At 33.9% G+C, this 72,089-nt stretch overlaps 5 protein-coding genes across 8 annotated transcripts in view; 3 read left to right on the forward strand and 2 right to left on the reverse strand.

The window, feature by feature from the left end:
* Positions 1–208: 208 nt before the first annotated feature.
* On the reverse strand, positions 209–28,453 carry LOC128175693 (uncharacterized). 3 transcript variants are annotated; one of them, XM_052841512.1, is made up of 16 exons: positions 28,299–28,453; positions 21,528–22,099; positions 20,451–20,609; positions 18,230–18,431; positions 17,997–18,121; positions 9,876–10,091; positions 6,961–7,816; positions 6,677–6,786; positions 6,145–6,291; positions 5,853–6,017; positions 5,090–5,192; positions 4,742–4,923; positions 4,335–4,489; positions 4,009–4,165; positions 3,610–3,818; positions 209–3,010 (listed from the first exon to the last, which is right to left on the reverse strand). In XM_052841512.1, the coding sequence occupies exons 2-16, from the start codon at positions 21,834–21,836 to the stop codon at positions 2,779–2,781; spliced, it is 3,327 nt and encodes a 1,108-aa protein (XP_052697472.1). In that variant the 5' UTR covers positions 21,837–22,099; positions 28,299–28,453; the 3' UTR covers positions 209–2,778. The 3 variants fall into 3 exon arrangements, with proteins under 3 accessions (XP_052697472.1, XP_052697473.1, XP_052697475.1); XM_052841513.1 differs by lacking the exon at positions 28,299–28,453 and adding an exon at positions 26,999–27,073; XM_052841515.1 differs by lacking the exon at positions 28,299–28,453 and adding an exon at positions 22,468–24,408.
* Positions 28,454–30,168: 1,715 nt separating this feature from the next.
* On the forward strand, positions 30,169–39,083 carry LOC128177882 (uncharacterized). The gene is made up of 12 exons (XM_052844781.1): positions 30,169–30,375; positions 31,025–31,250; positions 31,555–31,662; positions 32,454–32,549; positions 32,679–32,939; positions 34,290–34,466; positions 34,886–35,082; positions 35,474–35,600; positions 35,880–36,176; positions 36,992–37,114; positions 37,479–37,636; positions 37,724–39,083. The coding sequence occupies exons 1-12, from the start codon at positions 30,257–30,259 to the stop codon at positions 37,860–37,862; spliced, it is 2,028 nt and encodes a 675-aa protein (XP_052700741.1). The 5' UTR covers positions 30,169–30,256; the 3' UTR covers positions 37,863–39,083.
* LOC128177883 (F-box only protein 6-like) lies at positions 38,740–40,274 on the reverse strand. Its single transcript, XM_052844782.1, has 2 exons — positions 39,778–40,274; positions 38,740–39,658 (listed from the first exon to the last, which is right to left on the reverse strand). Exons 1-2 carry the CDS (start codon positions 40,024–40,026, stop codon positions 39,509–39,511), a joined length of 399 nt encoding a protein of 132 aa, XP_052700742.1. The 5' UTR covers positions 40,027–40,274; the 3' UTR covers positions 38,740–39,508.
* Positions 40,275–54,235: 13,961 nt separating this feature from the next.
* Positions 54,236–57,025, forward strand: LOC128176647 (phosphatidylinositol-glycan biosynthesis class F protein-like). Its single transcript, XM_052843115.1, has 5 exons — positions 54,236–54,739; positions 55,120–55,211; positions 55,464–55,580; positions 55,933–56,041; positions 56,615–57,025. Exons 1-5 carry the CDS (start codon positions 54,485–54,487, stop codon positions 56,729–56,731), a joined length of 690 nt encoding a protein of 229 aa, XP_052699075.1. The 5' UTR covers positions 54,236–54,484; the 3' UTR covers positions 56,732–57,025.
* A 150-nt stretch (positions 57,026–57,175) lies between these two features.
* LOC128176646 (kinesin-like protein KIF16B) overlaps positions 57,176–72,089 on the forward strand; it is a 16,558-nt gene continuing 1,644 nt past the window's right edge. The window contains exons 1-34 of one of the 2 annotated variants that reach the window (XM_052843113.1): positions 57,176–57,356; positions 57,490–57,559; positions 57,896–58,018; positions 58,454–58,570; positions 58,868–58,953; positions 59,216–59,331; positions 59,439–59,508; positions 59,664–59,736; positions 60,346–60,413; positions 60,838–60,938; positions 61,203–61,319; positions 61,565–61,662; positions 61,801–61,875; positions 62,237–62,350; positions 63,696–63,815; positions 64,652–64,703; positions 64,891–65,028; positions 65,147–65,232; positions 65,438–65,529; positions 65,763–65,816; positions 65,924–66,056; positions 66,619–66,654; positions 66,844–66,936; positions 67,073–67,234; positions 67,425–68,230; positions 68,437–68,506; positions 68,738–68,883; positions 69,778–69,972; positions 70,343–70,397; positions 70,764–70,823; positions 70,970–71,086; positions 71,208–71,297; positions 71,422–71,505; positions 71,654–72,089. The exon at positions 71,654–72,089 is cut by the window's right edge and continues 1,644 nt beyond it. In XM_052843113.1, the coding sequence (XP_052699073.1) occupies positions 57,310–57,356; positions 57,490–57,559; positions 57,896–58,018; positions 58,454–58,570; positions 58,868–58,953; positions 59,216–59,331; positions 59,439–59,508; positions 59,664–59,736; positions 60,346–60,413; positions 60,838–60,938; positions 61,203–61,319; positions 61,565–61,662; positions 61,801–61,875; positions 62,237–62,350; positions 63,696–63,815; positions 64,652–64,703; positions 64,891–65,028; positions 65,147–65,232; positions 65,438–65,529; positions 65,763–65,816; positions 65,924–66,056; positions 66,619–66,654; positions 66,844–66,936; positions 67,073–67,234; positions 67,425–68,230; positions 68,437–68,506; positions 68,738–68,883; positions 69,778–69,972; positions 70,343–70,397; positions 70,764–70,823; positions 70,970–71,086; positions 71,208–71,297; positions 71,422–71,505; positions 71,654–71,809 (4,020 nt within the window). In that variant the 5' untranslated portion in view covers positions 57,176–57,309 and the 3' untranslated portion in view covers positions 71,810–72,089. Of the gene's footprint in view, positions 57,357–57,489; positions 57,560–57,895; positions 58,019–58,453; positions 58,571–58,867; positions 58,954–59,215; positions 59,332–59,438; positions 59,509–59,663; positions 59,737–60,345; positions 60,414–60,837; positions 60,939–61,202; positions 61,320–61,564; positions 61,663–61,800; positions 61,876–62,236; positions 62,351–63,695; positions 63,816–64,651; positions 64,704–64,890; positions 65,029–65,146; positions 65,233–65,437; positions 65,530–65,762; positions 65,817–65,923; positions 66,057–66,618; positions 66,655–66,843; positions 66,937–67,072; positions 67,235–67,424; positions 68,231–68,436; positions 68,507–68,737; positions 68,884–69,777; positions 69,973–70,342; positions 70,398–70,763; positions 70,824–70,969; positions 71,087–71,207; positions 71,298–71,421; positions 71,506–71,653 lie in introns of those variants that run through there. The other variant, XM_052843114.1, reaches the window with a different exon arrangement.

Raw genomic sequence — 72,089 nt, forward strand, 5'->3', positions numbered from 1 at the left:
ATATGTAATTCAAGAAAAATAATTGTTGCGAAAAAAGGGACCCCCCCCCCCCCCCCCCCCACGAAGATACATGCCTATCCGGTTACGTTATTAGTCTAGAGCCTACTTATCAGTTTCCCTTTAAAATAACAGCTTTTCAACCGGAAGTCTCGTCATCGCAAATGTAAAAACTATCAACCATTAGATAAAAAATAGAACAAACATAACATTTGGGTTTATCATTATTTATTTCTATCCATATATATAATAAACATAATGCCACAACCTTTAATTTTTTAGTGTTCATTTATTCGTACACATTTTTAGAAATGGTTTTTTAAAGCATTATTATTTTTTTTCCTGAAAAATACAAACTTTAAATTTACTTTTTAATTAATAAAGATTTTCCTAATATTAGTACTCTGAAAATTCAAACAAATTTGAAATGAAATCGATATGAATGAACCTGGTATCAAACACACTACGTCGTTTTAGAGTACACATCTGAAGTAAACCGTGTAGACTAATTACATGGAAAATGAAAACATAGTATATATACAAAGAAGTAGCTTTAATGCTCTGACATGTGGCTGAAATTGGATCAAACCCAGTGTATATGCGGTAAAAAAAATCATAAGATTCATCTTCCAATAGACGCCTGTCTATTACAAAGAACACATCCATGAATTGTCATTTTCGAATGACTGAGGTATATTCTATAAATGATTTTTGGATTAAAAATGTGAGGAAAATGTCACCTATAGGCAATATAAGGCAATTATCAGACATTCTTGACAAGTTTGTTATTAAAATGTAACAAACTGTAAAACTGCTCAAATAAAAGATTTCACAAACTGATGGAGTACACAATTTTTGAACTTGAGCATTAAAGAAACTTGATGATTTTGATATACATGTATTACATACAAAGAATGACACATTCAATAGCACTTAATGAAAAAGTTTCATTTTATAAGCAAACATAAAACACCAGAAAAGAATCTTGTGTCCAGGCAGTTAAGGAAACTGATGGCACGTTTTGGCAGGTGATAGTTGATACTGTTTGCACAATCTTATTTCCTAAATCAAAGGTCATGATCAAAAATAATTTGCAATCTCTCTTAAAAATTGTAATAAATCTATATAATCTCAGTGTGTATAAAATATCCCATAATAGGGTTAGCAAATTAGACTCTAAAAACAAATTAATAAAATTGCACATTTTGAAATCAAAAACAAAACCACAAAAACTTAACAAGAGTCAAAAAAAAAATATCACAACACTGTTGTGGATGAAAAATGGAAAATCAGAAACATACAGAAAACATGATGAGGATGTATATATACATACAAAGCACTTGAATAAGTGAATGAATACAAGTGTGCATAAATATAAACCTTTGGTAATTGCTTCAGATTGAATGAAAAACCATTAAAGAAGAAACCTTAAGAAACTAAGCACCATTTGGACACGCAACGAGAACTGATCAATCTGAAACAATTACACCTGCACCGAGATATGTCCGTCAATGTATATGTACAATTGAACCCCTTGACTTTTTGCCTTCCTGGATGGTGTCAGTTCTACTGGGGTCCATTTCTATAAGAATTTGTTCTTTAATCAAGCACAATACTCCTTTCTAGTCTGAATGCCCCGGTGTCACTATAGCAATGTCTTATTCTCATTTGTATTAACATTGTATTTGCTTGTAATTTCTTATTCTGAATTGGTAAAAATTTCGGTAGCTTCCAAAAACACAAATTATTTTCTCTTCTTCATATTCTGATACTTTTTCTAAACATGTTTCTGACTTGGTATCATTTCTGAATTTGATTTTTCTCCACTGGCTTATATCTCAATTCTCTGTGAGAGAAAGATAACAAACCCTTCTAATGGAACATTACATGACATAGCATTAAAGAATAGCATCACGTTTTCGCCATATCAGCATACATTTCAAACTCCTAATATAATCACTTCTGGGAAATGATTATTCATATGTAATAAAAGTAGTTTGATTCAAGTATGCTACTCATCTTCATAAATTGTACACCCTGATTTGTGCATCAACTTACAATGTCAATGCAAGACCAGCTGTGATCGAACTTGTCCCTCTGAGATCAGGGGCACAGAGCAACTAAAATTTGGTCTCACAAAATATATATATATATATATGACCTTGTCATACAAAAATACCAGAACAAAATAAATAAGCTATGTACAAATAGCACAGAGACATCTACAACCTGATGAGACAAAATATAAATAGCATACAGGGCACGCCCCCAGCCTTGGGGCTCTGTTGTGGAATAGCTGCCAGTGTTAAACTGATTGTGTTTAATATCAATTTGAAAGTCACTTCGCACTAGAGTCTAAGAACCTATGTTATTAGAAATTCAGATCTTTATAATACAAATTATTGATTTTTAGGAAATGCAATTCAAAAGTAACAGGTGGAAAAATCGTATGTTAAAATAATTACTATTTAAATTAGTTTAAGTTGCTGTCCATTTAGTGTAATACACTGTTGTAATGTTTTTAAGTACAATTGTGATATGTATCAATTACCGGTACATGAAATTCTGATTAAATTATGTACAAACTCATCTGTATTGTTACAGACTATTTTTTTTCTAAAAAAAAAAAACCTTAACAATATATATTTAATAAAATGTGCTAATCATAAAATAGTTTTCCTTTTAGATTTTTTTGGTTTCATATTTTTTTTATCATTCCTAACCATTTTCATATTTACAAGTACCCTAAACATTTACAAAAGTCATTTTTTTTTTACAAAATTAAATAGGAGGTGGACCATTGACATATCGTAGTTCTGGTGCAAGTGTAACTGTGAGATCACCCAAGCGTTTGATAGCATCAGGGTCCACGAGATAGGCAATACCGAACATAACGAATGCCCCCGCTGCCTTTACGTATCCTGAGCGGTACCAAGACCTGGACGGTGTTCTGTTCTGACCTGTAGCTGCTGCTGTGGAATTGGACGCTAGGTCACTCTGCTGAGTTTTCATCCTGAAGTTTAAATGGAAAAATATTAACTTTTCATCACAAAGGGATGCATTAACAGATGAACTACTGTAAATTCCTAATTAAACGCGAGGAATTATTATCCGAGGAAAATTGCGTGAAGCACATCTCGCGGATTTTTGAAACCTCCCAATTATTTTTCAGACAGATGTAAACTATTTGAAATTATGATAAAAAATTTGGCGTCCACGATTTTATATTCTCATTATTTGATGCAAAACCGTTAAATCGCATGATTTAAGTACTCGCGTAAAAAAAGGAATCTACAATAACCATTTACAACCATATTTATAAACATTCTTTACATTAAAGGTACACTGTGGTTTAACTTAACATCATAAAACATACTTAAATAAATGAATTTTTTGGGAGGAAATGGTTCTGAATAAATGTTATGCATTAAGGATTATTCTGGCCTAAAAAGATTTACAACCATTTTTGTCAGTATTTTGGGCTTAAAAGTAATGCAATTTCAACAAGTTTTTTCAACAAGTTTTTTCAAGCTGATTTAAACTTTCTCGGAAATCTTAGTCTCTATTTCATTCCTGCATTTCTATTAACAAAGAAATGTGTGTGGTGCGTACTTTTCTGGTGTAGCTATTGATCCCTGATTGATTGACCATAACAAGGTCCTGTACTGCCGCTGGGCCTCCAGCATCCGGTCCTGGATATCAGCCGTCTCATTGGTTATATCCACCTTCGTATGCTCATCCGCAAACTGCATCAATCGCCCACGCAGTATCTGCAGTTGACCACACGTTTCCTCATATTTCTGAAGATTTTCATTCACAGACTAAAAGTAAAAAAATTCAGCTGTTTAAAAAATTGCAATACAGCTGTACTAGTATATCAATCTAAACACTCTTGTTCTGCTTTTGAAAAAGCTGAGAAACTTTCTCTTTTAAACCATAGAGGGAATAACTATACTTTGAAATAAGTTATTCATATCACTGTATTGTTATATGAATCTTCTAGTAGCCTACATTGAGGTATTGTGTGGCGTCCTCCCTCTGCATGTTTGCCATCATCAGATCCATGTCAAACTCTGAGGACAGAAGCTCCTCAAGAGTGTTCCTCTTCTCACTGTAGTCGCTCCAGATCTGGAACACTGTTTCCAACTCTGACAACTGCTTTGTCAGTCTGTTATAATAGAAAATGGAAAAATGCAACTGTATTTTTGACAATGAGAAATGGTGTTGATCTATCTAAATTTGTCCAAAATCAGTTTTCAAGTCATATTAAGCCAATTTGAATTTGATTATACAAGGATAATTCATGTATTTGGGCAAAGACTGATAAATAAACCTACATATCCTTGGTTCTGGTGAGCTGACTGCCAGCCTTGTTGACCTTCTGACTAAATGACAGTAAATTAATAGCTGGATGATCCAGCTGGAATCCACTGCACATTTTGTGTAGCCCTGTGATTTTGTGCTCAATATAGGGTAGACCCTCCAACTTTTGCTGGAAAAAACCCCCACAAAATTCTATACACCAGTCCTCAATATTTCAAACACAACATTCAAGAAAAAATAATGAATGTGATAGACGATAATAATGTAAAAGACAATATTCCTTTTAATAAATGTACATAACCACTTCATTGAAGAAATAAGCAGAATTTCCTTACATTGTGCCAACAGATGCACTTTTATACATGTTCTTGCATTTATAGCTCTATAAGACTGATCAGAGAACATTTGCTTCACAAGTTACCTTTGTGCTGATAAGGCTATGTTCAACATCTCGCAGGCTTTTAAATGCCTTGATTCCCTCGTCACAGCTGGAGAGCTCAGCCTCCATTTCCTCCAGGCACTTGTTCATCATTGACAACTCGCTGGACTCGGACTGCCGTTCCTTGGCAAAGGCATGCAGCCTCTCCCACTGTGTCAGGATATCTGTACAAATAAACAACACAAGTTAACATAAAGCAATATTTCTCTGTCATATAATTACATTGAATTAACAGAGAATTTTTAGCGCCTGGTGAAAAGCAAGAATTGAGGTACAATGTATTTGCTGTAAAATGTGTCATTAAAGTCCTAACAAAACAAAGAGAACTACCTTTCATTTTGTCAATCTCTTCCTCTGTGAAATCCTCATTGAGATGCTGTAGAACATTCTTCAGACAGGCAATATTTGTTTCACAGGTGGCGATGATTTCATTCTGTCAGATAAAAGTAAAAATTTAACAGCAAATCAGGACTATCATCACCTCATCAACAGGATTAGTTTCAGTTTATTCCATCTATTCTAGCAGACGTAGGAAACAAAGTACTCCCATAAGAATCATTCGATGTTGAATCTCCTAATAATTATCTCTAGAGAATTGTCCTCGCTGATCAATAAAGCTATTTATGTAGGTCTCTGCTTTCTGTTACTGCAAATCTTTGGCTGCAAAACCTCTAATTTTCTATTGAGACCAAGACCAATAAAAGAACTTGGTTTTCTCTAGCAGTGCACTTTTGTACAGCATCAACTTTCACATTTATCATTATACTTTCATGTTAAATACTGAAGTCTGATTGGTTTAGACGTGATAATTTCGTTCTATTACCCTCAGCATTAGCAACGAGTAACACAAAGAATTGTTACATGCGCGTACGGTTCACCGTAGAATTCACGTCATTTCTATATAAAAGCATTAAAATTTTCTCTGAAATCAACACACTCAGTATGATAAAATAAATAGTGCCTGTTTGGGAGGGTAACAGTTAAAATTGACACCCCTCGAAAACCATTGTCAACCTCCGGTCCAGTTTTTCCGGGGTGTCAATTTCAACTGTTATCTTCCCAAACAAGCAATATTTATATAATGTTCACCTACGTATTTATTTGTGTTGATCTCCACTCCTGTTCCAATGAATTCCTTGCTCTTCTTTTTCAGATAGTGATCGGCGATCTTTAGCTGACCAATGGAGTCCTCAATGAAACAATTAAGGTCCTCCAAGTCTGAGTCACTATCATACCCTGGTCTACTGCCCTGACTGACCTACAAACGAAAAGAAAAGCAACATCATCTTTTGTATCTATAACATCAGTTAAATCATCTTATAATTTATATAGTCAAAAGAAACATGTTTTAGGCTTGTAGGATAGGACTTTTTTCAAAGGTTTACCAGTTTGGGTCTGGATACTTTCTTCTTTTCGGACAGAGGGACATTAGTGGCCGAGTACTGGGGAATGTCCTCATCAAATTCAAAGTCCTCCTCTAGAGGTCTCCACGTCAAAGGCTGCTCCTCCTCCTCACCCAGTGAGGTGTATACCTGTAAAGTAATGGAAACTGTTTCATTCTCTCCTACTGCCTCCATTAAAGCTGTTTATATGCATTTATTATGTTATACTCTCTAGCAGAAACATTATGATACCTTAATTTTAGTTACCTTTTTTCATTATTTCTCATTCTCTTGCATCAATTTGCAGTAAATTTCATATTGAACTTAACAATGTATGGTAAATTGTGAATAACACTAATTTTTTTTTGAATCTAGGACTTTAAAATATATTTCATTACAATTAAACATTTATAAAATGTATTTCTTTATATACTCCTACTTTTTCATCAAGAATAAATTGATAGTGAGTTCACTGAATTCAAGAATTGCAATTTCAATTTTGCAAAGGTCAAGTTTAATTGATATTGATTCCAACCTGATGGTAATTATCCCAGGTAGGTTCTGAGAATGAGGCTGTGCTAGCCATGTTTTCATCTTCTTCCGAGACAAGATATTCACTGTGGGCAGTAGCATAATCATCAGATCCTGCACAATAAAAGACTTTGAAAATCAATACATAACAATTGCAGATACTAAGCTTAGGTCTTTTTTCAACGTAAGAGTAATCTGTGATACTGATTTTTTTGTTTGTAATTAACCAGAGCCTCCTGAATCAATGTAAGAGGACACCTATCTTTATCTGATTTTACCTATATTTACCTGAGCCTCCTGACTCCGAGTTGTAAGCTGCCTCAGCCTCATACAGCTTTCTCTTGGCTCCAGCTCGTGGCAGGGTGTTTCGTCCAGTGGGACTGTCCAGAGCATCCCTGAGTTGTTCCACGGCTGTGTCTGACCTTGAAAAGGTCACCGAGTCATCATCTGACTCTTTGATTTGGATCGCACTCCATGGTCGATCCTTCTTTTTCTTACCATTCTGCCTAAGCTTGGCAGTATTATATAACTTTGGGAGGTTATTGGGCAGAGATACATCCGAGTTGTACTCTAACCCTCCCAACACACTGTCGTACAGTCCCTCAGCATCGTCTGAGGCTGTCGAGAATTCCTCCAGTGAGGCGTCACTGTCCTCACTACTGGCGTCACAGGAACTGATCGGGCCCTTCTTTTTCTGAGGGCTCTCAGATTTCCTCTGCCTGGGTGGAGATTTCTGTTTCTCCCCCACTAGATTCTCCACATTATCAATGAGCTTCTTGATATCATCACAGTCGGATTCCGTACTGGTGTGACCAACCGCAAATGGAGATATCGAAGTGCCACTGCTGTATCCAATGTCCCGAGTCTCTGACCTCTGATGTGACCTTCTCAGCATGTCAAGGTCAGAGTCGCTGCACTCTGAGGACATTTTAATCTCCACTTCACTGACCACTGCACTGTCCTTGCCACTGTTGTCACTGGACAGGAAGCAATCATAAGGCGGAGATTCCACTAGGTCTGCCTGACGCGGCAGAAGAGTCTGGAAACTGTCGTCTGAAGAGAGATTCAGCCGTCCTGGGTCATTCTCCTCAGAGAAGTGGGTAGGTATCCAGCCACTTAAATAAGTATTTGGTGATAATTCATTCTGGAAAAAACAAGGAAAAGAGATTTTTAAGAACACATCAAAATTTCGACTGACATTGTTTCCTTTTCAACTTGAAAACTTAATGGGACACATTTATTTGGAATTTTGCTTGAAGTTGCTAAATTTTAATTATGAAAACAAACAGCCAATACTTAAATCACAATATAATTTTCTTTGTTTTGTTAATCTGATGGAAACTTTCGCTAGTTTTTAAACCTTTAAAGGAAACCAAGTATTCACTCAAGTACCTATTGCTTCTGAGTTTGTTATTTCTTCTTAAATAACCTGGGTCAATATTTTTATCACATGAATTCTATATGTGTATCTCTAGTATTAACACCTGGTCACTATGAATTACAAAATACTTCTTCATACTACAGCTTTAGTCATAAACAAACCAGAAATAATCCAGTATCCCATTGGGCATATAAAGAGAACAAATCCTGATTAATTCACAATGTTATCAATGCATGTAAAATCTTCTTTAAAGAGACCCTATAAGCCATTTTGTTCACTTTATACAGTAGTTATTAGAAAAGTGATGTTATGATAGAGATGAAATTCATGGCAGACTTTATAAAAAAGAGAATGCACATAAAAACCTGATAAAATCTTTCAGTAGCAGACATTTTGTTATAATTACCTTGCGTTATTATTTTCAGATTTGCTTTAGTTATAATTAATGCATATTTTTGTAAAATGCTTTTTTCCCTTCATGTTTTTGAAGTTGAAAGCACAACCTATTGAGGGAACAAGCTTTAGAGAGAACAGTCCCATAACAGCATGCTCGACATGCCGCGAGGTACGTGACATATTGCAGACGATTTTTTTAAAAACGGGAAAAAAAGCAAACAACAAAGGCTCTCTACTCGCTACCCCCCCCCCCCCTTTTTTTAATACCAAAAAAAAAATAAAATTAAATGTCAAATATTGCATAATACAGCTATCTGATATTCATTATATGGCAATCTATAACTGATTAACAATAACAGCAAAAATCGAGCTGTTTGTTTAGTTAGTTCTTCATATGAACTGGATAATAAAGAGTGCCGTGCACCACATTATCAAGATGGCTGTGTTGCCATAGAGATTTTACATGACTACCTGCACAACTCATCAAATTTGTATTACGTAACTCTTTCTTCTTCCCTTTTCGCTTTTTTTTTCTCTCTCTCTCGCTTTTTTACAATTTCCTGCTTCTGAGTTCTGTCTGATATACGACATGCAAATAAGTGATTAAAAATCCTGATGAAGTATTGATTTTATTGAGAGTAGATCTGTTAAGAGGTATTGATTTTTTCCTTCAAGTTTTAATCAATGCATCTTATATCTTTCATTTTTTTTTAAAAATTGACATTTAAAAAAAAATTGGTTTGCTTTTATTTCGTCATATTAACCATAAATCAATGTGACTTGACTTAAGATACAATTGAAAGATCGATTCACTCAACATCAATAGCTTAGGAAAAAAAATCAAACTGAATACATTAATGATTTCACCTGCTTTTAAAAACATTTCAACTCAATAGCCATAACATGCCTGTATACTTTACATGGACAGTTAGTGTCTACCTTATTGCAAATAACTGTTTTCTTGACTGATAGAGACATGTAGCTCACTGAAAGACCGGCACTGGTCATCATTGTGTATCATACCGACTTCCTTTTCTATCAGTACACTTTCCATTAAAAGTCAATTCCCTTCCATTACCCTGCCACAATTATTACTAATGCAACTATTAAAACAGTCAAATTGCCATTGATTTCTCCTTAAGCTAAATAAAACTTTATTTATCCTAACGGCCTAACTCATCTGCTTACCCTGTAATCTTAATCTCTGCATACATCATGTACACCATGTTTCAACTCTAAACAAACAAGTCTTAAAAAAAACAATCAAATACTGATCTAATCCGGACTCGTCAATAGCTTTCTCCAACATTTCTGAAGATATATGTAAGCCCTTTATCTTTAGGATCATCATTCAATCATGTTAATGGGGTTTTCATTAACAATAATGTAGATTTATGAATTTATAGACCAATCTATTAATACAAACCTTTTTGCCTCCTTTCAGGGCATTTTCCAGCCTGCATTGAACTTCTAAAGATTCAAGCCAAATCTCATGCCACTTCTGCTGTAGATCAAGGGCCAATTGTTGCAGAGGGAAAACTTCATGCTTGATTGACTCCTCAAGGTCATTGTGAAGAAGTTCACTCAAGCGAAGAACTGCACTGATGTTACGATTTTTTGACTCTATGTCTTTCTGTAGTATCTGAAATAAAAATAATAAAATATCAGAAATCTAACAGTAATTAGTTCATATCAAGAATTCAAATACTGCCATGATAATTTTTACAGACACCTAAAATTCGTCCTCCCGTTTTAAGCCATATCTAGTACCTGTTAGGCTTTGTTATAAGGCAAAACAATACACATATGGTGCATACTTAACTCATTATACTAGCACAATCTTCATACAATGCAGTTCTGCTAATAACTTTGTCAACCCAATAATCCAAGAAATCAAACAAGACTTATCAATATTTCAACAGCACAATTACAGGGCCATGATAAACACATCCAACACTTGGGGTTTGCCATAAAACATAACAATATTGATCAAACGATTCCATAAAAAAGTAACAAAATTAGTGATCCCAGGCAATTGACATCCTGGCTAAAGCAGCCATTGTGAGAGGCTTTGATGGAGTGAATATCCACGCAATAGAAGACAAAGACACAGGTGAGACATTATGCATGCAGCATCCCGTATTTCACTCCGTTACCACACAATTACTGTAAAAGCTCCGTCAACTCTTCGCTTTGAAGCCACGTGTCAACACCGACAACAAAAAAATAATCAATGGATACCTGGAGAATGAATCCTGTTACAATTTATCAGGAGAGAAAATTTTCTCTTCAGTTACTGAGCTGGTCAAAACACACTTCTGCTTCATTAAGTCCTAGCCAGATAATCCACTGAAGTGCCTTGTACAAGTCTTCCTTGACCAGAACTTTAATAAAATCTATAAATCCCATGAGGGAGATTAAATGCAGTGAGTGAAAGCTGATTTATAAGATTACATAACAGATGTACTTCACATGGTACTGTGACATAAGAACACCTTGTTAGCCCCTCCAACACCTGAGTATTACAGACCCATGATGCTATATTGGCTCCATTTCTTTTGTGGAAGTCTTTGGCACAGGTGGAAAATGGAGCCAGATTAATTCAGCTATTAGCTCACAATCATTATGTCAATAAGTTCATTATTTACTAGTCTCCATCATAGATCATCAGTGTGTCAGTTCATTAAATAAGCTCAATTCCTGCTCCTTGATAATGGCAAATTCAAACATCAAGACCAGTAAGGGGTTATGCAAGATAAATCTCAACTGCCATATACCGTAATAATGACTTGAAAATCATTACAGAACAAAGGTACTTGACAACTACTGTGATACATATCAATCGGAATCCCTCTGTCTAACCGTATAACTATGATACTAGCCAACTATATATGGTATAAAGGAAAGTGCTAGACCATTTACGCAAGCCAGAAACTTGCCTCTATCAGTCAGTTGACTTTTCCTAAAAAATCTCCTTTGATAAAAGCTTACATACCCTCCAACAATTGCACTTTCCTTTTAAAAAAATCAAACATACAAAAGGAAACTTTGTAACTATGTACAAGAATAAATGAGGGCCAAATATTTCTGTCGAATAATATTGACAGAATTATGTGAACAGATGTTAGAATTCCAAACAGACACAATTCTCATTCGATCAGAGGTGTAAATAAAATTTCAACTTTCAGTTTAAAAAGGATTGTAAATTTCATGTTTTATCTAATCAATGATATAGAAATACAAGTACTCAAATCATAAAAAAGAATAACAACCCTTTTCCTCCATGCAATGAACCCCCCCCCCCCCCCCAGCAATATCCTGTTATGGATGCCTTGTTTTAATTTATCAAGATCCTGAATTAACATGAATAGGGATATAATGTGTTTGAACAATGATCATAGACTTAATTTATGTTAAATCTTGAAACCCTAAAAATTTACCTTTGAATATACTTTGTATTTCTAAAATCTCTCTTAGTTTATAGTCTTTTGAGGGCTGATAACATGTATATGCAAGATCCCATTAAATGGTTTGTAAAACTTACATTAGCCAAAGCCTTTCATTCTACAATTCAATGTTATGCTAGCTAAGCTAATAAATGTTTCCATGAAAACAAGCTCCACCCTGTCTCATGTTTGCTTTTCCTCCAAAACATTCTGACCCCTGAGATCAATATTTTGCACATTTTTGTTACATTGAAGGGATAAAAACCACAAACTCCATTTAAACTCTCCAGAAATAAACTCCTTTGTTACCTGACCTAACTTTTCTGATTTATTTTGAAATCAAATACTTCCTCAAAAAACCAGGTAACACACCGCTACAATGAATTCTTTTTAATAACCTGCTACATTTAGAGAACTTTAAGTACATCAATGACTAATACCTGCAGATGTTAATTAGCTGGTTTTAAGCTTTTTTGCACTTTTTTTTTAATGCAAACGAATGAAAACTCTGTTGGTGGCACACATTGCAACCTGTATTGAGCAAAAACTCCATGTGTCTTTCTAAACTACACAATTGGATGTTGAAACCAATACTTAAGATTCACACTTAAAAACCCCAATGCTTGTAGCCAGGTGAAATCTTTTTGTATACTATTGTGTTTATTCAACCTCTAGAATTTCAGTTTCTCTCAACAGGATGGCACACAATGGTAAACGTACCTTAAAAAATTGAAAACAGAAAATAATTACCTGTAAGACCTATTATAATCCAGGAAACATGGAACATAGAAACAAAAGAACCTGATCACAAAGCACAGCTGTTGTAAATACAAACACTCTATTCCTATATTCCACGTGGAAAAGCTTTTTTTTTTTACACCCAATGAATAAGGAAAAAAATGAAGAAAATCAATAATACAATCTCTTGGCATACAGGTCGTGTGCACACTAGATAAATAGTTTATATTCCTTAGTTGTGGCAATAGAGTCACCTTTCACTCATAAGACTGCAAAAAATAAACACAAACCAAGTGATGATCCAGTCAGAGCCTTTGGCATTAGACAGCCAGACTGTCCCTGTGTATACTCTCACTGGGTTTGGTTGACTTGTGACTGGGTCCGCTTACACATCAATATTTGTACCTGTCAGGTGGGCTCAATAACACACACCTGAGCTATGAGATTCATATCTTTGATTAGATAACAGTTGTGTACCTGCCTTTTTTCTCACTTTATCTGGTAACGGACATGCATGCAAGTATCTCTCCCCCACAGTATAGAAATCAAAAGGTGTGGATCTACAAACTTTGTGTTTTTTTGTCCCATCATAAAAAACTAAAAGATGTAAACTTTCTGATCTGTTGCCACTTGATCCTCTTGTTATCAATATAAATAAACATCACAAATAAATCTCCAATTTAAAGGTACCATGTTGCTTGTCATTCAGTCATCCGTACCTGGCCAACAAGCCAACAATGGACTGAAGAGTCTGCAATAGTCCTCTCCACTTCTGGTTGTTTATCTACTATGTAGCTTGAGCCGATTATGGTCCTTGTGTCATAAAGTGAAGAACTTGAGGGCTTTATCTACACAAGATGGCCTAATGGTGTGTAAACTCACACATGGTAATAATGATTAGCAGTGCCTGGTCTCAATGCCCTATGGCATCAGTGTTAGTATGTTTATAACTTGTCATTATTTGTGTTCTAATGTGCATTTTGTCCTCATTCTGTGTTTATTCTTGTCAGTTTGGTTTCTATCTATTGTGCCTATGATGACAACAAATTCTGTCAACAGGCCTCTAATTACCATGTAACACAATAGCACTCTTTTCTGACTTTCTGATCATCCTTTGTCGACCCTACGATGAAAATCTCCTTTTAATTTGGGGCTTGAAAGCACCACCTTCTGGGTTTTTGCAGTCAAGTAATTCTGACCTATATACAGCATTGATGAAACAATTCCTTATAGCTATTGCTTAGTTGCTTCTTGTGCTATATCTGATGTATTAAATCATTTGCATACATTTGATCCTGTTTCTATTAATAGTTTTGTCCACTGTGAGTTTGACAAATAGTCACTCTTGTCATATCAAACACGCATAATTCTAATGGCATCAAACTAGATTTGAATATACTTAGCTCTTGGCATCACAATTGTAATGACTGAACATGATATTATTTCAAAATGCCACATTAAAAGCAAGTTTTTTTGTAACTTACTCAAATAATAAATGTCTTTCCCTTCCCCCATAGCAAAAATAAGAAGCAAAACATTGATTTATGCAAGCATCTAACTGAACTCCGTTTTATTCTTAAAGTTGATGATCCCAAGGACATAAAATAAGGCTTGGGGAAGCATAAGCTTTAAAAGAGTGAGCTAAATCAATATTTGCAATTGAAGTTCAATCTGATGTGGTTATGTTTTTGTAACTATAAATGTCTTTTTCTCTAGCAGTTACATTACATCGCAATGGGTTTTCCTATGTGGCATATCCCCACATCCCCTGACATGAAAGCCTATCCTCATTCCTACAAGCAATCAACATCAAAGAATCTATTCATGAAAAAGAGAAAGAGAGATAGAGGGAAAAACATACATCAAACACATCCCCCCTTCTGAACATGTCCAGGAAACATGCAACAGTGGTAGCCTAAAAGGACAGTAAAGTAATCCACAAATAAACCTGGACTATTGATTTACTCCCTACTACCCCTAATCAGTCTCTCTGAAGAAGCAAGTTAATGGGAATTCTAGTTCTTTCTGTTTCTCCTGCATATACTCCCTCGTTTTTTATTTTTCCTATTCCGTTCACTCTGTGTCAATGCCTTCAGGCATGACTTTATACCGGCTTCAGTCAAACATGACCGCAGACTTGCACCGAGTTACCAAACCACTGTAGACTAAACATACAACTTATTATTCAAAACGACATAAGAACTCTACCTTTCACAGTAACATTTCCCACTTGTTCTTCTTTCAATCACGAGCCTAGGTAGGAAACATGTTTTTAGAGATCCGAACCATCCACGCTGAATACAATCACAAACTCTATCCACATCAAATAATATCGGTCCTGAATAAACACAATACACCATAAAATCTCCTCTAATCCAAACAATATCAAACTGTGATTTGAGCAAAATGACTCAAAGCAGAGTCCTTTTAATAAATCTGATCCTGTCCTTTGAAACACAGTAACTGTATGACTGATTCCAGTCCTTCGGCCTCTCAGCCTACGAAGTTCTTGGTAAGCTTACACACAATCACAGAACTGGGCCATGTTAATCAATCAATAGAGCTTCAGCTGTTTCCATTATGTATCTATCTAATGTAGACTAAAAATCGCTCTGTAGTTCTGAACATGGAACAGGGTCCCTGCTCTCGACTGTCATGTAATTTGTGCAAACTAAAGTAATTATTTCCTGACTCGTCACTGCTAAAAAATCATCTTGTCAATGGTCTAATGACTTGCGACATTGTGCCATTATAAATATTTCACCTGTGAAAAGCTATCTCTAGGCCTGTGTCTTGTCTAGTTAACAATATCTCAGAAATACTTAAACACCTACATGATAAATCACTTCTGTTTTTATTCAATTTGAGGATGTCAAACGTCACAACTCCATGATCAAACAAAAAGCTTCGTATTTTTATTGGGTTTTTTAATTGGCTTTGTTTAATTGACACAAAATTTATGAAGAGTATGCATACCCTGGAATGTAATGAGTATATACATGTATATGGCATTGACCCAAAAGCATCACTGTATGATGAATCAACTGACCTTGACAATACATCACATAGGTCACATTTATGTACAAACTTCATGCATTGCGCTACAGGTATATACATACATGACCAACATTATTTATTGTACACAAGCACCCCACAAAGACATTAACATTTTACAGCAATTCACTCAACCATGGGGGTACAGATAGATAATCTCCATGGAAACCACATCAGACACACCTGAGTTGGTACATAACATTAACAGCCTCTTTAATTAACATCAACCTAGCATAAAATTGCCATTCTGGATACTTAAATTCCAATCACTTTCATCAGTACCGGCTTTCAATCATCGTCATCTAGATAATAATAAAACTCCAATCTGAATTTACTGGAATACATTATCATTATTTCAAAATTTAAGCCCATTAGCCATTTAAAAGAAAATCCATTCATGGTTTATAACAATGAAAAGTCCATTTTAAAAGCAAATATCTGCCACATTTATCATACTTGATATGGATTAGAGGAAAAGACAATGGTCTATGAGTAAACTACAACATTCACAATGCAAGATAAGGTATTAAGGTAAAACACGGAAAATACCTAAGAAATATTTCATTTGTCAATAATTCCAATGAAAGAAAAAAACTTTTAAGATACTGAACAATGTACAGACCTATTTCGGAAGAAAAACATTAAAAACATCCCATCTGCTGTTATCAAAGGGAGATAAATCTACACCCCTTCAAGGCCTGATCGACCTGCACCAGGCGATGCCAACTGTTTGCATTAGTGCATTAAATTGACTCACAGGATCAATAATAAGTCTGATCAATAGGATTTAGTTGGTGTGATTTTGCACATGTTTGCCATTTAGCTTGCACAATGTAAAATAAAAGTTAAATACCATTAATTTTCTGTACGAGCTTTAAATATTTAAACATAAACTTTGGACTTTCTTTTTGTTCTATTTACAAGATTATTAATGTGCATTATGTTTACCTTTCTAATATTCTAATTAATCTTATGTTATTCAACAAAACTTGAATGGCATTTTATGCAGGCTGATGAATGGGTTGGTGTTGACGTCACAAATGCGAATATTGAAATGGTTACCTGCTTTTTTCTGTTCACAGCATGTCATTTTTGCAAGCTTGTATAGGTAATCATTGAACTGTTTTAACAACAGCTTGGACTTTTTGCAGGTTATGTCAAACTCTTATTAGACGAGATAGAGTCTATAATCATCATTAACAGTCAAGCCATTGGCTAATAGATATGAAAACACTTATCTGACTTCATCCAGGCTGTACATTTCAGTTGAAACAGCATTAATTTCCACAACATAACAGATTTTGAAAGTTTATTACCAGGTAATATTGATGAGCTCCTCTTAATTAATCTGAACATTGGACAGCTTGTTTTGATGATCAACTAGATAGTTACATCCCACCGAAAAGCCAAACTCTCCTTAAAACGGCTCTAAACATACATGAGACATGAAAAGACAGAATTTACATCAAGGAATATTAGCAACGATAAGGTTGTGGTCAAACTAATTTGGTAAGAGGCTAGGGTCAAAGGACCCCTCAGGAATCTGGGTGCACAAAGAAGCTAAAGTGAAATTTATTGATCATTTGTGTAAATTTTTCCTATGATTTTCTTTATTTTGTTTCTTTAAGATTTCAACGGACTTGGACAGAGTTTGAGCTCAAAATTTTAAATTTTATTTTCCGTTTTTATTGTTTAGGGTATTACAAGTTGTTTTGGTTAAATCTGTTGGAGTTGCTGCCCTTGTTGATTTCAGTCCTGTCAGCTACTAATCTTGTCATTGTGCTCATTGACAAACATTTGCATCATTATTTTCTCAGTGAGTGCATATATAATTCAAAATTCAATGCCAGTTCATTTTCATCATTAACCCAAACAAAAGGTCACATTTTACCACTGTGCTCAATTAACAATGAACATCTTGTTATGATCTGCTTTATCAACTGTAAAGGTTCCTTGATAGTCAACAATTTGCATTTCGGTTTAGTTTTTAAGTCTAATGCAATTGTTTCAAGTGATAAAAACTTGATTCTGATATTTTGGAAGAAGAGAGCAAACACAGAAATTTATCAGTTCATTTACTACTGCAATTTTTGTTGATTTTATATATCCATCTAAAAATATCTATGGTAAAACAACACCCCACAAACATTTAATTCCTATTACCTTAACTATGCACATCCAGATATATATAATAAGTGCTGTACAACCTTCCCACACATTTTTAAGGATTAGTCCTACAGTACTGGTTCAGTTTCTTTATTGACTGATCTCTTGTCAAAACAGTCATTTCTGTCAAAATCAATACTAACCTTATGTTCATCCAGGCATTCTTTCAACTCATCATCCGACTTCAGGAAATCGGACGACATCGAAAACAACTTGTGATCAGTCTCTGTTAGCCAGGCTCTCAGGGTCTTCAAGTCCATTTCAAGATCTACGAGCAAGAAAGACAACTGTAGTTGCAAAAACATACCAATAAGAGTTATCTTTTCTAATCCATAGGACAAAACACATCACAGTTATCTCTCTTTGACAGACTGACCTGTAATCATGGTCCCCGTGTTCTGCCACATGGCCTTGCCACTGACATCTTGTTCCAGTGTGCTCCACATCTTGTTAAGGCAGCTGACCCTTTCATCGATTTCCTGTTTATGGTTTGGCTCACGGTGAAGGAGCTGTTTCGCATAGTCCAGGAAAGATTTGCGCCTGGTCAGAGACTTGTTAAGGAGGTCTAGATTGTTGCTCTGTAAATGTAAAAAACAACAAAGTTTTTATTTTCCCCCATTCATATGGCTTATACCTAAGTTTCTTTTATGCATATAACATTCACAACATCTTGTAAACCTCTTCCCCAAACCTTTTTAGGCTCTCAAAAATCTTAATTTATTTTGTAGCTAGATTGTAATGTAATTAAAAACTTCATCATTATCATATGCTGATAGGCTATACTGCCATTTTCTGCATTAATGCTTATTTTCTTTCATATTTAAAGTAAGACAAATTTGGTGAACCAGTGCGATACATGCAATGCAGAAAACATTTCATAGGTAAAAAGCTCTCTAGATTGAATCTTTTTTTCAACGCTTCCTATTGCAATAACATATGGGCAACAAATCTATTTTATGACTCAATAAAATACAGGCATTTCGAAAACTACACGTTACAGTACAGTTAACGAAAATAATATGAAAAACTTTCAATACATGTGACCTCAATTCAACTTTGCACTATATAAATGTTTTATGTCACAAAATCATTCATGTTTCACCCCTGTATTGGTACAGAGCTATTGAATTTCAATTTCATGGCTTTATCCTGTCGTAGTGATTACATGAGTAAACCTGTCAAATGAGCCATACATTGTACCTGCCAGCTACAGAGGTTTAGAGTCTCCCAGTACCGACTCAGTAATGACACTTAATTGCTGAAATAACATACTATCCAAGTCATAATAGATCAGCAGGTTTAAGGTTATGGAGGAAGTGTCATATAAAGGTGCCCAGTTACATGAATAGCAGCATTACAAGTCTGACAATTCAATCACACACGTATTTACTAAACGGTAAAGACAGAGAAAGACCAGGAAGGAATAAAGTAGGGACCATTGCAGCTGGTTAAATATGCCTATTTTTTTGCACTGTAAATTGTGTGTGAATTTCTTTTCTCCTCAATATAATGCATCTGTAAAATCAAATAAACCCAACGCCAAATTATTGAAAGGATAAAGAACCAAGCAACAGTGCTGTTAACAGTAATCATATCAACAGTTTCCCCCTGGGTCTTGTTACCCCTCAGCCTCAGTGACTCACACACTCCGTCCCTCCGATAGGGACCATGACAGGGGGAGACTTCAAGAGAATTCAGCCAATCAATAAAGTACAAATAGGGCAGTGTAAATATTAATGATGACTGATGATTTCTCACGGCTAGGATGGCTAAGACACAAGGTTCAGGCAGAGTTCAAAGAATTAATTTGGGCTTTATTGGGTTTTTTACAACTTGATATCATGGTTGCTATTAATTTTCTCATTGCAGCAGTAATGTCAGTTTACTTATTGCAGGGATAGTACATCACAACAGCCTCTTCATATTAAATCTTCTGAGCACTACCCATGTCAATATGATACCTTCATGTTTCAGCATTTTCCTGTCTAATAGTTTATTGATATCCAGCAATGTAGCGGGCAGCAATACAAAGACTGTATCAGATACACATTGAGTTCTAATAATACTGATCAGCATGAATCGCAAATACTTGATCGGAGTTGATCCTATAACATTTGCCTTCATAAGAAGCTCTGCAACATACAGGTACAGTTAATATCCAGTTTACCATCATTGTATCATGCATATACTCTTAAGCTGTATCACTGTATGAAAGCAAGGTATCTTTAACATTTGGTCTTTATTTTTAAGATGCAGCACATTTTACTTTTTTTTTAATTTTACGTCATATATATGTTCTATTTATGATAAGAGGATAATTTACATACTTAGTGTCAGCATTTGATGCAATGCAGCATTTATAGGAATTCCCAATACATTTTTTTATCAGGTAAAAATCACTGGATATTATGCAATCTACAAATGAAGAAAGATTCCTCCTGTGCATGTACTAATTGATCTTGGCTTCTTATCTAAGAAATTTTTCTAACAGATGATGTAAGCTTTATAAACCATACCATGTGTTCTAAAGGGCACAAGTACTTTACTGATAGCATATGGGACACCAAGGACTTGTTGTCCACCCTACATGTACCAACCTGTGCTAAATACTTCTCCGAGAGCATCTGGGACACCAGTGACTTGTGGGCCACCCTCTGGACGTTGGTCAGCCACTGGGAGAGCTCTCGGTACTGTTGGCGGAACTCCATCAGTGAAACCTTCTTGTTGCCGTCTACATCCTCTACGTCATCTGGAGACTGCAATATCACATCATATAAACTGTCATGTGATTTTCAATGAACAGGCAATGATAAAATAAAAGAAGTCAGCTTGTATGGGAAACCCGAGTTGGAATGAAAGTTCATCAGAATTAAAGTTTTAAAATTTTCATTTTGTACCATATCTTATTGACTACTTTGAAAATTCTTTTTCAAGATTGAAAATGTAGAAGGCTCAGCGCATTTCAAGCTCATGACTTGCACAACATTAGCTGACACTTAAATGATTAAGTCCATTGTTGCTAACAGAAACTTCGATTATTTTTAACATCAAACAGGTGTCAAAGGCATTTGGTGTCTGAAAATGACGTTTGCATTAGAGTTCTCAATATGACCATTAGCAGATACACTTTATGATAATTTACATGCTTAGTTATTGGCAGTAGAAAATATCAGAGCCTGTAGGTACATTCTGCATCAAGCAAAATCTTCTTATTTGATAATGGAATTCTCTGTTGTAAAAGAAGTATTGATAACATATTGATAATTAGGAAAGATCACACTTAAACTTAGGTAGCACTCATTTGGGACCCTACAATGGGCATCTACTTGATGAATCAGGCAATGAAGTTTATCTCCCTCTGCCATCCACACAATCTAGGAGAGAATGCCCAGAGCTTGTATTGATTTGGTGGACTAGAATTCCCCATTATTACCTGGCTCAGCGTAGAGAGACCAAACAATATGCATACTCATGCACAATTAATGCGATTAATATTACATAAATGCCCATTAACTGTTCCATCAAAAAACCAGGGTGAATTCATTTCAGTGCAGAAGGGGGAATTTTGAGCAAGATATTGGGAACTTGTTTTGCTTCATGTTTTTTTTTGATAATTCATTAAAGCAAATAATTTTTATAGGTTACAATTTTAATGCATCCTTAATATACCTTACCTGGCAAGCTTCAATGATATCTTTATCCAAAAGGTATTGTTCAATGGTAGATATGAACTCTGTTCTACCATATTTGACTCGAAATTTTTCTTTTAGTTTCAATGTTGTCGCCGGAGAGTTTCCAGGTGTGCTTAGGAAACTGTCGTCCAGCGTCTCCGAAAAAGTAGGGGAGTGCGAGCGACTGTCTCCAAGACTACTTAACGTACTCGTCACAGACATATCATCTCCCACCACTCGCCGTCTTTTCGCCTCAGACGGTGAATCTAGGAGGTTGGTTCCGCCATAGGATTTTTCCTTATTGAAGCTCATTTTGATCGAAATTTGATATTCCCTCTCTTTTTTGAAAGTAGAATCCAACTTAAACTAGAAAGTACTCAGTTATGGTAGTTTTCTTGAAGTTGTTTTTTTAAGTTCCAGAGGAATGTCTAAAGTGCGTTTTGTTTGTGTTTCCATGCCATTTTCGTTGCCGTAAGAATCAGTCCGTAAGTGTTTTGGATGGACATCAATCCATTAGTCTTATCGTTGTGTAGATCTGCTTTCTCTTCCACTGTTCAGAGGCATCTACTTTTAACCTGAAAATGAAGATGAACATTAACTTCAAAGAATCTCATTTGTACACGAAACAAGAGAACGCTCATACCTCATAAAGATAATGACTTCAACACATTAGATTTAAAGTGCTCAACCTTTAGCAGTAAAAAGATTTCATGTAAACACTAAAAACACCATTCCTGTTTTATATTTACCACTTAAAATCAACATGCACAGTGCACAGCACATGGCCTTCATCTATCATAGCTCAGTAAAACAAAACAAATGTATTTTGTCTTTATTCAATTAGTACTGGACATGTACCGGTACATGGCCAATCTTGGCACAGTCCATTTCTCTTTACACCTTGCCTATAACCAATACACACAATGTTTGCAGTACCACCTACCTTTTAGGAGTATACCATAACTGAACTAAATGGAAGTCAGTATCAAGCACACAATATTTGAAGGTTTACACATTCACAACAGACGCATCAGGTGGAAATAGTTATAGTCAGTAACAATATTTTGTTGATGACTTTACACTAATAAATCACCCAAGCCTGAAAATGAACCAGGTATCGACAAATCCAAAGAAATCCAAGCCTAATATTTCAAAGAAATGTTCACACATGAATGGGGAATGCTCTCCATCTAGAAATGTGCTCTCTGGCGTGGTATTTTTAGATGAATCAGGCTGCTGAGTCTCGGAGAAATAATGGGGTTCACGCAAGGGGAGGAGAAAATCATATTGTAAACACAAGATGCTATCTCCTCATCAGATGTGATATACACAGACTGAAACATGTGTAATCAGCCATCAGCAGTCAAGAATTCCATGTCTTACACTTTTGTTCTACACATATCAGATTACTTGATGTTAAAAATGATTAATAGGTATCCATGGCATGAAAAGACTTCAGGCACAAAAACATCAGTCCATGCACAGAAATCTGAATAGCCATAAAAATCAGACCCAATGATAACTTGACCAGTGGCAGTGACTCTGGCTGGCTACATTTGACATTAAAGAGAATCCTTTCTATATGACCAATCAGCTCAAAAGTATTTACAAAGTAAGGACCCAAATCATCGAGTGTGACCTGATTGTGACATTAGCTACAAAGGAAACGGCAATCGATTTCCCCTTTTTTCCCTTACACAACTCTAACCTGAGTAGTCTGCTGAGTACGAAACCAGGTGAAAACTCAGGTGAAATTACTTTTCTCGATAATGACCAACCAAGGCTTTACCTAAAAGTAATTAGTACCCACAGTGATCTTTCATTACTTGACAATAGATACATTACAAGCTCAAGTCTAAGAGGCAATGTGTATTGGGATTGAAATTTTCACATGTTCCAGCAGGGAGTCCTCTTTCTGTCCTCTTTAAATGTAGCACAATTTTCATTGATCAGGAAAAAAATCCACGCCTGGCAATAGCAAATTACCATTCCTCTTTATATTACATCCCAGAGAAACCTCTCATTGCTGTGTTCGATATCTTTCTTGTTCAAACACATTCACTCGTAAAATGTGATGCTGTATCAACATTATAGTGCTGTAGTAGAATTTTTCACACTAGAATACTCAGAAATTGATCAGAGACCACCGACTCTCAACTGTGTCAATAAATCTTTCATATAAACCATCCTACATTCATCACAGAGGCAAAGAGAGTTCTACACAGACTATCTAAAAATTCATAAATCAATGCACTACTGTAACCATTTTAAACCTCAAAGGGTTTTGTACAAGGTAAGAAATATCTGTTTACATTCATAATGGCATTTTCCCTCTCAATCCAGAATAAGAAAAAAATCAATAGTGATTTTTCAATTAAGGTTAGAAACCCACATGTGGCCAATTTAAAGCAGTGAGTGTTGCATTAACTATAAACATAAAAAACATTATAATACAACCCCCTCCCCCTAAATCAATGAACAGAACCAACAAACTGTGAATATGAGCCCATAAAAAAGCAAGTTTTTTAACAGAAAGGGGACAGGAATGTCATTTGTGATGTACCATCCATTACATTGTTTTGTCAGTTCATTTTTTATGCGGTTTACTAACACGTGTCAACATTGCATACTGAACCTCTGGAAAGCCTCTTCTTCTAAATTTAGACAATCCTCTGGCACATATATTAAGCTTTAAAGCAATGTTCATACATACTCTACTGAATTATTCAAAACAAATCTTCTTTAGCCGTATTTAACTTATTAAAACTAGGCCTAAAAAAAAAAGTTGAGTGTTTCGGGTAAATCGACCTAACCTACAAAAATGGTCCGAATCTACCATTTTTAGATGCCTGATTTTATCCGACTGTGAATTTTATCTTATTTCCAATAAAAAATACGTTTTTAAATATTAAACAAACAAACATTCTTAGGATTCAGGCAAAAAAAATAGATAAAATAAAAAAAAAATCTCCACCTACCTAACCTAATTTTTTCATCAGTGTTACCCTAAACACACTATTTTTTTTCTTAGGCCCTATCAGTATATCTAATTTAGAGCTTCTTGATTACAACATGTAATGACAAAAAGCAAAAGGTATAATTGAAATAATTTTATGAGAACTGACTGCATATTCTGTAGTACATGAGCATCATCTGTTGCACACAATGAACATCATAACCTGCTTCATCTAATAGAGCATCCAGGTGAAACAACAAGCAATGTGAGGGGCACCTGTTAACTGTTTACTCCATCAACAATACTGATACAAGACATATGAATTAATACTACTTATCTAAGTACAATCTACACTTGGTTCATGATCGGATCATGATCGTAAACAAACAAATGCATATCTTGAATGGAAGTTCACTATGTGACTAATACCCTGTTACATGGACGATTGCCATATCTCTGCCGTCTACAAATCCTTAATAGTGAATGTACTAAGTTAAATTCTTTGATTAAAATTCCAATCTAGTTCTCAAAACTACATTCTTCGTATCAAAAATATCAATGTCAATTTTAAACAAAAAATAAATTTGAACATACCGGTATATATATGATCAAAAGTACACATAGATCGGAGCACTTTTTTTTAAAAACTGTGCAACAGTACTATGAAGCAAGAGTTCATGTTGTAAGTGGGCGTGACAACTAACAGACTTACTAATTGGTGTAGGTACTTCCTTTTTTTCAACATGGTGTCATATCAAGGAAATAGAAACATTAAGAAAATCCCAAAGGATTTACACACACTTAAAATGTGTACTGAAAATAGAGATATATATTCAGATCTTTTCGTAACAAATCACTGGCTATAGTTGACCATTGGGTATTTCCGTCATCTCTCCTTCAAACTGAAACATTTTTTTCCTCTATTTACCAGCAAAAAAAAAAATTCTCAAAGTATGACTTCAGGCTCTGATCATAATTTAGTTGTTGATCGAATATTTCCCTAATGCTATCTGAATTCATGTACATTACTCAATTAAGCATGCGCTTATTAATCAGAAATTGAATTTTTACCATGAAAATATCACATCAAACATAATAGTGCAAAACATACCGGTAATTGCATATCACAATACCCGAGTCTGATGTGGTTTTGTCTAACAGGGTATGTCAGGCACAATCTATTGTACTGTTCACTATAAAGGTAAATGGAGGTCTTCAAAGGTATGAATTGTCCGTGTGCAAATCAATATAATGTAACATCCCTTGGCTTCTCTCCTCTATCCCTTGGGTGTTTCTGATTCTATGCACATCATTATCATTATATATACAGTACTTATATGTAATGCTCAGCTATTGGGATGTGGGTACATATCAATGTACATATCCTGCAAGAAGGATGGGGTTACAGAACTTTGTAAAGTTAACTGCAGAATAGGCTATTAAGCATCATAATGTAAGCACTAAGATATCCGTCATAGGGTCCTGATTTAAGCACAATTTTACCTAATATTGTGTCCTCCTTCCTATTAATGGGTAATGTTACTAACCTAACGTACAGAGAAAACACTCACAAACAAAATAGACTGTTGATTTAAACTTTCATTATTTAAAATTAATGCTTAAAATATTGAAACTTTTTAATAGTAATGTGAACTGTAAAGAGCAAAATTAATCTAAGAATTGCATCAATATTCTATATAGACAATATTTTGCACATGTAATGATGTTGGTTGCTATAATACAGCCACAGTATTAAACCTCACTTTAAATAATGCTTTTAACCAGTCGTTAGTAAATGCAGTATTTGGTGACACCTTTTATGGTAAATTAATGTGTCATTGGGGAATATCAGCATTTCAGCATTTCAGAGTCCTTGCATGAGCAGTGAAAGATTGAGATCAATAAAGTAAAGGGCTAGTATGTGTAAATAATCTGAAAAATTGGATTGTATAATCCAAAACAATGATAAGGTTCCTTACTTCAAATGCAGAAAAAGTGCAGTACGATGTCTCGCTGCAGGTGTATTCCATTAATTGTTATATTCGACAGATGCCTATATCAAATATTTGGCGACTTGCATTCTTTTAATCAGTGAAATAATGGTACAGGTTTTGTTAAGTGAAAAAGGTGGCTTCCAATTATTCACAGTCATGGTATAGCAATTTTATAGTACTATAAGAATTCGATACAAAAGAATTAAACCTGCTGCATGACAGATGCGAGATGAGGCCATGGCCTTCATTACACGGGCCTACAATACGCTGATGTCTGATTTCAGTAAGAAAATGATTGAAAATTAATATTATGAAAACCACAAGCAATACTTCTACAGCATTAATAAAATTTCAAAACACTTTTAAAACAGACAACGTAAGAATCATTTAGATCGTGATCAGTGTGACGTGGGTTACCATTTCAATATAAACAGAGCACTGCCTAATCTTTCTCAACATTAAAAAACAAAAATTAGTGAAAAGAAAGCTTGTTTTCACATAACAATAGGTAATACAACACAAACCTTTCAAAAACGTGTTCATTTTCATCACACCTTGCTTCCCACCATTGATGATTTGTAATCATCCCGTATTCAATTTGTAAATAGAGATTTCATTGGTTGACCTACTTATGACGTTGTATTTTGAAGATTGGCGGATTTCGAAGGGTGTTTCAGCCCGCCAAAATTGGGAAGTTCGGTTTGCATAAAAACGTTTAAACGTTTAAAATGGCATTTTGATTATCTATATAAGTATATGCAATGCAAACAGACTATACACATATAGAGACATTCAAATAATTTAATATTTGGCAGTTTAAAAAAAATATATTAAATGAATAAATTATCATGCGCGGATCTGAAAATCTTCCGGAGTGGGCGCGACAGATAATTGTGTTTGCCATGTGGTACAAGTAATTTTTTCGTAAATTTTAGCATATATTATTAATTTTAATTTTCTAAAGGGGCCTGTCCGGATCACCCCTTTCCTCTCTATATAGCATAGGCGTCGGAACCGGGGGGGCGGGGGCTAGGGGGGCTTAGCCCCCCCCCCGCCCACTTTTTTTTGCAAAATTATACCTAACCATTAGAAATATAGCTCGATAGAGGGTTCAGCCCCCCCCCCCCACTTTTTTCGCAGGAAAGATTATTGTTCCGAAATTTACCTTTGAAGATTGAGAAGAATTGAGACCCCCCCCCCCCCCCCCCCCCCCCCACGGATTAGGAATTTCCTGATTTTGAAGAAAAAAAATTTGGGATAAGAAATCTTTTTTTGGAAGGATAGGTATCTTCCCCCCCCGGATTAGGAATTCCATGATTTTGGGAATTACTTATTTCTCAATATTTCTGAGGATTAGTCTAGCCCCCCCCTTTCAATTTGCTTCCGACGCCAGTGTATAGTACGCGTAAGCTGCACAGAGTCATTTTAATTAATTACAAATTTATTTACACTGACAAAATTAAACTTTTTTCTCATGAGAGAAAAAAAGATCAACAACAATAGCAACAACCAGGGCCGTATATATACTATAGCTGGCAACAACTTATTACTGGAGTATGATCAACATTCGTGATAGAAAGATCGATCGAAGAGGAAGTACGACAACAAAAATCTACACATACAATACATTTTTACATTGTTTTGTTATCATATTGGACCCGTGTTCAAAGTCTCGAATCTAAATGACAAAAGTATAAATTCTTCATGTGTTGTCGGCCCGCCACATGTCATTATCCTGGTTTCAATCCCAGCGCCGATTGCATGGAATTTACTCAAACATTTCATTGAATTCCCAAACATTATCATCAATACAAAGTCACTTACCGCACATTAGAGAGGGATTTTCCTTATTTTGACTGACATTTCGCGGGAGGATCCCAGTGTGTCCCCCGAAAAAGCGATTTCTTACACCTTCAGGTGTGTCTTTACACTTCAGTGAACCCAGACCTTTCTGCATAACAAAGCCCAATAATGATTTTTTTTACGTAGGCCAGACATCATTAATGCGGTCACGCTTGGTTAGTGGTCCTGCAATACACATAGCAGCCCTGAGCCGAAGAGCTTATTCTGTAGAAAGATTCTTTATATGCACTTGTCTATTCATGTCATGCTATTGAAGTAAACCCCATGTAGATAATTGATCATCCACCTATGTACATTCCATTCATGTCTGGCTTTAAGAAAATCTGTTTTATCAATGCAGCTTTACACGGATGACAGAGCAAATACAGAATACTTCTAATAATAACAGTAATTGTCCTTATTTATATACATGTATTTGTTAAAGTGTTTATTCAACATGCAGCCATGAGGCTAGATGATATCTATATAATTTTAGTAGATGTTAGAAACACAATTTGGATAATTTTTGACCACGAAATATTTCTGACAATACCATGATTTGGATACTGTATTACCACCTTTACTCAGAGTTTCCATTTTATTATTTTTATTTTATTATAGAATCTGATTCCGAAAAAAAAATCCTGAAGAATAAGAGTTTAACTTTCATTCAAGAAATGTATCTAACAGACCATGCACTGAATTTATAAAAAGTCAACATTTACACCAATTGATATAAAATGAAAATATTGTGTCATTTACACCAACTACAACACAGTAGATAAAGTATATCAGTGTTGGTGCAATGAATAAAACACAGTGCAGAAAATATTACAGTAAAATTAGACCAAACGCACTTAAAAAAAAAGGTGTAGATTTTGGAATGTATCCCCTGGGTAAAAAAAATCTGCATTTTATAACTCTTATGTATTGTGTGTTTCTAAGAGCCTATATTCTGTGTATTACGGTTCCATTGAAATGGCCGTGTTATTATGCATGTATATATTACCATATATACATATACTCCTACATAAACAGTAAACTTTTGCATGAAAGGAAATCTTCTATCTGCGAGGCTGACAGTGTAGAGGACGAACTACACATAAAATTATTTATGTTGTATAATCAACTATATCAACGTTTCATGATTTATTTGAGAACGATCAGTACTACACGTTTTATTCTATTCTCTTTTCCCTTATGTTTATTTTTCCAACATGTAATCTTCCAAACATTAAAGAATCATTTGGAAATTTCTCGGAAAGTGTATGTCCTTTGGACCTAAAGATATTTAATTGTCATAACTAATTTCTAATTAATATATACACCATCGTTTCTGAGTAAGATTATGATGTTTACCCACAGCATATTAGGCCACTTTTATTTGCTGTTTTTAAACCCACCCCTCTCCCTAAAAAAAAATTAATAAAAAACCCCACATATTCACACAAAATAACTGATTAAAAAACCTACCCACCACTACCCCCATAAAAAAGATAAGGAAATCCCCTCTTTCGAATGAAAGTTTGATTTAATTCGTCCACAGAATTTCAAAATCAATTTTTTTTTTCAATGTCTTAAAAACTCGGGTCGGTCGGTCTTGAAAAACTTGGGTCTTGACCCTTATACAATATATATCTCTGATTGTGGAAAAGTAACTGTTATCGATAAGTGCCAATACTTTTTGGCCCGTATACTTGCATGAATAGATTGTAAAATACTAAATAAGTAAATTGATTGATTTGAAACTAATAAAACAAATAATAAATGCACACATAGTACAAGTTGACCAACGCACGAATACGGGATTATTTATTCTCAGCCGGGGGTTTTAAGTTTTATTGATATTCAAAATGTCTGCGCCCATGTTAACTTGACTAGATAATTTTTTGAGATGGTTATTTTAAATATAAACAGGGAATTTATTTCAGCATTTTATTATGGAAAACATAAGCTTTTATATTTGGATTGTTTGTTTTATCCTGATGTCCCCAACCGTGAAGAATGCAGAGGAAAACCTAGCTTCAAAATTACGTGCAGAAAGAATGCACAGAATGAAGTACTTTGAAATATTTTTTCAATTATTCTTTTCAGTTTTATGTAACGGTACTCCATCAATATCTTCTTTCTATCACCTTTCAACACGTTTAGTATGTCATGAGAGAAGTAGTTAAAAACAGATAATAGACAGATAGAGAGTTTAAAACAACACAACACATTCAAAGTCTGTGAATGTTGTGTTGATTGAACAAAATTATGGTAATGAAGAGAAAACACAAGTAACAAGCACTATATATGGATATATTTACATTTTCCAATGTCTTTGCCTGTGATAACACTACGTATCGATTTTGTACTATATAACCCATAATACAAATGACGCCAAATTGAGGCGCCAGCGGGGTTTGCTTATTTACATTTAAATATTTAGTCGTACGATGGTTTAAAATTATATAAATATAAGTAATAAGGAATCATTCTTTGAATATTATGAGGTGATAATTACGGTCAGGGCGTGATCAAATCTATCATAAATCCCTTCGGGCTTTATTGGATTTGATCACGCCCCGACCAAAATTATCACCTCATAATACTCAAAGAATGATTCCTTATTCCTTATGAAAATAACTGAATAAGGAAAGGTTCCACCCAGTCTCCGGGTTCTATGTTTAAGATGAATTAATTGTAACCTTTATTTTTTCACTTAGATGTGGTTATGAATTGAAGACACTTTGGACAGCTGAGCTAGCACATGCACCCTTTGCAGCTGCCCCTCTAGTGACCCTTGTTGATGATGACCAAAAACTAGATATAGTGGCTGCTCCGTTCAGCGAAAGCTTCTCAGTTCTCAATTCAGAGACCGGCAAAATACTATCACAAACAGCTTGGCCAGCACTTAATCTGGATAATTCTGTGCATGCTAGTCCTATACAGGTATTATTTAAGTTTAATAATTAAAACACAATTTGTTCGTTATCCAGGTCTAATCAAGTAAGTATGGGGATTTACCCCAAGTTGTACTTACACATATTCCATATGCAAACTTTTTAGGAAATAATTGTTTTTGTTTAGTAACGTTTTAGTGTCTAAATACAATTTCGCTTTCATATGAATGAATTAATGAGTTGATTAATTTATTAGAAAGTTTAATATTGATTTTCTCCATGAAAAGTGCAGGGTTATGAAACTTACTTTTTGGTTAACATTAATTGATGAAATTTTATATTTTTATATATAGTTTGATATCAATAATAATGGGCAATTAGACATCCTCTTTACAACATCTTCAGCTGAGCTAAGATTTTATACACCTGCAGGACACTTTCTACGAAATCAAACTGTACAGGTAATTTAAAACCAATATGAACGTAAAGTTTAAACGGTTTTATGAATATCTTTAAAATTTAAATGTATTTTGTAAAATTTCTTATGAATTTAAATAAAAAATTTCCATTATATCATATGATATATCAATTTAATCTTGAGTTGATCTACCAGGTAATTTCTAAGTATTTTTGGGATCATTTTTACCTAGCCATAAAAAAAACAGCATGCAGAAATTACATCTAGTATTTCTAATTTATGTGAAGTATTCTAAGAGAAATATTTTTATGTGATCCCTTATTGTTTTATGTAGGGTTATTGCCTTGTGCTGTATTTAAATCCATACATGTAGCATGCAAGGTTGCTAAAGTATTGTTTGTTATTAAAACCTTTGTAAATCACAAAGAAAAGACAGACTTAAAAAAAAAAAAGTTTAACATTTATTCCATTTTCACAATTTTGAAACATGAGGAAAAAAAACCCAGAACATACAGTAGTCGCTGTCTCTTAAAATTTGATTTAAGTATTGAAATATGTAAGTTACTGTAGAAGCAAAAATATTCGTTCAGGATTTAATTTCGTTATTTTTGTTGGCAATATTTAATATCCATGTTATCAACGAAAATAAATCCATGATGAATATTTAACCCAATTAAGTATTCATAAATACAGAGTTGCTATGTAGAACTTTATTGAGATTACGATATGACAAAATTAAATCCCAACAAAATTTTATTTGGTTTAAAAACAACGAAATTTTAACACAACCAATATATGTGCTTTTACAGTATTGTTATCTTGATTTTTTCCCAGCTGCCTCCTGCTTATGTTGCATCTGATTGGTACAAATCAGACCTTGTTGTGAAGTTTGAAGACATCGAAAAATATACATCATTTTCACAAACCGAAGTATGCATTGATTTTTTACTCATGTAACAATTATTATTCAATTGACATTTCATTAGTACATGTACCGATATTACTGTGTACATTTCTTGAGTTGTTATATTGATTGTGAATTTCAACATTTATCTTTAGGATAGCAAGTATTTGCCAATTGATCCTCATGTTTTGGCCACACCTATACTTGCTGATTTAAACAACGACTTTAGAGTAGAGGAACTGGTGATTCCTGTGTCTTATTTTTATGAAGAGGATGACTACAGGGTGAAGGAAAAGTTGAAAACACTGGGAGGACTGGAGTTTTCTGATATTGACAAGTACTTGGTGGCTGGTATCACAGTGCTGAATTTGACGACTGGACAAACCATTTGGAACAAATTATTGGACCTCACTCAGGTAATTTTAAGTTTATTGTTCTGTACAGTAGTTTTATTCACTACTCCTTCCAGTTTCTGTACATTTACATATTGTCACTTGGGTATCAAGTGTATGACGATCAGTAATTTTAGCAGGTCTCGGTAGCTCAGTGGTTAAAGATTTTGCATAATATGCCAGAGGCCTTGTGTTTGAGTCCTGGCTTAGACTCGATCACCACCTTTTACACATTGTATTTGGAAATTGTTTATCAAGCAAAGAACGCAGTAAATGTGGCTTTGTTTATCAACCCTTTTGTTTCAGTCATCATGAAAACTAAGTGGTCCGAAGACCACGGCAAGTGAATTTTGTGGTCGGATCAATGAAAGTAAAAAATTATGAAGTCTGATGGGCTTGTAAATATTTCAGAAGTCAAACATCAAAATCAATCTGTTATAAAGTCCCTGTGAACTTTTTTATGTACACATATGGATTTATGGGCAAGGGGTCAAGTAATTTTTTTGAGGACCAGTATATTTTTACAGATCACTGATACTACTAACCTCTTAGTTTAAACAGTTTTTATGGAAACTGTAGATAGATAAACAAGTATGTGTATTAAAGATTTGTCTCATTTACAGCTGTTGGCTAAGGTTGAGTGCACCAAAATGTTGGCCTGGAGCGTGAACAGTTGCCCAGGGCTGAAGGCTGAGAATAACATTTTGCACTTCGTCCAACAGATCAACTGTTGCACGCAACTCATGTCTACATCTGAAACGTTTATTTGATATTCATAAAGATAACTTGCTTTAGTGCCAGATTAAGGCATAGTTCAATGGTGAATGCAGCATTTTATGCAAACAACGTATGAAAATTACTTCAATGCCTCTGCCTGTAATGATTAAATAAAAAAATGTCCTTGTTCACTTATCACATGTTACACTCCTCTAATGTGTATTGATAAAAAATGAAGTGGACGAGATTTTATGCAGACACTGACTATTTTTATCACAATAGAAAGGTAGAAACATTTAACGCCAGCAGATATAAATGTAGGGTATTCCATGATTTGAAATGATACATGTATAAATGATATTATTCAACAACTTGTGTGTTTGCTATAGAAAATAAACAATAGTAGGAGATAAGTCATATATCATCAGTACATTACAAATCTTGGCAAATCTTTGAATCAACTCCTTATTATTAAAGTTGATTGGCATTGAGATGTAAAAATTGATTACCGGTAGATGGATGATATCCATTTCATGAGGCAAACTGCAATAAATATTAACAATAATATACAGGCTTTAAGTACAGGTAATTTTATCAAATATTGTTCATTAAACATTTAGAGTGTTCTCATAAAAAGCAGTGAATATTACTTTTAAGGTCGATGCAACATTTCCCGCCTACAACATTTTTTCACCCACCGTAATTGACTTTGATGTTGATGGAGGTCAGCTGGAGGTCATCATGGGTACATCTGCTGGAAGTCTCTTCGTATTTAACCAGGATGGCTCAGTAAGGACTGGCTGGCCAGTCAGTCAAAACACTATACATGGACAAGTAAGTGGTTTTTAGGTCAAAATTGTGTTAATTTCCTTTCTGTTTTATTCATGTGAAAGAGTTTATTTAACGCCCCTATACTGTATAAAAATTTGTCAGTCAGTCTATTATCAATTTCCAAAATATATCTAGTCTTTTCTTGAACAAAATTGACTTATACTTCACCCAAAAAGTGCCTTTGGGTAAAGGGTGAACACTGACCTAAAACTAATATTTTAGGTCAAAGGTTAAATGATTAAACTGCAATGATTTAGAGTTAAAATTTTAAGTTAAAGCAAAGTTCTCTAGAATGCTTTTATGATAGAATGCATTAACTGAACAATAGGACAAACAAATATTTGTGTTTGATGAATTACAGTACTGATGAATTCCCAGTAGGTGATAACAAATGAGATGAATGTTTGGTTTCTAATTCAAAGATCACAGCAGCTGACTTGGCTGGTGATGGAGTGGTGAAGATTATAACCATTGACACCAGCGCCAATGTGATTTGTTACAACAAGGAAGGAAACAAACTCTGGGAGTCTGTCGTCTCTGGCACCTCATCGCCCGGGAGTCGCCTGTATGATGTCGACAAGGATGGAACAATGGATATTATTATTACTACTGATGATGGGTCAGCACTTTTTTTTCGCAGATTGCTCTTGTAAATATATACTTGCTATTATATATCATTAAGAAGAGTTCATAAGGATTTTTTAGACAGCTAGGGATACTGAACATGCAGTCAAGTTTTACTTACCATACTGTAAAGACAATTTACTTATCAGACATTATGATAATAGGTAAAATTGTAATGAATGATTCACATTTAGAAACAGTGATCATCAAACTGGTGTTTCAGAATCAACATTTGAATTACATGTAGCTATCACATTTAGCACTGTAACATGTAATTAAGAATTCCCTTTAATCAAAACTTGCAATCAGAACTCATAAGTCTTTATTAAAAATGTTGTTATTTTCAATTAATTTCATTTTTTGTATTGATTTCTATTTCTAAATAGATTCATCTATGCTTTGAATGGAGTAACTGGCACAGTACTACCAGACTGGCCAGTGTCTGTGGGGGCAAGGATGACGGCAAATGTACTCATCACAAGGGTCTCCAACACCCACACTACCCCAGACATGGTGGGTCAACTGTTTTATAACCCTGTTATTCAAAATTTGTCTTTTCTAAATTAATTTTTTGGTATTACAATGTTATCCAAATAAATTTTAATCCCATTTGAAAACATTTTGAAAAAAAAAATAGAAATAAAAATATGTGTAGGAAAAACAACTTATTTTGTAGTGATGTTTTAAAAAACTTGAATCTGATTGGCTAAAATTTTGATGTTTATTTATAATCTTAAAAAGGTTACTTTGACCTGAAATTCTTGATAGAAAAAACAATTATTTTATTATCAGGTTGTAATGGCAGATGATGGATCTATTCATCTGATATCGATGGATCTGAAATGCAAATCACAGATTCCTCTTGGAGAAACCTCATTGGTCCAGGTCTTATCACATGACCTGATCAAATGGTTTTCTGGAATGGAGCTGTTGGTTGCTACTAGTGATGGAACACTAATGTGCTTGGCAACTGGACAAGAACTAGCGGAATTTGATGATGCCAGGGATGAAACTCTTAGAAGCAACCATATGTTGTCTTTGACTTCTGAAACAAAGACTGCAAATGACTTTTCCTTCTCAGAGAAAAAGGTATTTTAAACTACATTACCATGGTAAATACAAAATCTTTCAAGGTAAATTTTTACCTGATTCAAATAATAATGAAGTCCTCAGAAACTTCATGTATTTTAGCAATATTTCTGACCTTTTAGCAGGTACAGTCATTATTATTCATATTTTTTGACAGTAATGCAATATGTACTACATGTATTTCATACACTTTATTAGCACTCAACAAATCTGTAAAGAACTATATATGATATTAGTCAAATTTGGCCCCCATAATTCGCTATTTTTAAAGTGATTCAGGTACATTAATTTGTTGTGTTATTTTATAAAAGAGTTGACATAGAATATGTTTTTCACCTATTTATGTGATTTATATGCACTCACTCTCGGTATATGACGTCAGAAGTGACGCCATTTTCATAATTCAATCAAATTCAGTCAAAAATGGACATTTTGAACAAGAACGAACTTTTTGTCACTTATAAGTACTGGAGAGATACATCTTTGGTGAAAATATTTTGTTTGTTCAAGCAGTCGCTCAATGTTTTCTTAAAGAAAAACTGCTTCAAAACAAGCGGTTTTATGCTTAAAATGCAAAAATGGTAGGAAAAGGTAAACTTTATGATGTCATATTTTTAAAATGTGGGCACTAAAATCAAAATGAAAATTTTGAAAAAACTCCAAATGTATATTTGTACAAACAAACCAAAGAATGACAGTAAAATGACAATGTTCATTTAAGGGGGCCATTTTAGGCTCAAGCCATATATAATCCTTTTATGCTGAAACTTGATGTATTATTGAAAGATTATTATTGATTTATGATTTTGTTTTAGACAGGTGTTTATATCACCACTACCAACAAAATTGAAACAGAGGTCACAGGAGAAACATTTCCTGTGGAATTTGAAATCATTGACCCCTTGTACAAGCCCGGTAAATCCAAGTACTTTGTGGCTGTAAGTAATGTTATCTTTAATGGAGGGATGTGATAACAGTTAAAATAATTACCGGGTATTGTACCTTGATTATGATTTGATAATCTAAGCAATGTATGTAAGGTATCTGGATTTTATTAGTGTTATGTGATTAAAACAAAATTAGTGATTGACTACCCGCAAGTACTGTTACAAACACATTCACATGTGCATTAACTGGTTAGTTTAAATACCCATATTAAGTATTAAGTGGTATAATTTTCATAAAGTGTGTTCATTTTATCTGAGTTTGAACGACATGTATATTAATTGCATGATTCTTATTTTTGTTTAAATTGTATTCCTATTTCAACTCTTTTGTTAAGTGAACATCCTCTTCTTTTAGATATATTTTGGAAATAGATTGCTGATGCAAGGAGAATTTCCTGAACCAAAGACTTATAATGTACAAGTCCCTGCTGGGGAGGAGCCAAGTCAAGGTCATGTGACTGTGAGATTGACCAATCAGTATGGACAAATTTTTGAAGACAGATTTTCATTAAGGTATATCTAGATATGAACCATTACACATCATTTTAAAAACCAAGCTGTAAACAACATATATAATAAAAAAACTTATTCTGTTTCCAGATTTAATAAATTGATCATGGAGGATCTACAATGGCTTCTGTTAGCCCCCTTCGTTGCCATGATTATTATTCTGTTGGTTCTTCATGGGTTTCCTGCCAAAGACTTGCTACCCTACACGAACCAGTCCAAAAGTAACTGACAGGGTACAAGTTTTCCATTTCCAAGAAGATCTCCATCCTTTGATCTAGTGGTATTTGTTGCAGTGGCCAGCTTGGTGCAGTTCTTCTACTATGTGTTGACTGTGATGTATCAACTAGGAACCATGTTCAAAAGATATCTTAAACTATTTCCTATTCCAAGACTGTGTTACAATTGAATGAAGTGTGTGGATTTGACATTTCAGCTGTTTGATACTGTGTGGAGTGAATGTAGTATTGAAGTATATAGAGGCAATGAAAAAGTAAGGTTTAGATGATCTACTGGTAGGTTTTGAACCTGTGAATGTTTGTGAAGAATGTGCACACATTGTTCATGTGTATAGCTGTTATTTCATCTACATTTCATTATGCACATACATTGTGTGTACATGTACATATATATGACCTTGGTACATGAACTGTTATTTAATATATGATATGTTTGGGAATAACAGGTTGTGAAATTGATTGGTTTACATGTAATTATAAATTACATGTATATAACATTATTTAAATTGCATATAAGTACATTTATATTTGTACATAGTAACTTCAAAATTATACTGACCACATGTGAACATGACACAAGCCTTTAAAAAGTTAGAACCATTTTAACAAGACCTTGGACTTTCGGTTGGAGGTAACTATTTATTTCTTGCATCAAAACAGGTTAAAAATGATGCTGGTTTTGAGTGAAATATGCATGGATTGCAGCTCAAACACCAGACAAATATTCTTGATTTCAAAGAACCATTACTGAGTGGCCAACAATGAAATAGACAGGCCTACGTCACATTGCTCTTTGACAGTACTACCCAAAGTCCAAGCTCCTGTTAAAAGGGCTCTATTCATTTTCATATACTGTCCTAAACAAGATCACTGACGCAACATTTTTATCCAACATTGTAGACATGAATAACTGTAAATAACATCAACTGATTGCCAGATAATTACGTATTTATCTGCAATAAAACATCTGACAGAGTCTATAAAATTGTGTTTGCTCAATTAATTTGTTTTGCATAATAACCATGGATTTATAGTGTATATGTTAAAGTCTACATCATTGTATTTACATTCTGTATTTAAGACATAGAAATGGTAACAAAATTTGAATTACCAGTTATACTACTTGTTGAACTTGACCTAATGCTGTACAACCAAATTGCTTTAAGAAATGTATTCTATGATACAATCAAGTATAAACATGTGCTTATTTTCCATATCATGGTTGGTTGTTCAATACACAATTTTTTTTTAATATATAAAAACTCCCTTTCTCTGACCTTTAGTTCGTAGGGTATTTTTATACCCCTTTAACAAGTTAAAGAGAGTATAATGTATTTGATCCATCCATCCCACATGAACTCATATCCAAAATAGGTTACGTCATGCAGATAACGTTTTTGAACTATTCTTAGAGGTATGTTGTTATACCAGTGTGAAATGGATCATTCCACTAAGATCCAGTAAGACAGTGTATTTTCTTTAATTAAAAACGATCAATATTTCATAAAAGAAATAAAATTGGTGAAAATACTTTTGTTAAAAAATGTATATTAATTGTATACACTAAAACCATTTGGCACTAGTACTTTGATCACACCATTTCCGAAATATATAAACGGACCCTTATCACGGTAAAATATTATGATGATCGTTTCGATAGTTGGAGTACATCAGCCACCGAGTCCACATCCATGTTACTTAACATTCCTTGCGGAAGATCATCATATGCTGCTGGATTTCTGAACATATCTGGATGAAATGTTCGCCAGAAGTTTCGTTTATATATTTCCTGGAAACAAAAATGAAAATTTACGCGATGTTGACTCTAATGTTTCATAAGACATTACATAATTCATATCTTTAAAAAGAATCAAGAAAATTTTCCGATACAAAGGGATGTACTTATACCTTCCATCTACAGCCCTTTTCATCGTCGTTCAAACTTTCCCATTCCACGTTTGCTGGAAGACTGTTACATTTTATCTTCCACAATGATTCACTATTAGCCAAGGAATTCCACTTCTTGCAGACCAGGCAGACGGAAAAAATGTCCTTCAATGGTAAAATCGAAAATATTCTGATCCTTAGTTCTTCTGGGAGATCCTGTATATTAATGTTTGTTCTGTCGGCTGTTTTTGGAGGTCCATTTTCTTCCATATTTTCAACAGTGTGTTATATAATACAAGGAAGAGTCTCGAATAGCTGGACGATTACCCACAAAACTGAAAATAAATCTTATTACACTTAAATGAAGGGAAATTTAAGTTTTCTTATCGCATGTGAAAATTTAGTTATGATCAAAATAAAGTCAAGCATGATTTATCGTAATATTTAGTTAAACCATTTTAAGTCCATCAATTTCGACGAAATTACGACTCGTTCTTAATCTGTCTTAATTTCACAGAGGTATGCAGAAGGGGGTTCCAAAGGACGGATGTATTGTAAGCTACGTGCAAGCTATGCTTCAAGGGAAACTTTTATTCTGGAATGTATTTGTATTAATCAAGTCATTTTTTTTTTAAATCTGGGTTTGCCCATCGATGTGTGCTGAAAAGATTTTATGCATTACATAATCTTCGCAAGGCAAGGGTTTACGATCCACTCTGCTCCTGTGCAACGGTTGTAGATCGTAAACCATTGGTTAGAGAAAATGGCATTGCTCCGAATCCTTGATCTTTCTCATTTGACTTGCGTGAGTCAGACGAACTCGACAGTTAAACAGCATGCAAAAATTAGACATTCGGCCTACCGGTGTATTGTAAAACGTACTTCTGACTACCATTCTAGGAATTATCTTGCCTTTCCTTTGCTGCATACGTTTTCTGTAAGTATTTCATTTGAAGGCAACGTAGCTTACAAAATAATAAACATGAGAGCACAGATTACTCAGTATATGCAGCTATATTATATAAAATAATATTTTATATTTTGGTTCAACAACACATATATACACATAATTTTATTTAAGCAGACAAATATGATAACTTTAATTGCATCATGTGTGCAACAGTTAAAAAAAAAACAACCCAAAAAAAACCACCAAAAAACATGTACATATATTTGAGGGGTCTACAGAAATACAGATAATTCTTTATTTGAGCAATGTATGGTGATTAATACCGTTACATGTTAAAAACGTTCTGCTAAAGATTACTGAAAATAATCGATAGACGTGTGAAAGTAACGATTCATTATTTCAGTGTTTGCTTCTTACTATTAAACACTATTAAACAACGTTTTTGAAAACATGTAGGTTTTAATAAATATCAATAAATTATCAATGAAGAATGAAATGGTATCATTGTGGTAACGATTTTTTGCCGTGTATTAATTACCGACGTTTAATAATTTTTATTTAAAAAAATTAAAATGTTAAATAAAACTCTCATAAAGTTTTTGGAAAGTATTTTTGTGTCATTTTTGTAACAAAAGTCTTATTACAATGGCAGGTTATATTATATGCGGGTTTTTTTAATGCTGCATTTGCAAAGTACAGAAATAGCCCATTTATTTTGCCGCGGTATGCAAGAACAGCCACAGTCGCTAACTAATTAATCTATCTTCATATACTATTCAGAATGACATTCATCACCAAAAAAAAAATAAAAATCAAAACCTAAAAGCAGCTACAACTGCCGAAATCTTCAATCAGCTAGTGAATCGGGTCTATCATGCGTACCTCAAGACTGTCATGAAACAACCAATCCTGACTCAAAATTAATGACAAAAACATACCAATTTGGATATTCCCAAGCTAACTGGAACCATTGCATAAAAATTTTACACCATTCATCTAGACAACAGCATGGGCTTTCATGGACGAAACCTGCATAAAAGCGACAGCTCAATCGCAAGACTTTCCAGTAGGTGCTTATCTTTTTTTGAAGAAACAGATCATCAAAAATGCTCCCCTAGAACGCCTTCACAAGCATACAAAACAAATAGACCACAGCAGTCACTACCAATGAGGTGTTCAGAACAGTGTACGGAAAGCAAAACAAAGTTCGAATACAATGTCAGCGGTATATTTGACCCGTGCGTGCACGGGTTGACATATTGCATATCGGACATTTACGAAATACTAGTAGGTACATCAACACACCTTATTATTGACATTTACATAACAAAGCTATAAGCCTACAATAATGCTATTAATTTCACTATACTTTCCTTAGTTTGAATAGTCTGTGTCTCGGGAAAGGCCCTCACCACAGTTAGAATGCCTCGGCCTTATACCCGTAATGTAGCAGAAAATTGCAGAATTGCCCCGGAACGATTTTGAAGAAAGTTAATGAAGTTGCCTTGAAAATAGCAGTCAAATTCATCCCAACAAACCTTTATGAGACTGCAAATACCTTTCAACTAAAAATTTTAATACATAGAATGGAAGAATTCAACACCTTTTCACCAACGTACACGTATTTTCTTTGAAAAACTGGGTCCGTTGGACATTATTCATTTTTACGATAAAACATATTCTATCTTCACTCTCCTAACAAATATAATGCAACTTTTTTGCATGTAATCAAATATTTTGTCATCACTAAGACAAAAGTAAGTACTTAGTTGAAATGTATATTTGTTATTTTATACTTTCTCTCAGAAGAAATCGTTAATATATATATGAACAGAATATATAGCAAAAGTCTAATGAAAATTTACCCGTATTTGTATTATCATTTCTGAGTTTATTCATGCAGATGTGATATTGTCACCCCTGCGAATGTTATTGTCATTTATTACATACTTAGTAATAAATACGGGTTTTTTGCACATGTGATACAGATGACATCACAAAATCTGTATCTCCAGGGCTGATACGGATCCGTATCACACCCCTTGCGGAACTCCTCTGCCTTTTTTTCGCTTCGGCATTTTTGCATGTGTACAGACGAAAAATAAAACATTTTCAGTTACAGTCGACATTTTTAAGTGCAGTTGAAAACTTCAAAAGCTAGCAAATGTTTTAAAGCACTCAACTTTTAAAACCTAATGAAATTCCGTTCTGTAGCTTGATGTTTGTTAAAACAAGAAGAACTCATATTTCTTTTAAATACATGTACATATCCAGACTTTTTCAAATGATATGAATAATCAATTTGTTCAAGTTGATGGGATTTCTTTTTAAATTTATTACTAAGTATGTAATAAATATAATAATAGATACCCTTTTCCATATCACAGCTTGTATCAGCCCTCGACCAATATCAACCCTCGGGCCTTCGACCCTCGGGCTGATATTGGAGTCTCGGGCTGATACAAAAGGGTATGTATTATTCTATATTTAAATTTTAGACCACGTGGTTTTATTTGACCCTTTCTGTTTCGCAGTAAAAATCTTGCCTCGTGTTTATAGTCTATTTTAGAGAATCTAGGTTCTTGTAGTCAAATATCAATTCTTGAGGTTTATTGATTTTAAACTTTATTTTCATTAATTGGTGGATAAAATGTGTTCTAGAAATAAACGAGACAATACAAAAATAGTTTTTTTCCGCTGTTGCGACAATTAACATGCGTAGTAGAGATCCCCTCTAAGAATTAATTTTCGATCCGCGCCTAACCTAGTAATAACATCAATAGTGAAACAGACTATACTATTTTATGCAGAATGTTCCTTGAAAATGGTGCGTTCAGAGTACTGCCGCTGGCATGGGTGCGTTCAGAGTATTTCCAGTGGTACCATCACCTGTTTGCCAATCTTAACATTTTGTGCCGTTGGTACCATTGGACGCCTATGTACTCTGAACGGATTTTTGGGTAACATTGGTGGAAAATTCACCAATGTTAACAATGGTACCGTTGGTGTACCAATGTTAACATTGGCTGAATATTTAGCGGAAAATAATGTCTAACCAAGATATAATTACTGCTTCGTGCATCATTTTGCAACAAGAAGATGCATTCAGAAATACTATATTTAGTACATTAAAGTACTTCTCCCTGACAGATTATTTTCTTCTGCAAAACATGCGGAGATCGTCGGAGGAAATGGCCAGAGTGGGTCATTATTATGAAATTACTATACCTTCATATACACTCGATGAATTTAAAACCCATTTCCGTTTGTCCAGGGACACATTTGAAAGGACGTGCCAGAGACTGTCTACAGTTAATGCCTACAACAATCTAAAGGGGCCTACCCCTAATCTTGAAAAAGAACTCTTGATGTTTTTGTGGTACATAGGTAACCTTGAGAGCTTTCGATCGATGGCTGATCGCTTTGGTACATCTAAAGGAAGTTTTCATTCCAGTATTACAAGAGTTTCATCCTCCTTGACAAGTATTATGGCAGAAGTAATCAGATGGCCTACATCACAAGCAGAACTAAATGAAACAAGTCAAACATTTGGAGAAAACTGTCAATTCCAAAATGTTTTGGGTGCATTGGATGGCAGTCATATTCCAATCAATGCCCCAAAACACCAGCCATAGGCCTACTTTAACAGGAAGAAATTTTATTCTGTTGTACTTTTGGCGTGTTGCAATGCGAATATGGAATTTACCTATGTTTGGACGGGGAATCCCGGAAGCACACACGATGCCACAGTTCTGCGTATGTCTGATCTGTTTCAAAACAGCGATGGAAAGATTCCTGTTGGCTTTGTCATATTGGGTGATTCAGCCTTCCCTTTATTGCAGTGGCTTATAACACCCTTTCGGGATTGTGGCAACCTTACTGAGCAACAGCGAAAATTTAATAGGGAGCACAGTCGTAGCAGACAAGTCATTGAAAGGTCCTTTGGCTTGTTAAAGTGTCGGATTAGGAGACTTTTGCGATTTGAGTTTTCCAATATGAAAATTCTAGTGGAATCTATTCTTGCTGCTTGTGTTTTACACAATTTATGTATATCAGACACAGACTTCATCGAAGTGCCAGATGAATTTGAAGCTTGTCATGACATGCCATACGCCCGTGATGGTCACCAACTTCAAGGAATTCAAACCAGACAACAGATGATGAATCAACTCATATGAACTCTCAGCATTAATGCAATTACTTGTAATAGACTGTTAACTGTGTTCAATAATTTTTATATCATTATTCAAAATTATCATGTTTATTGCAAATATTCATAACATTAAACATATCTTTAAACAACTTTATTATTTGTTTTAAAAAACATGTATAAATATACAAAGTCTTTGTATAGCTAAAAATAATATCATATAATAATGGATTAATTGTTTGGAAAAAACAACAACAAATAGATCATTTATTTCACTATGTAATTACCGGTAAATGGCAATGTCTATGATGATCACAATTATCATAGACAAGCTTACTTGAGCATTTGTAAAAATTATAAGCACCAACTGTGTAAACTTATAAGAACAATCTTACTTATGAGAATGTTAAAGGGACAAAACATTCTCTATGTACCCTATTTACCTAATTTTTCAATCAGTTTGCTCAAAAACTCCTTGTTACTATTTTGCATCTCCCTCATCAGCTCAAAAAACTTTTTGTCCCTCTCCTCAAAATACTCTTTCATGTCATCAACCTTCCTTTTTTTTGTCTTGGATGTGGGTACAGGGGTGGGTGGTCTTGAAGTACTGCTGGTGCTTGCATCATCTTCCTGTTCCATTGTGTCTTCATCTGAGTCACTATCATCTTTGTTCATACCGAAAGAGCTGCGAAGCACCAATGGTTTAATGGATGGATCCCCATCAAGAATTTTCTGCATTTCATTTTCGTAAAGAAATGGTTTAGGAGTTTTGTTTCCAGTTTTTTTGCATTCAGACAAAAATTTTCTGTAACTCCTCTTTAAGGAATAAAATTTCTCCCGACACTGAATTGCAGACGGACAGTTAGTTTCACTTTTTGAAATCTCCTTTGATATTCCAGGCCATATCTTTCCGTTGATACAGAATGACTCTGACGCAGCCATTTTTCTTTCTTCTAACACATTAAGAAGCTTTCGAGTTGTGGATAACTTCCACTCATACCTTGTACTCCTCATGCCTGAATCTTCACAATCACTGACATCTAGGGGTTGACTCTGGGGGAAAGGATTATCTGAGGCTGAGGTGCTGGCTTTACTATGAGGGACATGCTTATCTGGGGCTGAGGTGCTGCCTTTACTATAAAGGACATGCTTACTAGTATCTGAGGCTGAGGTGCAGGCTTTACTCTGAGGGACAGGATTATCTGAAACTGAGGTGCTTGCTTGATTATCAGGGGGAGGATTATCTATAGCCGAGTTGCTAGCTGTACTCAATACACCACAGGATGCAGAGTTACATTTAGGCATACTTCTTGTTTGGGTTTCCTGTGTTTCTTGATGTTCAAATAGTACTTTCGGAATAACTATTTCTCCATTAATAGTATCAATAAGTATTGGATCTTTGGGGGGTTCAGGTGGAAGTAACTTTTCCAACTGTTTAGATACCACATCAAGATCTAGTAAAAGAAAAGAAAAACAAATTCAGTACATGTTTAACCATTAGTCAAACAACCCTATTTATCATCAGTTCTTATAGTTTGATAAAAAACTGAAGGTACTCAACAATTGTGAACAAAATGTCTCATCTTTGATTACCAGTTAAAGACACACAATCAACAAAAAAATATAAAAACTAAATTAAATACATTTAAAATGAAGTTTCCATAAGTCTAAGAAGATATATCAATATTTTGATAAATAAGCTGTATTAATTGTCAAAATCTTTCTAAGAGAATTTAATGTACGCTGAAAATGGTATCACATGGGCATGTACTTGAAATAATTTGCAGTATAAGTATGATATAACACTGCTAATCAGAATTTGTACAACACACGAATTACGGTAAGTCGTATTCTATACATCATATAAAGACACGCAAAAAATATCCCAAATGTTCCACTATACATATAGAGTGTCCTCGATATACGTGATATTCATTTGTTATATATGGACTACACAGCAAAAAGCATGCATACTTACTGTCGGATATAAACTGAATATTTGTTGCCTTTGTTAAAATTCGGTAGGTCTTCTCAGCCACGACAAGATTTAACGGGAAAAGCTGAGAAAAAAAATCTGTCGCTTTCATTACGTACTCGGTGCCCGCCATTTTTTGTGACGTCATAAAAAAAGTTACCATCGCTAACAGAGCTCTAGATCGTCTGCAGAAATGTCTACCTATGGTAAATTTTGTTGGCAAACATTGGTACCGTTGGCATACCAATGGTAGGAAATTCTACCAGTGGTACCTTTTGTCTGCCAACGGTAGTACTCTGAACGCACCAGAGGCGTGTTCAACAGAGCGAGCGCTCGCGATCGCTCGCCAAAATTTGTGTTGCGGGTATAGGGAATTTTGGCGAGCGCTCGCGAGCACTCGCTCTGTTGAACAGGCCTCTGATCTAGAGCTTTGTTAGCGATGGTAACTTTTTTATGACGTCACAAAAATGGCGGATATTTTGTATGTACTGAAGGCACAGATTAATTTCACAGCTTTTCCACCTTAAACCTTGTTGTAGCTGAACAATTCCTTTAAGCATTGTAACATTCCAAAAATACAACTGAAAAAATTCTTTCCGTATATGTAGGCATGTTGCAGGTGTTTGGGGGACATTGGTTGGAATATGACTGCCATCTAAAGCGCCAAAACATTTTGAAATTGAAAGTTTTCTCCAATTATTTGCTTAATTGTGATGAAGGCTATCTATTTGGCCATAATATTTTTTAAGGAGGAGAAAATACTCTATTAAAAACTTCCTTTTGAAGATGCTCTAAAACCGTTTAGCCATGCATCGAAAGTTCTCAAACGTAGTTTCCACAAAACACCAATCGTTCCTTATCAACATTAGGGGTGGGGCCAATTAGATTGTTGTTGGTATTAACCATAGCATTGACTTTCAAATGTGTCCCTGGACAAACAGTATCAAAATCATCGGTGTCTATATTATGGTATTAAAGTATTAAATCGCATAGTTATGACTCGCTCTAGCCATGTTTTTCCAAAGATATACACACGTTTTATGGGAGAAGAAAAACTGTAAGAAAAAAGTTCTTTATTGTTAACAAATTATAATTTTGAATGTATCCTTTTGGTGCAAAATGATCAACGAGGCAAAATATTGCATCTTGGTTTGACATTTTCCGCTAAATAATCAGCCAGTGTTACCAATGGTACACCAAAGGTACCATTGTTAACATTGGTAAATTTCCTACTATCTGTACCCTATAACTCGTGTAGAGTATATATATGGGTCCAATTGCACCAATGGCACAAATTGTTACCATTGGCAAACTCGTATTGGTACCACTGGAAATACTCTGAACGCACCCTAAGGTTTTATGCAAAACATTCACCCATTAAATTTTTAAAAACATGGTATTGCACACCACAAGCATCAAACATGGCTATGATTTTATTTTAAAGCAACCCAATGTTTATATTATCAACCACTGTATACGTGGTTGAACACGAACGATAACTCTATTCTGAATATCATCGTTTTAAAAAAACCGCTAGATGGTGAAATATATGGAACGCCAAATTAACATATATTCAAATATTTGTACCTATCTTCAAATAATTGTACCTATCTTCAATTAATTGTACCTATCTTTAAATCATTTGAAGATAGGTACAATTGAATTAACGATAGGTACAATTGAATTGAAGATAGGTGTAAATAATTATACCTATCTCTAAATAGTTATACCTAGATAAATATGGAACGCCAAATTAACATATATTCAAATATTTGTACCTATCTTCAAATAATTGTACCTATCTTCAATTAATTGTACCTATCTTCAAATCATTTGAAGATAGGTACAATTGAATTGAAGATAGGTACAATTGAATTAAAGATAGGTACAATTGAATTGAAGATAGGTGTAAATAATTATACCTATCTCTAAATAAGTATACCTAGGTACAAATGAATTATACCCAGGTACAAATGAATTATACCTAGGTACAAATGAATTATACCTACCTTCAATTCAATTAAAGATAGGTTCAATTGAATTATACCTATCTCTAATTCATTTGAAGATAGGTAAAATTCATTTAAAGATAGGTACAATTGATTCGAAGATAGGTTCAATTCAGACATATCTATAAAGGATTTGAAGATAGGTACAATTCAATTATACCTAGGTTCAATTCGTTTTGTGTATTGTTGAAAATTATGAACGCTCCCTTGAAGACATTTCAACATGGAGGGAAACGAGGGAAGCACCAACAACCCCTCTATTTGATGGGGTATCAAGTGCCTAGTATAGAAATTTTTGAAAATAAAGATAAAAAATATTAAAATCATGCATTCTGACTGTATTTTGGTCTAAACTTTCTACATAAAACAATTAATTTAAGAAATGAAGATAATAATTTTTCTATTGATCGACGTATCGCATTGATGAAAAAGTTTTCTTTGATACGTCGATCAACAGAAAAATTATTATCTTCATTTCTTATCATTTAATAAAACATTTTCAAATCAAAAACTTTGAAGTGTCATTGATCAAAAATGTAAATAATGTAAATGAAGCGTCGCGTATGAGATTCAAAACAACAACAGCAACAATATTCAAAATGGATGCGCCTTCATCTGATGCAGTACTATACAGGGAGTATTCATTATTGCCAATTTTTTAGTAATTGAAGATAGGTTCAATTCAATTGTACCTATCTTTAATTCAATTGTACCTATCTTCAATTCATTGCATTTGTACCTATCTTCATTTTAAATCAATTGTACCTATCTTCAAATGAATTAAAGATAGGTATAATTGAATTGTACCTATCTCTAATTCAATTTGAAGATAGGTACAATTGAATTGAAGATAGGTACAATTGAATTGAAGATAGGTACAATTGAATTGAAGATAGGTACAATTATTTGAAGATAGGTACAAATATTTGAATATATGTTAATTTGGCGTTCCATAATATACAAATGAATTATACCCAGGTACAAATGAATTATACCTAGGTACAAATGAATTATACCTATCTTTAATTCAATTAAAGATAGGTTCAATTGAATTATACCTATCTCTAATTCATTTGAAGATAGGTAAAATTCATTTAAAGATAGGTACAATTGATTTGAAGATAGGTTCAATTCAGACAAATCTACAAAGGATTTGAAGATAGGTACAATTCAATTATACCTAGGTTCAATTCGTTTTGTGTATTGTTGAAAATAATGAACGCTCCCTTGAAGACATTTCAACATGGAGGGAAACGAGGGAAGCACCAACAACGAAGATGAAAGAAGAAATATATATGTGTGTGCAATATATTTGCAAAAGGCATCATTTACTTATTAAAATATACATGTATATCAATAAGAAAGCCAAAAACATGTATACCCGAATACCCCAAAAGTGACGGAGTTAGGGTAATGACGTAGTTAGGGTCACTATATATACCTAAATAAAAAACTGGCTTTATTTTTTTTCCATAATTTTATCAAAGAATGTATAATTCAGTTGATAATCACTCTATTCATTAAAGCGGTAACAATTATTAAGAGTTTTTGTTTGTTTTAAGGCTCAATCTTTCGAAAAGTTGACAAAATCATATATATTGCCTATTTTATCATCCCGATCCCGATTTTATTTCTAAGTCACCTTTCTTCAATCTTTTTTTTTAATTTTTATTATTTATAGATATATAAAGGTGTTAAGCAGTAATGTCACCTCTGATTTTTCTTTTATAGATCTTTAGGACATCCATTTTTTATTATTATCTCGTGTATCGAATGACTTTATTAAGTAATTTATAAGTTGTGACGTAACGGAAATGACGTACTATACAGGGAGTATTCATTATTGCCAATATTTTAGTAATTGAAGATAGGTTCAATTCAATTGTACCTATCTTTAATTCAATTGTACCTATCTTCAATTCATTGCATTTGTACCTATCTTCAAATCAATTGTACCTATCTTCAAATGAATTAAAGATAGGTATAATTGAATTGTACCTATCTTCAATTACTAAAATATTGGCAATAATGAATACTCCCTGTATAGTACGTCATTTCCGTTACGTCACAACTTATAAATTACTTAATAAAGTACAAAGATAGGTACAATTGAATTAGAGATAGGTACAATTGAATTGAAGATAGGTACAATTGAATTGAAGATAGGTACAATTATTTGAAGATAGGTACAAATATTTGAATATATGTTAATTTGGCGTTCCATAGAAATAAGACATACATCTTAAAAGATGTTGATGTTTTAACATAAATCAAAGTAGAATATGATATGAAAATCGACCAGTACTTACGTATTTTGAGAATATTATTCGAACACTTATACTTCCGCTCGAAATTTCACAGGAACTGAACAAATCTCAGTGAAGTCTCGTGAACTTTCATTCGAGCACCTCTGGATTTATTACATACTTAACAACAATAAAGAAAACATTCCGAACACATTCGCAGGGGTGATTGTGGAAACATAAACTAAAGGTCCCGTTAGCGTGAATGTATTGCACAAGCGCAAGATTGTAAAATCCAAAAAATCCTGATTTCCGGGATTTTTTGAGGAATTTTCGTTGATTATTAATTAGCGAAGCTTAACTGAGAAAAAATAAAACACAAATTGGTAATCTTCAAGTACCAATGATGTTTAAAATATATTAAATAAAAGACAATATTCTTCCGATTTCTCGGTATTAAAGACCAAAAGTTCGAGTCTATTATTGTAATATAGTAGTATAGATTGGTGATAATGCTAAGTCAAGATACCAGAACAGCATCTTAATTTAACGCAACATGTGACTACTCTCTTCTAATCTATCTACAGCAGATCATGCAGAGGCTCTACCAGGTTTGTCACTATCTGCGCCATCTTCATACCCCCACGTACAAACTCTTGTATAAGCCGAACACAGCCAAATCAAATTCTGGTTTGCTCACTTTTGATGATGCTGATCATCGCACTGTGTAGCTCTCGGTACTCTGCAACTTAAACTTCAGTGTCACACGACATATTTGTTTTTTTACAATATGACTAGCTTCATGGTAATGTCCGTATTCTGTAAAATAGAAGGCAATCGTGCATTTATAACAGAAGTATATATACCGTTCAATCGCGTTGATCGTGTTTCATTAACTAATTGCCGCATGGATATTTCCATCGAGATTTGCAGCCAAAATAAAAGTAAAAAGTTCAGGCACGTAGCAATTAAGACGTACATTCTTAAATTTACATTTACGACTCCCTGTAAACTTTTTGGATATTGTTAAAAATAATAGGGAAATTTAACCTGTTGATCAAAATTTTTTAAAGATACGAGAACCCCCCCCCCCCCCCCTTAAAAATTTCTAAAGATTGACGAAATTTTCCAAATTATTCTTCTTTTTTCGCTTGCCAAGATGTCGGGGTAAGTCTACCTCTCCCATCCCCAAAATTAAAAAAAAACAATGCTCCTGCCGGTAATTTCATGATGTATTCAATACATTTGTTAGTATAATGGTTGTCAGCATTGCATTTTAAAACTAGAAAATCTGTAATTGGGTTATGTAATAATGACAATGGAAGTCACAGCTAAATTTTTTCCCCAGTTTAAACCAGATTTAACCAGCAAAACATGTCAGTAATTTCTGTTTTAATTCTAATGACTACAATTCCATTTTTGAGATAACCAAGAAGAAATACTTAGACCATACAATTGTAACCCTATTTTTCAGTCCAGATGCATTGTTAGTTGAATACATGAATACATACATGAACACAATGTGCATGGACAGAGACATATTAACATATATATGTTAGTATATACGTCCTTGGCATGGACACATGCATTTATCTCAAGAAAAGAGGAAAACAGTTGTGTTATATGAATTCATCTATTCATGTTTCCTTTAATTGAATAGAATAGATACAAGAGTTTCTTTATCAAACAAAACATTTACAAAACAAGAACAGAGTTTTTATAACAATATGAATTTTTGTTATTTCATCTGCCATTACAATGTAACACTATAGTATTTTAAAAGTCTCAAAATGTGAAACAGTTTCCCCAAGTAAAGAAAGACTTTATTATTATATAGCAAATTTTCAAACAAATAAACAAAAAATGCTTAAAATAACTCCTAGAAAGATGATTAAATGTTGTATATATATGGCAGATGATCCTTATTATCAGAAAACATATCTGATAATCTCTGTTGCACTGTTCGAAGCATTATATACAATCATGTACATTTCCAAATATGTGATTCTTTTTAAAAATTATTATAGGTACATGTTTACACATAAAGATTAATATACCATGTCATATAAGAATAAATCATGTAATATATCACCAAATATGATGATTTAATTTGACACTGCATCGTGAGCACTATTTGAACATTACACATCCAGACTTTAAAAAATATTTAATACCTTTCTGTATGTTTAAAAATAATTTTAGGTAAGATCAAATACAGAGCAATATGCAAGCACACGCAATATAACAGTTATAAACTGCATCAAAATGTAAGCACTTGCTGAAGATCTTCAACATGTCCATAAATAAAACAAAATGTCAGGGTTAAAATCCCAGATGTAAAATTTATAAGAGTAAACAGGTATGCAATAAACAAAAAGGTTAAGTGCAATGACATAAAATAAAGACAATGGGTACATTTAGAATGAACAAAGATAAATAAACCCGTTTTGGCCGTATCAATTTTCCATTAGTTTTGTTGATTTTTGTTTTAAACCTGCAGGTTTTTCATGCAGGTATGTTTTCAAGAAACAAAAACTCATTCTTGAAGTACAGTAACTGTAAATGTCATGACCTGTCCAATTCTAGCTGGAATAAATCACCCCATGAGTCAACGTCCATATTACTAAACATCCCTTGTGGAAGATCATCATAGGAAGCTGGATTACTAAACACGCCCTGCTGCCACATCCGTTTGATGCCATTTTTTCCATAGTTCATTCTAAATATTTCCTGAGAAAAAATGTAGATAATTCACACCAGATATTTGAAGAATATTGTCTCAAACTACAATTATTAATTTTCATTGTGTATATTAAAATACCAGTATTTACCTTCCAATTGTGCCCTTGTGCTCTGTCATTTACAAAGTTCTTGTGCAGAAATTCAGGGAGATTATAACATCTTAACTTCCAAACAGATTCATTGTTCATAACAATGTAGTTCCACTGCTTACAGACAAGACAAACTGAAAAAATATCTTTCATTGGCAGCTCTAAGAAAATTTTAGTCTTCAACTCCTCTGGAAGACTTTGAATAGATGTAGTTTCTCTGAGATTGTTTTGACACATTTTCCCTTCCATTGCATCATCTATAATAATTGAAAAAAGAATATTATAAACAATATTGCATGAATATAAAAGATAGTTATCGTGCAGTTACTGCAATGTACATGTGAACGTTAGCGCCTACCTGTCAAACCGAACTGTCAAAAATGGGCGTTCCCCTTTACTGCTTTATTGACCCACTTAATCCAGGAGGTGAAATATTGGTAAGATGTCTCCTTATGAGGACAACTTTAACTTATTAGGAAACACACGTGCACATTATAACGGTAACACCATCTGTCAAGTCTAAACGCGAAACGTCAATAAACGGAAATGACGCGTTATGTTTACAAACATAAATGCTCTCCTGTCGCGGAGGTGTGATGCGTAGCTCAAGATGTCTGCGCCCATGAACACACGGCTCCCTTCCAAAGACGTTTATTATTTTACTATACGATCAAATATCTACCTGATTGTGCTAATTGCAGTGCTTACGTTTCTTCCATGGAACACGGAGACAATACTCGACATCGTCTCTCAGACCTTAAGGTCGTCTGAGATTATAATTGCTTCCATTCTAACTTCTAATTTGCTCATTGGGGTGCATGTTTCACAAAAGAGCAACTTCATAAAGAAATCGTTGTCATATAGGGTAAGTCTGTAAAACTGGAACCTGATTATAAAATATGTAGGAGTTTGGGTTTATTGTTTATTTTTGTGACATCATGCTGACATGTATATGAAATATAACCACAGTCATGTTATTTTTTTTCTAAATGTGTGGTATGGGTAATTATTAAATGTCATTGATAGCTACCTAATATTTATGAGTAGTAACTATGCTGGCACAATTTGGTATCGATATTCATTTGCTCTATAGACATGTTCACCTGAGTCTGTTTGCCAAGAGTTTGTTTGCCATATCAGGGACGTATATACTAACTTAGTATAATATATACATTTTTGAATAGACATAAATTATGTTTCTTGTAGTCCTATTAATATTAACCATCTTTTTTTCCTTAATTTCAGATTCGTGCAATCTTAAAAGGGGCTTGTTACTATATGTTAGCTACATGCTTCTTTCATGTAATAGCTGTTCTTTATGGGGCACCATTTTTTGAGTAAGTTCAAATTAATTTAAGAAGTATTTTAGTATTTAAGATGAACTCTACCACATGTCATGTTGATATTAACATACAAGTAGACACCTTTATGTACGTACCAAACAAATCAAATTTAGGATAATGCTAAGCAAGAACTCAACATTGTTTTGATGCTTGAAGTATTCAGTATTTTTTTACACGTCTCTCTGTCCTTTGTACAGACTGACTAGGTTGTAAATTTTTATCAAAGTATAAAAATTTGTATTTTAGAAATATTTCTCAGACCTTTCACTTTGGAGCTTTGTTGGCCAGCACTGCTGTTTTTCCAGGCCTGTGCATCTTAGGGCTGAATGTGTCAAACTGGATAAGAGTATTCTCACAAAATGGGTAAGAAATACATCAATGACAAAAATGCATATGACTTTCCCAAATAAATGTTAAATATATTTCTTATTTTGTCTGCTTAGTTTCTAGTAAACTGTTGGGAAAACATGGGTATTTTTGTTATAGATAATTAGATATTTTATATTTTTTCCAAATTTGAACTTGTTATGTATTTTCAAACAGTGTGAATGTCTCTTAAAAATCAGGAATTTAAACTCCCAGACACTGTGAAATCTTTTTGAGCCTGCAAATTAAATAATTGTCAATGAAAGAATTTAACAAAAAATACATTACAATAACAAGTTTTTCTTAATTGCATGACTATACCAGATTATCTATTTTCATGTAATTGCAGAGCAGATTTAGGGCCAGAGTCTGTCATACAGGTTAGTGCTGTGTCCTCCATTGTTGGAGCCTGGGTTGGTGCATTTCCTATACCACTTGATTGGGACAGGGATTGGCAGGTACTGGTTGCATTAAGCTATACATGTGTAAAACTATCGGTACTAAAATGAATAAAAAGATTTCAGAGGAAGATTGAAAAAGTAGAATATATGTAGTAGAAGAGGAGGAATGATCGAGCTACACCAGGCTCCAATTTGGGACCATTCAGTTTAAAAACCAACGCTCTACTGACTGAGCTAAAGGATTAACCCACTAGCTAGTGCTAGTAGGAGGGTGGCAGTACTGAGCCTTTTATATACACACTATTAAACATAAAATGTTGGTTGAATACATCTAACACGGCACAACCTTTGAAAACTGTTTGCCTGCCCTCTTCCAACCAACTGTACCTACTTTAATTGACTTAAATGATTTTATTAACACTCTGACCATCTAGCTGCAGTTCTGTAGCTCCAAGTTTGAAAACATTTGGATGGACGACCAGGAGCTACAGACATGCAGCTATCTGAGCATCATGATTGAAAAAAAAACCAAAGCATTTTGCATTGTTGAGTCCCTGCACTCAAAAGATACTTTAATTGCCTAAGAACATGTTCAAACTGTTTTATGTTTTTTTTCCCTATTTCTCACAGGAGTGGCCAATCACTTGTATGGTTGGGAATCTGCTCGGCTACATGACAGGGCTAGTGATATCGGCAATTCATTTGTGTGTTCGCTATAATCAACTGAGGAAACACAAAGTCACCTAACTGAAAAAGGAGAAAACCATTTCATTGGCAACCATATGCATGTGAATGATAGTCAGAATTTATTACTGGACACAAAGAATTTGCTTATATGTGCATGTATAAATGGGAAACGGGTGTCTGTGTTGTGTTGCATCATCACACTGTATATCAAATTGTTACATGAACAGAATTCACTGAAATAGTGCATAATGTATTTGTAGTCATTTAATTATTTGTTTTTCATGATGAAATATTTTTGGATTTTTTTATATTCATTTTATACCTCTAGTCTTGAAATAAAAACGTTACACTTTATCATGTTGTTTATTGATTGGAAATATACATTAAAATTACAATAAAAATATATTTAAAAAAATGAAACTACACGTTTAATATCCTTGACAATGAAAGAATTATCAGGTTCTGGCCTGACCAATATTTAGCTCCAATTAAAGTCGGGTTCAAGATACACTTTTACTAAGGGACATAACCATGTTATTGACATCAAAATGATTCTGGATGAATCGGATTTGCAGTGAAATAATATGAATACGATGTAAAATTTTATGAAACCATGTAGTGGAAGGTGAAAGTAAAAGATGACATCGGTAAAAGTTGCTGTTCGAGTGCGGCCAATCAACCAGAGGCAAGGAATTACCGTTCAAATTCTATGTGTTTCCTGGAATATAATCTCTCTCTCTCTCTCTCTCTCTCTCTCTCTCTCTCTCTCTCTCTCTCTCATATACGCACACTGACAATAAGTCCTACTTTTTTATCAGGGAAAATGACCTCGACAGCAAATTCATCATCCAGATGGCTGGGAAGAAAACCACCATAACAAATCTTAAGGTAAAACTTTTTGGGAGTAAGGTTGAGAAGTTTCTGAATTTTTAAAGGAATGATTCGATCTTGTCATCCTTTTATCACTTGGCTTATTCATCATAGCCTAATTTATTTTTTCATGTAAATATTTGGATTAAAATATAATTAAATTTCTATCCTTTTGATGTTCCATCTTAAACTGCCCAAACTATCAATGTCAATTTTACCAGGCAATGAAAATTTTATTTTTCCTTAAAATATATTAATTATAAGAAAATTTTACTTTAATTTTAGAAACAACTATTGTTAAAGTCTCGGTATGCATTTTATTTACACAAATCATGTTTATTTATATTTGACTAGATCCCAGAGCATTCCCAGGAAGGGGACTCGGGCAGGGAGATGATGAGGCATAAGGAATTTACATTTGACTTCTCATTTTGGTCTGTCCTTAAAAGTGATCCACATTTTGCTTCACAAGAACAGGTAATGACAATGTCTCACAATCCTTCACTCAACTTTGAGACATCCATGAAGATTACAAAGAATATAGAATATGTATGTGTGTATGCTTCCTAAAACATTTCATTGCACTATAAAGTACTAAATTAATTAAATAGGGAATACTTGTAAAATACATGTATACCCGTAGTTTATTAATATGACAATTTCTTTCCCCCAAAGAAAATTATTTGGCAAATATTCAATATGAGAAAAAAAGGAAGTGGGAAATTGAATAGTACTTTTTGTTAAATGGTAATTTTTCCTTAATCATGTCTGTGACTTTATCTTGACAAATTATTACCGAACAATGAACTCATGCATGATCTCATCATACAGCAATGTTAAAAAAAAAATATGTGTAACAACATGTAATGGAAATACGGAAATAGCTTCACGTTGTTGTGATGCTTTTTGTAGGTTTTCCATTGCCTTGGGGCAGATGTAGTGACTTCAGCTTATGATGGTTACAATGCCTGTGTATTTGCTTATGGACAGACTGGGTCTGGTAAAAGCTACACAATGATGGGAAACCCAGTAAGTCCTCAGCCATCCACATAACACTTAACTTAGATATACATTTGTAAATCTAGATGCTTCAATACTTTATATGAAATAAAAATCATTTTGATTTTGCAAATCTCCTTTATTGTTATACATTTTATGCAGTCGTCTTTCCCAATGCCAATTAGAATAATTTTTTCTCAGCTAAAAATTTGTTCTGCTCATATATTTGACTTTGGCTGTATGCTGAATTTCTGTTATTTAATTAATGAATAAAAAATTTTGTCAGCATTTGGATACAATAGAGATATATTTGTTTCTTATGTTAAGAATGATGTGGGACTAATACCAAGGATTTGTGAGTGTTTGTTTTCAAAGATGACAGATGAAGACACCAATTACAGAACAGAAGTTAGGTAAGTACCAGTATTTACAGTATCCACTTGTCAAATAGACAATACTAATGAAGTATTTTTCCTCTACTGATCTATCATACCCAGTAGAAGGAAACTACAGAAATATTTGTCATGTTGCACTAAAAGCAAGGAAAATTCTTTTTAATTCCAAGTTTTGGTGTGTTTGAATGTGGCTACCTTCCGAGATAAATCTTACATTAGAGTGTTTAGATATAATAAACGTGTAAAATTTTGTATATACAACTGTTTCTGTTTTCAACAGTTACCTAGAAATCTACAATGAGAAAGTCAGAGATTTGTTGAAGCAACAGTCCCCAAATAAAGAGATGCACAGTCTGAGAGTGAGGGAGCACCCCATTGAGGGCCCCTATGTTCAAGGTATAAAGAGTTTGTTCAGTTTAACGCTCTGTAATTAACAATTTATGCAGTTTTATTTGAAAAAAAAAACAACTGGAATAACACTTGACTTATTTAAACTTTGCCAGATTTGTCCAAACATGTGGTCAATGACTTCTCTGATATTAAAGAGCTGATGGACAGAGGAAATTCTATCAGGTACGTTCTTTACTAAAGTCTGATATCAAGATATTGTTTTGGGGTGGGGGGGGGGGAGGGGGGGGGGGCAATATCTTACAACATTTCTTGTTGATCTCGTATTGGACCTGTATTAAGTACTTTTATATTCTCTGTACGTTGGTGTATTTGAACAGAACCACTGCCTCCACCAACATGAACGATGTCAGTAGTCGGTCGCATGCCATATTTACCATTGTTTTTACCCAGGTAAGCTCTACGTAAAGGCTAAACTGTGATTATACAAAGAAATTATATAATAATATAATTAGCACAGAAAACTTTCTGTAGACATATTTCAAATTGAAAAGTACATCAAGCACACTGTGTATGTGTATGCATGTCAATTACTGATATATGAAAGCAGAATAGAATTGCACACAATATGAAAAAAAATATATACAACATGTATATATATACCTTTAGTTTGCTACAATGATTGTACATGTAGATTCTTATAACATGAAAGAAAATCAAGTTTATTCCTCTTACTTGAATTAATTGATCTTTTTTCATATGATTTTAATTCAACTTTCTGACTTTTAAAAATGTTAAACAAGGGCCGATTTTAATACATTATTTTAGTATGCATTTCACTATTTCCAACTTTCCATGGCATGTATAGTAATTCATCCTAATTCTAGATGTGTAAGACAGTACTTTTATGATACAAACTTTAGTTAGAAACTTCTTTATATATTGCTAGTCTGTAATAAGAAATCTACTGTATATATGATATAATTACACCTGCACTGTAACTCTCTGATAAACTTCCACTTTAACCCGGTCTATATGAGCATGCCTTTTATTGGTCCCTAGGCCAAGTTTAGTGATGACATGCCATGTGAGATGAGCAGCAAGATTCACCTGGTGGACCTGGCTGGCAGGTGTGTTCAAACCTCCCCTCCCTCTCTCTATCTGTTTGTCCATCTGTCATTCTGTCTCCACTCTTGTAGTTGTCTCAAGATAAAATTAATTCATTATGCACTGATATGTTCCCATTAATTCAGCCTTTGTATGATTTTCTTCTTGCACACTCATTATATGCATATGTGGAAAGGTCAATACAATTTGCAAGCGTCATGCAATCATGATGTCATGGAAGATTTAAGAATATGAAAATTGCTAACAAACTTATATTAATGCATAATTTTGATTCTTTTCTTTAACTCTGTTTAAAACAATACATGTTTTTTCCTGGAATGTCATTTTACTTTGTTTACCGGTACGTGTGTGCTAACATTATGTATAACGACCTATGAGGTCTTATAAAGAATTATATTGATTAAAATTACTATACTTTCTTATTAGTGAGAGAGCTGATGCATCAGGAGCGACAGGACAGAGGCTTAAAGAGGGAGCCAGCATCAACAAGTCACTAGTCACACTGGGGTCCGTAATCTCTGTGTTGGGTAAGTAAGGTCTAGGCTTTGTACTAGGAAATTGAGGCATGAATGTTAATATACCGGGTATTTAATATTTATTTTCAATTCAACATGAGGAATGTACATTGATGAATTTGTGTTGACGTCATATCATAAAGCATCGCAAAATGTTGAGAATGGTTTATCCATGCAATAAATTGAAGTCATTTAAAAATATTTACCATGTTATTGAAAACTTTTACAAAATGATTATGGATGGAACACCAGTGCAGGTTCTTAAATATTTTCCAGCGGATATCTCCACAAACAAGCATGAGAAGAAATCCTTCATTCCGTACAGAGACTCAGTTCTGACCTGGCTCCTCAAAGACAGTCTCGGGGGGAACTCCCGGACCATCATGATAGCAAGTGAGTTCTCATCATGATAGCAAATGAGTTCTGAGACCTTTTCAGTTCACCAGAGTAGGCGCTTGCAATAACTCAGCAAAATTCCCTAAGCCTCTTACACAAAATTTGGCAAGCGTTTGCGTTTTGCGTTTGGGCCAAACGTATCACCAGAAAAAAACTGTGTAGAATCAATGCTTAGAAAACTATGCTTGTATAGAAAACTATTACATTGATTAACATATAAAGAAGAGTTTTGTGTTTTACAGCAATCTCACCTGCAGATGTTAACTATGGCGAGACATTGAGTACTCTGAGATACGCAAACCGAGCAAAGAACATCATCAACAAACCAACTGTTAATGAAGTAAATACAAAGCTATCAAACTACTCAAACAAGGGGATTTTTTACTCTGAAACATGTAAAAAATTAAATTTGTAAAGATGCGTACATTTGGTTTTCCATTCAATAATTCCTTTGTACATTGTGAATGTTTTGTTCTAGGATTCAAATGTTCGTCTCATTCGTGAGCTTAGGGAGGAAATATCCAGACTGAAGGCGATGCTTGGAGGAAACATTGTATGTATTTAAATGTAATTGGTGACTCTCAATTAAATAGAGATCTAATGTCTACATTCTAAAATATCAATAGAGTACACAATGTTTTTTTTGAAAAATTCTCTGTTTCTTTATTGTTTATCTTAAAACCTATTAATAAGCTACTGGATATAACTAATTACATTTAAAACAAATCAAACATGTAACTTTTGAGGGTTTTAACTAAAGGTTTCATCTTCAAATCAAACTTGTTTGTTACTGGCACTTTTCTGAAGTGTTTTGTCTCATCATGCACTAATTTAAATTGTTTTTTATTCATGTAGGTTTTAAGTGTTTTAACTAAAGGGTTTCTTGTTAATGTTCTATTGTTGATTCTTCACAGGACAGCATCTCCACTCCAAAAGTTCAGGAGAAGTTGCACGAGAATGAGGCTCGAGTGAAAGTGTTGACTGAGGAGTGGGCGGGAAAATGGAACGAAGCTGCCAAGTTACTGAAGGTCAGTATGCCAGTACAGGGTAAGCCAAGTTACTGAAGGTCAGTATGCCAGTACAGGGTAAGCCAAGTTACTGAAGGTCAGTATGCCAGTACAGGGTAAGCCAAGTTACTGAAGGTCAGTATGCCAGTACAGGGTAAGCCAAGTTACTGGAGGTCAGTATGCCAGTACAGGGTAAGTCAAGTTACTGAAGGTCAGTATGCCAGTACAGGGTAAGCCAAGTTACTGAAGGTCAGTATGCCAGTACAGGGTAAGCCAAGTTACTGAAGGTCAGTATGCCAGTACAGGGTAAGCCAAGTTACTGGAGGTCAGTATGCCAGTACAGGGTAAGCCAAGTTACTGGAGGTCAGTATGCCAGTACAGGGTAAGCCAAGTTACTGGAGGTCAGTATGCCAGTACAGGGTAAGCCAAGTTACTGGAGGTCAGTATGCCAGTACAGGGTAAGCCAAGTTACTGGAGGTCAGTATGCCAGTACAGGGTAAGTCAAGTTACTGAAGGTCAGTATGCCAGTACAGGGTAAGTCAAGTTACTGAAGGTCAGTATGCCAGTACAGGGTAAGTCAAGTTACTGAAGGTCAGTATGCCAGTACAGGGTAAGCCAAGTTACTGAAGGTTAGTATGCCAATACAGGGTAAGTCAAGTTACTGAAGGTCAGTATGCCAGTACAGGGTAGGTAAGCAGGGGGCTGTAGAATATGAATTCAATAGAAGTCTATGGGCTTGGTGATGAGTTCTTTAGACATTATGTACATCTACATGTATATATTTATGCACTCGTGTATAATACATCTTCCTTTAAGTTGGTGAGAAGCCTGTGTTTATTTGTATGATATGTGGATGTGATTGTATTTGATAGTTAATTGTATTGTATTTAATACGATGTTTATACTGTTTTAATAAGATTGAGTTTATGTACTGTATGTACAATCTATATTCTTTACAATTTAAAGTGAAGTTGCAATTTGTTTTAGTCACTTTGTGTTGTATAATTGTGTTTGTGATTACTAATGATGTTAATTAAGTAAAAGCAATTATCTTGTAAATGCAATTATCATCTAAGTGGTAAAAAACTTATCAAAACACTGAAAAAGAATGTATATCAAAGAATGGGTCTTTGTTTTCTTAGTGGCATTATTTATCATAAAGTAATGTGTATATAGATACTGAGAAATAGCAATTAGCTGTGGTGATTACCAGTAATGACATATGTCCTACATATATATACCGGTATATATTGAGAATTGGGCAATTTTTATTCAAAAGTGTTATCAACAAATATTCAGAACTTGTATGTGGGACTTCTTTAAGATGAGAGATCACATTTATGAAAGTTTGTATTTGTGTCTACAGGACCAGAATGTGGCGGTCAGGAGGGAAGGAATGGGGCTAGTCCTGGACTCCAAGCTCCCCCACCTGATCGGGATAGATGATGATATACTCAGTACCGGAATCATGCTGTACCACCTTAAAGTAGGTCATGCTAGCATTCTAGATTTAATACATCAATTTTATTGTCCCATTGCAGGGTATTAAATACACATATTTATTGAAAAGGTATATCAATATATATACATGTAATATTTGAATGGAAAATTAATTCTGATATAGTGATTTATCCTTGAGCCACCTGTTTCTTCATGTATATGATATTTTGGGGGTTTATGAAGTAAATCATCATATGAATGTTTTATACAGACCATGAAATGATTTTTAGTGTAAGTACTTCCATGTTATCTTTTTGATTTAATTTTGATTTATGTTCAGTGATTTTGAATGTTTCAAATTAGCTTTGTTGTTTTAGAATAATGCCAGTTTGGATTTTTGAATAAATTTGTGGCAGAAATTACATAGATCGATCATTTTATAAAACTTATTAATGAAATGAAAATAAATGTCTATTACTTTGCTTCAAAATTTACCTTTTTTCCTTTGGAAAAAAAACACCAAAACAAGACATTGAATATAGCTGTTGCATGCCTTGTATAATGTACATTTCATATACACATGTATTTACAAAGTTTATTTTATTTGATTACGATGGTGTACAAAAGTTGTGAATAGTAATTTATCTCTATCTTATTAAGAATGAATCAGATATTTCCATGGATGTATACAATGCGCATGCATGTACTTACAGTTTAAATGAGTTTGTGATGTAAGCAGACCAGTTCTAAAAATCAAATACAAACTAATCATTTTTAGACAGGTACATGTACATGAAGCTTACAAATAGATTTGTAAAGCTTATCCAAAATGATTGCACCCTGAAAATATTTCATACAATTTTAACTCACTCATCTTTGTAGGAGGGGAGAACTTCAGTTGGAAGAGGAGATGCTGATGACTCTCAAGATATTGGTGAGGATACAAGTTTTACAGTAAAAGTTTTGATGATCGAATTTTCACCTGTATTGGCAAAGATGTAAAACATTCCAGGTATCAAATTTGCATTGTCAAATAAATGAATGTATGTAGCATGAAACAGATATCCCTGGATGTTGTTGTACTTCTTATTCCATGTGTCTGATATCCATTTATACTTCAGTGATTGCTGGAGTAGACGTGGAGAGGTACCACTGCTGCATAGAGAACAATGAAGGGGAGGTTACTCTATACCCAGTGGATGATGCCCTCTGTGCTGTCAATGGGATGGTGGTCGATGAACCCACAAAACTAACACAAGGTAGACTGGAACTGATAGATGTATAAGATATAATGTCAGTGGATGACAAATGATAGAATTATTAGATTAATAATGACATAAATGAGCAATGTGTAAGGTTTTTAATCTTTGTTGCAAGGTGCTGTGATTTTACTTGGAAAAACCAACATGTTTCGATACAACAACCCAGCGGAAGCTCAGAAACTGAAGTCAGAGCTGAAAAATGTAGGTTACAGAAGAAAAATGTTCTTTTATTTACGATGTGCATACTGCTGGTCAAGAATTGTTGAAGAGCATTTAAGCATTAAGAAATACATGTTTGTGTGCCTTATTTTGCATACTGAAGTTTGAAAATTGACATTACCTTTAAAAAGCACAATATATGTTTTAGAGTGGAAATTAAAAACATCAAAATATTGGTTTCTTTCAGTGTGGTTTGAGCCTTTCCCGAACCTCTCTGTTGAGCAAATCCATGTCTGATTTATACAGATCTACAGAAAACCTCTCCCTTATGTCAGTGGGGTAAGATAAGTGGTTGAGGGTATATAGTTTATGCTTTTGTTATCCAAACCAAAATCTATGGAAATGAATGGAAAATAATATAAAGTTTCATGTACTAGTACAATAGATCAAACTTGTCTAAAATGGATGTTGATAATTGTTTTAGAGAAATTAGTTACTGAATTGTACATGTATGACAAGAAAAAAGAAATTATAAGTAATATTTGATTAAACTTTATGTCTTGTTTAAACAGATTTGAACTTGAGCAAGCCCATAATGAAGAAATTCAGAAAATAGAGGAGAAAAGGTATTGTCATCATTAATGAAAGTAAAGTAACAGTTTTGCCAATTCCAAAGGTTTGCGAGTTGAAAGATTTATCATAAGTTATTATATGATTGTGTGCTGCTGCATAGGTTACAGATCAACATAATGGAGAAAAAATACAGCAAAGCTGAGGAGGAGCGTCAGTCCAAACAATCCCAGCTAGAGAAGGAGCTGGAGGAGAAACAGTATGAACTCCAGCGGCTGGAGATCAGTCTCCAAAAGGTACACATTCACACCACTGAAATATTTGTTTATCTTCATTAAGTTAGATCTACAGTGTGTATAACATGTATATTTTTATCAATCATATTGCTCACAAATATCGGAAATATCATACATGTATTACAGTACATCATTAAATTTTTTGGTTGTCACCATTAATACCTTAAAGTTACACCTTTTTCTGGTTGTTAATTATTTCCTGCTTTCAATGATATTTTCTTGTTGACATGCAATTTTCTGGTTGTCGCTGCATTTTCTGGTTGTCACACATACCATTTCCTGGTTTTCTTGGCAATTTTAATTGTGACACCATTTCTGGCAACAGAAGGTCATTGTCACCTTTAGTATTAGTTTCCTTGGGTTGGATGCAGAAACCATGTTTGAATTATCCATATTTTCATTTCATTTACTGGTAAAGTGTTATCTTTTTTAAATTATTAATTGAAAGTTAAAGGAAGTTAAAATGTGATAAGGACAAGTGTCAAGATTTATTATACATTTCTGTAAAAGATAATGGGAAATTCTTGAAAACATATTATCAAGGTTATTAAAAATTTTTCAGTACAAGCAGCAAATACTGGACAGTCAGAAACACAAGGTAAGCATTATGAAAAATGAATTAGTTATGAAGATAAACAATGATACTAAAGTTTTTGGTGGCAATAACAAATCCAGATCAATTCATATTGATAAAATTACCAGAACACAATTAATATTTATTATACCTGTAGCTATATTTAGTGTTAAATTAAGTACATGTAAATTGAATAACTTGATATACATGTAGACTGGACATATTGACGAATTGCTGAAGCAGCTGGATGAACAAGAGAGAAAGTTAAGGAAAGAAGCACAGGAATCCACAGAGAAATTGAAAAAGGTAAGTTAGTTCAAATCATCACCCATGTACCATATACTGTATGACAATTTTGTTAGTGATAGAAAAAACATTTCAATGTGACTGTAAGTATATTTATATGTATCTACATGTTAGAATTTTTATTTTTTCCCCCCAGGAAATCAAAGAATTACAACAATCTGCTAGCCTTAAGGTTGTTACCCAACAGGAACAAATAAGTCAGCTGACATCAGAAGAGACAGCCATTGAAAAAGAAATAGAAACAGAATCAGAGGCACTGCAAAAGCAGATCTCAGCCCAGCAGGACTGGATATCAACAGTAAGAAATATTTTAGATATATTTTTTTGTAAACTGAAAATTGTTTTTTGCGATCAATTCAAATTACACAACAGTACTGTACCATGATATTATTTTGTGCAAAATTTTAAGTGATTTTCCATGTAATAGAGAGGCTTCACTTGCATGGCTTTTCTTGAAGGTTACATAAATGATTTTTTTTCCATTATAGAATAAACAACTGTTTGAAAAAAATGAAGTTCAGCTAACCAAGCTGCAAGATGATTTCAATGAAAAGAGAAGTACTGTTTTGGAACAAAATGAAGATGTGAAAAAACTGTATGAAAAAGAAAATGAAAAATATTTGGAAGCAGATGAGCAATTCAAGAGAGAGGAGGATGAAATGAAAGCTAGATGGCAACGCCCTCTAGAGGATATTGCAGCATCCAATCAAACAATAGAAGAAGCATGGCATGACCTTAGGGAACACGAGGAAGAAGTGAGGAAAAAGTTGGCCCAGTGCCAAGATGATGAAGAGAGACACAAACTTCTGGAAGAACAAGATGAATTGGAGAAAGCTAGAGAATTACTCAAAGAGGAGGAAGAAATTACTTCTCACAAAGAAAAGTTGCTCTTGGACCAAATTGAAAAAGAAATGGAGAGGTTTGAGGAAAATAAAAATGAGGTGCTTAGAGAGTTAGGATTAAAAAGGGACCAAGTTGTTGTGTCAAAGGATGGAAATTTAAAGCAATTGCATTCAACGTTACAAGAAAAAGAGTATTCTACATTGAAATTGAAAAGAGAAGTGTCACACTGTGAACATGAGGTAGAAAAACTTGACTCTGCCTTACAAAACTTTTGTGAAGGAAAAGAACACAGATTAAGTGAGATTAAGCAGAGGAAAAGATCACTACAGGAGAATATGGCTTCCAGCAAGAAAAAGCAAGAAGACTCGCACACAGAGCTTGAAGCAAGAATTGAACAAGTGGAGCAGAATCTCCAAGATCAGCTGAGAGACATTGAATCACAGAGAAAGAGGTATCCCTTATCATGGATTTTCATAAATTGATGTTAAGAAAGTTGATTTTTTCAGGTCTTATCATGACTGGAACAGTGCATTTTTTATGTGCATGAGTTGAGATGTACATGTACTGTACATGTACATTACGTGGAGGTAGTTTATAGTAAACAATCTTAACAGATCTAGATTTAGTGTGTAATACCGTTAATTGTTATTTTTATAGATTACTTGCACAGAAGTCATCTGAAGTCTTAGATGAGATTGAAGATCCCACACTGCAGAGTAAACTGAAGGTAAGGGGAACCACTCTTGTTTGCATGGTCAATTGAAAAGAAGTTATTCATCCCAATTTCAAAGAATTATAAAACTTTCAGTATTTTTTTACATTGAGTGAATTATTAATGGTTCATATAATTATTTCTGGTGTTAATCTGCTCACATGCTCTATTTTCTTTTATGATGAAGTAATTAAATAGCCTAATTGTTTCTAGACACAAGTTCAGTATACATTTACATTTTTTCAGGAGATGGAAGATCTGAAAGTTAAGCTGGAGATGACAGAACAAGAACTGGAAGATAAGTGGAAGTTGTTTGATGAGCAGAAAAATTCTGAGCTGGACAGAATTGAGTTTGAGCGGCTCAAGCTTCAGGAACTGGAGAATCAAGAAAGGTGAGCCCAAGTACACTATTACAATCTACTGATTGTTTTTGTAAGCCTTTGAAAAGCACTATTTGATTATCTTTCATATTGTTTGTATACATTTCTATGAAATGCTTTTTATTATATTTTTCCTCCTTCTGTGATTCCATTTTAACTCTATTTTTCACTTGACAAACAGAATAAATTGGCATGAATATGTGTAAGTTTGGTTTTAGAGCACAAATCTTGGTTGGGATTTCATAGGGGTGTCTTCAATGGATAAATTATTTTTGACAGCATGTTGGGGTCATGAAAAAGTCAACATATGGAATATATGTACAATGCATGTCTTCTACATGTTCTTCATTTTAAAGCAGATACAAAAATCTATATGCACTTTCTTCAATGCAATTCTTGTTTTTAAAAAATTATGATATTCTAGATTTAGATGACCAGTTTTATTACATAGTGTACCATTTCATTTTAATTTGTTTCATTTACTGGTAAATAACTGATAATTTTTCTTCTGCATTGAACATTGGAAAGTACAACCAGATTTTGATATAAAAATAATTAGAAACTTAGCAAATTTGATTGTCCTTGGAGAGCAATGATGTGTCTTAAAACAAAAATGACTCATCACAAATTCTAAAAAATTCAACAATATAAATTCAAATCGCATCTTGATTGTGAACTACCGGTAATGAATGAATGTGTATGAAAGGAATTCTCTTTTTTCTCCTTTTATCATTGCAGCATGCTCCCAAACCAATTTCTGTTTTGTTTACATTGTGGAAGTCAGTGAAATTAAAGGGCATGCACAGATTTTTCATGAATAATGACTTTTTGTATGACATATTTCTATCAAAGATAGTTTTTGTAAACCTTTGTTTCATTTACGATACACTCTTTTTTCCAAACAAGGATCAATGCTCTGGTAGAACAGGAAGTGAAAAGACGGATGTTTGAAGAAAAACGGCAGAGAGAAAATCTGAGGAAACAAGAACGAGAGAAAGAAAAATTTGAGAGAGATTTAGAAATTCAGACACTGAAAGAGCAGCACAGTAGAGAACTTAAACAGCTCAGGGCAAAATATGAGTCAACCCAAGAATTATCCAGGTTTGAAAATGTTATTCATGCACGCATGTACACAAGAAATGTCAAATTTGAATTTAGGTTATATGCATGTAATTCTGTAACATTGTATTCAGATCTCTAGAATATTATAGTTAGAAATTTAAAATTAGGGCTAAATCACATGTTCTGGGCTTGCGATAATGTACATTTGTATTACTTGTCGATTGGTAGGACTTTATCAAAATCAAAAAAATTTTTTTTTATCAATTACACTTTTAGCCACATGAAATTCTTCACTAGAATTTAAAAAGTTGGTCATTATATAAAGACACAGAAAAAGCAATATTCACAAATTTGAAAATTTGCAGTTTCCATACATGTCTCTTTAAGATTTTCAATTTTGACTATGCAGGCATTCTTCCATGACGTCTCTACAAACTCGGTCTAATCCTTATGGAACAGGATTGGTAGGTTATGGTTTTTAAATACATTGAAGCAAACATAGTCAAGAAAATAATTGATATTCATGTAAAATACATGATTTTGTTAATGTATTTTGGTGCACTAGAATATATATTTCTATACCATGGTGTATGTAAAAGAGTGATTTGCATGTATAGTTTAACTTTTTGAAACATTTCAATTTCTTTTTTTACTTCAGTGATTTGAACATATTTTATTGTGTAAATTACATAAAAGGATTGGAAACAAGTTCTTACAACTTACAAGTTCCTCTCCTAATGATAATACATACAATATATACAATTGTCATAGTTATATTACATGTTACTTATAGTTATTGACTTTATAATAATTATTTTAAATTACTTCAGTCTCCTTCAAATGGATCCTCCACAGACCATCTCTCCAGAACAAGGAGTTCCAGTTCAATGGTGAGTTTTAGGCCTGTAAAATTGTATCATGCAACTTCAGATATCAGAATTTCTTTTCTTTAAATATTTTCAACATCGGCCGTAAGATACTTTTCCACTTTCCACATAAAAACTGTCAGACTGAATTAAGTTAAATTATATTACAGTCAGGGCCAGGGTCCTATTCTGGTAGCTTTCTAGAATCATTTCGAATCAGAATAGGCATTCCAACCTACCGTCTCCATGGTTACGGATCAGATGCTCACTTTGAGTATGAAGTTAAGGTAAAATCAGTTTTTTACCTTGATAAGAATTTATATTATAAAATACATGTTCCTGCATTTAAATATCCCTCTAAATGATAGTCTTATATGAGGATCTATGCACATTGATCTTTATGTACAGATTGCTATTGGAGAAGATGTTTGGAGCATATACAGGCGATATAGTAAATTTCGACAACTCCATCAGGATATGAAAAAGAAATTTCCAGAAGTAAGAGGCTTTGCTGTCATTTCATTAACTTCAATGAAATAGATTTCATCAGAGAAATGAGAATTACTTGTTTTCTTTGCTTTCATCAGTTTGAAATCAATATTTGTTTATAATTTTCTTATAGGTGTCCCACTTAACTTTTCCACCTAGAAAGCTTTTGTTTAGTCGCTCTGATAAAGTTGTTGCAGAGAGGAGAAAACTTCTAGAGGTACTTGTAAACTTTGTACATGTATAAAGCACATTAATGCATTTGTTTGCTTTACATAATTTATCTGTCAATCTCAGGGAGAGAGGAGAGAGAGAGAGCCCAAAGAGAGACACTGTTTAATACATTCTCTATTTTTTCTATATTGCAGGTTTACCTGAGGGGTCTATTGTCCATATTTTTGCAGGCATCAAGCTGTGATCTTCATCCTTCTAAGTGTAAACATCTGACCAAGCAGGATTTGTGTGATTATGAACCATTTTTTAAAAGGGGTTTGTTTGAAACGGGCAAACACAGCACAACTTAAAATACAGGGGACATTCAGAGTCAGGAATTTCAGCGTCTTGGCATGTGCTTTGCTCTGTTTCTGACATTGAATACATTAATATATGTTCACTGTAGCTATGTGATCATTGTTGCATTGCCATTTTATTTTGCTATAGGTTTGGTTACTAGTATTTAGTTATTACCAGTACCAAACTATAGTTTTATACCGTAAATGCTTCTTGAACTTGTTGACACCGGTACTTTTTTAATCTTATGAAACTGTTTACTTGAACAAATAAGGACAAAAATTTTCTACAACT

This window comes from Crassostrea angulata, chromosome 3 (genome assembly GCF_025612915.1).
Source record: "Crassostrea angulata isolate pt1a10 chromosome 3, ASM2561291v2, whole genome shotgun sequence".
Lineage (NCBI taxonomy): Eukaryota > Metazoa > Mollusca > Bivalvia > Ostreida > Ostreidae > Magallana > Magallana angulata.

Excerpts from the sequence above, each read along its gene's own strand:
- LOC128175693 (XM_052841512.1), bottom strand. The coding sequence starts at position 21,836 with ATGAGCTTCAATAAGGAAAAATCCTATGGCGGAACCAACCTCCTAGAT. Across the intron at positions 18,122-18,229 it reads CACGGGGACCATGATTACAG|ATCTTGAAATGGACTTGAAG; the intron begins GTCAGTCTGTCA and ends TCTTGCTCGTAG. Across the intron at positions 3,011-3,609 it reads TCAATAGCTACACCAGAAAA|GATGAAAACTCAGCAGAGTG; the intron begins GTACGCACCACA and ends TTTAAACTTCAG.
- LOC128177882 (XM_052844781.1), top strand. The coding sequence starts at position 30,257 with ATGGAAAACATAAGCTTTTATATTTGGATTGTTTGTTTTATCCTGATG. Across the intron at positions 34,467-34,885 it reads AAAACACTATACATGGACAA|ATCACAGCAGCTGACTTGGC; the intron begins GTAAGTGGTTTT and ends TCTAATTCAAAG. Across the intron at positions 35,083-35,473 it reads ATTATTACTACTGATGATGG|ATTCATCTATGCTTTGAATG; the intron begins GTCAGCACTTTT and ends ATTTCTAAATAG.
- LOC128177883 (XM_052844782.1), bottom strand. The coding sequence starts at position 40,026 with ATGGAAGAAAATGGACCTCCAAAAACAGCCGACAGAACAAACATTAAT. Across the intron at positions 39,659-39,777 it reads AAAAGGGCTGTAGATGGAAG|GAAATATATAAACGAAACTT; the intron begins GTATAAGTACAT and ends TTTTGTTTCCAG.
- LOC128176647 (XM_052843115.1), top strand. The coding sequence starts at position 54,485 with ATGTCTGCGCCCATGAACACACGGCTCCCTTCCAAAGACGTTTATTAT. Across the intron at positions 54,740-55,119 it reads AGAAATCGTTGTCATATAGG|ATTCGTGCAATCTTAAAAGG; the intron begins GTAAGTCTGTAA and ends CCTTAATTTCAG. Across the intron at positions 55,581-55,932 it reads AGAGTATTCTCACAAAATGG|AGCAGATTTAGGGCCAGAGT; the intron begins GTAAGAAATACA and ends ATGTAATTGCAG.